General features: G+C 33.7%; 3 protein-coding genes across 3 annotated transcripts; 2 read left to right on the forward strand and 1 right to left on the reverse strand.

The window, feature by feature from the left end:
* Positions 1–2910: 2910 nt before the first annotated feature.
* LOC143913921 (kelch-like protein 23) lies at positions 2911–7776 on the reverse strand. Its single transcript, XM_077433979.1, has 15 exons — positions 7563–7776; positions 7455–7487; positions 7322–7370; positions 7177–7230; positions 5448–7102; positions 5247–5380; positions 5030–5169; positions 4769–4944; positions 4507–4704; positions 4278–4439; positions 4047–4202; positions 3819–3976; positions 3531–3750; positions 3257–3437; positions 2911–3183 (listed from the first exon to the last, which is right to left on the reverse strand). Exons 6-15 carry the CDS (start codon positions 5357–5359, stop codon positions 3056–3058), a joined length of 1632 nt encoding a protein of 543 aa, XP_077290105.1. The 5' UTR covers positions 5360–5380; positions 5448–7102; positions 7177–7230; positions 7322–7370; positions 7455–7487; positions 7563–7776; the 3' UTR covers positions 2911–3055.
* Positions 7777–13748: 5972 nt separating this feature from the next.
* On the forward strand, positions 13749–18085 carry LOC143913793 (kelch-like protein 25). The gene is made up of 10 exons (XM_077433793.1): positions 13749–13861; positions 13937–14079; positions 14148–14320; positions 14612–14809; positions 14873–15028; positions 15154–15294; positions 15374–15555; positions 17385–17604; positions 17685–17874; positions 17937–18085. Exons 1-10 carry the CDS (start codon positions 13749–13751, stop codon positions 18083–18085), a joined length of 1665 nt encoding a protein of 554 aa, XP_077289919.1.
* A 4223-nt stretch (positions 18086–22308) lies between these two features.
* LOC143913470 (trypsin-1-like) lies at positions 22309–35082 on the forward strand. Its single transcript, XM_077433295.1, has 7 exons — positions 22309–22544; positions 27859–27994; positions 28260–28422; positions 31423–31585; positions 32882–33013; positions 34116–34293; positions 34647–35082. The coding sequence occupies exons 1-7, from the start codon at positions 22464–22466 to the stop codon at positions 34760–34762; spliced, it is 969 nt and encodes a 322-aa protein (XP_077289421.1). The 5' UTR covers positions 22309–22463; the 3' UTR covers positions 34763–35082.
* Positions 35083–58704: the final 23622 nt, after the last annotated feature.

Genomic DNA, 58704 nt, shown 5'->3' on the forward strand with positions numbered 1-58704 from the left:
TCCATTACTCGAGCACTCTGCGGCGCTTTAGTCTAGTGTCTTTTGCACTAGACTTTATAAGAGCTTTTGCCAACTCGTTTGAGTGGGTTTCGAGTCTACGCTTGTAGTTTTTTGTATAACTTTCTATTTCCGTTTTAATTGTTGGTATAGATACATGTTGATGAATTTCAGTGTTTCTCGCAAGCCATGGGGCATTTGTTATTATTCTAAGGGCTTTATTTTGGAATCGTTGTAAGATTTCCACGTTAGAGTTACTACTCGTTCCCCATAGTTGGATAACATATGTCCAGAGTGGCTTTAGGATTGACTTGTATACCAAAATTTTATTCTCTAATGTTAGACTGGATTTTCTTCCTATCAACCAGTTCATTTTGTAAAGCCGCTAGGTGAGTTCCTGTCTTTTATTTTTGATGTGATCTTTCCATGTCAGTCTCCTGTCAATGGTGAAACCCAGGTATTTTGCTGCGGTACTTTCAGTCAGTTCATCGTTTTTCAGTCTGACTACTGGGCAGCTCCCTCGTCGAAGTGTGAATGTGCCATGAACAGATTTGCCAGTGCTAGCCTTCACTCGCCATTTTTTCATCCACTCTTGGAAGCCATTTAATTGATCCTGTAGCACTTCCGATGCGAGCGTGGGGTCGCTACTACTTGTTAGGAATGCTGTGTCATCGGCGTACGTTGCTACTGTGACATTTTTGTTTGGTGTTGGGATGTCTGCTGTGTAGATCGTGTATATAATATTGGTCCCAAAATAAATCCCTGTGGAACTCCCGTTCTGATTTTGTATAGTTTTGAAAACGTCTCGCCTTGTCTCACTTGGAATATTCTGTCCTCGATATACGATTTAATAATTGTGTATAGAGTGTGTGGGAGCTCCTTTTTGACCTTATATAGCAACCCCTTGTGCCAGACTCTGTCAAATGCCTGTTGTATATCTAAGAAGGCTGCAGAGCAGTATTCTCTATCTTCCAGAGTTTGTCTGATTTTTTGGACCACTCTATGGACCTGCTCGATTGTGGAGTGGTTTGCTCTGAACCCAAATTGGTGTTCTGGAATTATTCCTTCCTCCGTCACTACAGGTAGGATTCTACTCAGTAGTAACTTCTCAAATAGTTTTGAGTTCAAGGTCAGTAAGCTAATCGGTATATAAGAGGATACTTCGTTTGGGGGTTTGCCGGGCTTAGGTATCATCATGATTTGAGACACTTTCCAGAGCGCTGGGAAATATGATGTTCTTAAAATACTGTTGAACAGCATAGTTAAGAACACGATTCCCTTCCTCGGCAGTTCTTTTAAAGTTACCGCAGTGATTAGATCAAATCCAGGAGCTTTTTTAGGATTTAGCATTTTTATGTGTTTCATAATCTCTTTAGGTGTTATGCTCTTTATGGGTTAACACATCTGAAAATCTGTTTTTAAAAAGTTATCTATCTCTTCCTCGGATTCATCTTCTGCTTCATTGGGTTTAAATACATCCTGAAGAAATTCTGCATAAATTTCGGCTTTTTCATCGTCATTTCTTCCCCATCCGCCATTTGGGTTGCGTAATGGTGGAACTGACTGCTGTGGTCGCTTGAAGTTCCCAGTAGCTTTCCAAAGCGAGTATTCATTCGCTTTGGATGTCAGGTTGCTTAAATATTGGTTGAAGGATTCATTTTTAATTTCGTTTAGCATTATTTTGAGTTCTCTTGATGATTTTTGAAATGATTTGCGATCTGCTTGTAATCGGCTTGAGATCCATCTTCGTTTTTCTTGTATTTTTATTTTTATTGCTTTGGGGTAGTTAAGATTCTGTTTTGTGTTCTCGTTTTGACAGGCCGTAGATTTCCAGGCTGCTATTTGTATTAAGTTAGTTATATATCTAGTTGCATCTTCTATTTCATTTCCTGTTTTAAGTGGTATTTTCAAGTTAATATTTTCCTCCAAGTATGTTTTGAATGCTTCCCAGTCTGTTTGTTTATTGCACAGTGTTTGTCTTTTTTCTTTTTGAATTAGTGTTGTGCTCAATGTTATTATGATAGGACAGTGATCAGACGAACCGTCCATGCAATTTTCCACATTCATATACAGCGAAGACATCCCCTTGACTATAAAAAAGTCAATCAGGTCAGGGTTTTTGTTTACATCGGCTGGCCAGAATGTAGGTTCTCCTATCGACAGTGTTTGCATAGAATTCATATCAATACTATTTTTCGGTTGTCTGCCTCTTGGTAGTGTAATTCTGGAGCCTCAATGAGTGTTTTTTGCGTTCGTCTCCTCCAATGATAAATCTATGTCCTAGAGTTTTAAATAAGTCATTGTACATTTTTGTAGCTATTTTGTGTCTAGGTGGGAAGTAAATTGCTGTGATCTTTAATGGTCCTCTCCAGTCCAGCACATTTATTGATGTTGCCTGGATATGTTCAGTTTTATATTCAGGTAGTTCGTAATGTTTTATTGTATTTTTTATTATTATTGCGGTGCCTGCATGTGCAGTTCCATCAGGATGATTAGTTTTGTATACCGAATGTCCATGTAATTTGAATGTCTTTTGTACGGTGAGATGAGTTTCTGAGATCAATGCTATGTCTATAAATTGTGTTTTGATAAGGATTTCCAATTCTTCTCGGTTATTGTTTATACCATTGATATTCCATGCTGCGATTCTAAGTGATTTAATGCCTTTGATATTTTTCGAGTATTTTTGTTTTAACTCCTAATAATAGGGATGTTATTTGTTGAGTGATTCGTGCTTTTATTGACATAGCTTATTCACTAGCATTGTGATCAGTCCCATTAGGGTACCCTTGAATTGAATTCATTTTTATGTATAAAATATGTATGTATACATTTTTGATTTTGGCCATTCTCTGATTTTTCAGTTCATTTAGATAATATTAATTATTCATGAGTAAATAAACATTAAATATTGACGGAAAAATAAAATATATTTTGAGAAGTTGTTGCATATTACGTATTTATTCAAACATTTGGATAAATTAAAAATTCAAAAAGTACATTTAATGATTATTTCATGATACATTTTTTTCAAATAATACAAAAAAACTGCAGTCGATCAAATAATCGAATCATATGGAATGACATGTGCAACTGCACCAAATCTAATTCTGCTCAGACTTGTTGAAGCTTTCCAAGATTTGTTCGTCTCGTCGTATTCCCAAACATCACTTTTATTGAATCCACCTGAAAATCAAAACAATAAATTAATTCTACATTCGAGACCCATAAATCCAAATTAAGTTGTAAAAAAACTCACCCATGCTAAACAGTTTATTTTTGAAACAGCCGAGACTGATTCCGTCTGCAGCTTGCGGTAGTTTGATGAATGCAGTCCACACATTTGCATTCGGATCGTAATGCTCCACACTGTCTAAATAAGTACGAGTTTGCCAATCATGTCCACCAGCGACGTAAAGTTTTCCTTTGAATACGACGCTCTAAAATGGTGAAATCAAAATTTAGTTCATTTTATTTTGGAGAGTTGTATATTATTTGCGATAGTTGTGAATAAAATTATAATTGATGTTCACCGAATGACGATGTCTTCTCTGAATCATCTGAGCGCGGTAAGTCCAAGAATTGGTCTCCACTGAATACATCTGCAGTTTATTCGTGGATAACCATTTTCCATTTTCACTTGGTTCCCCGCCTGTTATGTATATTTTATCGGCGATGACAGAAGCACTATGATCACTAATTGCCACCAACATAGGAGCGATGATCTCCCAATCCCCAGTGTTGCTGCTCCACCTAATCGAAATCAATAATCGTCAACTTCTCTTTCAATCGATCTGATGAAATGATTGCAATTTAATCACCTTTCCACTGAAGATAAATTGTCACCATCAGAACCACCAATGGCGTAAACATCCGTGGACGAACCGCGCCGAAGTGTGACTGCTGAGAAGTCATAACGAGCTTGATTTAATGGCTTCAATGGCTTTTTCTGACCGCTTTTCAAATCGATGTATTCCACCTGAAAACAAATAAATTGGTTATATTCCGATTTCTCTAAGCAGGTACTTCGCAACACCGGAAAACGTTACTGAAGTCATTGATCCATTTGAAAAATTATATCCGCCGATGATAACTATCCAATCTCCCACGAGGACAGACGCAAAAGATGATTTATTTATTCCAATATTTTTGGATAGAGACCAACTGTTCTTTAATCCGTCAAATATATCGATGGTGTTTGCCACCTGAAAACACGTTATGCAATAAAATAATTAATTTACAATCCAATCAAAATATTATACTTGTGATACAAAACTCACATCTAAATAATTCCCCCCAACCAGTGCCATTTTTTGTATTATTCTACGAGGGGTCTCTCTTGGGACGAAAGATTTATCTTTCTTGTCTTTAACTGCTTGTCTAAGAGTGGTCATACAATCTGCACACGAATGACAGAAAGTTAATACTTCGTCGATGAAAAACTAAAAAAAAAATTTATTAAAATGGATTTTTTTCAATAAACTGCAACATTCAATTAATCTCAAATACCTCCATCGAGAGCAAGGATAACCTCACGGATCTCATCAGCTCTGCCAAGTCACTTTTACGGTTCGCATTATCATGATTTACCCACAATTTCACAGCATTGAATACGTCTTCTTCGGAAGGCACGTTCAAATAATTCGATTTCAAGATTTCGTTCACGTTGAAGAGCGGCAGATTGAGAAAATCTTTAGTTTTGTGCAGCTAAAACAGAAGTGGAGTTGAAAAATATTTAAGTGACATATTCTTTTATATAATCAACACTCACCGTCTCGAAATTTCCCAGAGTCAAATCCATTGCCTCTGTCTTCAATTCGGAATCTTCCGTTGATTTCAAAACTTCCAAACAATTGGAAAGATCGACCGTTTCATGTCGCGGTGGAATTTTCACTTCGAGTCGATTTGCTAGCTCCATTAATTTGTCGTAGTGACGGTCAGCTATGCCTAAAATTATATTTCAATTATTAAATTTAATGACGAACACATACGCATTTTGAATTGATTATTTCAGATAATAATGAACTCGTACTTATTTCTCCAGTGTAACAATACTTCAGGATTGCATCGATTACGTCAAATTCAAAAGGGGAAAAAGTCTCACTCAATTTATCTATGTTTCTACTAAAGAATTCGCTGTACGCCGATAACACGACCAAGTGCGCGTAGAAGCTGCAATTATGATAAATGATAATTAAACTGACAAAACACTTTGGATTTTAAGAATATTTGGATTCGAATTAAAATACTATCGGCCTCGAACAGCAAAACTCGTGTCGCATTTCTTATCTCGTTTCATGGCGTCATACAAATACTCCACCCGTTTTGCCGCAAAATCGGAACTTGCCTTCACTATGAACATCTTGTTTCTCTTAGATTTCTCCTGAAAAACAAAGTTTAAAATTAGACAATACAACTATAAGTGCTGAGCATAATAAAGTTCGACTTACCAATTGGAGAGAATAGCAGCGACTGATTTGGAGCACTGTCGTTCTGCGGTTTTATCTCGATAGATAAGGATATCTCAACCCTTTCGTTGCATTGAAACGTATATTAATTATTTACTGAAGTTAATTATTTCTCATAAATGCCATGACAGGTGACCAACATACGGGGAATATATAATTGAACTTTAGTTAAGATAAGGGCTGTGGAATCAGACTCCGACGTTTTGCTATGATTCGATTCGGACTCGAATTATTATATAATATTATAGTATGATCGACTTTTCTTGCCTACGTATAAAATTATTAAAAATGAGAATAATTGTAATATTTAAAATAAAATAAAAAAAAAAATGGAATTAAATTGCCATTTACCCAATATATCGAATTATTGGTAGTGAAATAGGTATAAATAAAGAGTAAGTACTTTCATAGTGCATGGATAAGAATTTCATATACAAACATATCAATAAAAAAATGAGAGTAAAAATTGAAATAAAAATAAATATTTAAGCACATCAAAATACGTGCAAGTCAACTATTTTATTTTTAAGGTAAATAAAATAAGGTCAAAATAAACAAAGTAACGTTAAGTTATTTTATTTATTTATTTATTCATAATCATTGAGAAGATTGAATTTATTTTTATTCCCTCTCAATTTTGTAATAACCGTTATCTTAAATAAACAAAAATATTTAATATTTAATTTGAACAAAGATGTTGTGTCTGAATTGGTATTTGAATTTTGATTTATGAAATTTCAATGATTAAATTGTAAAAGCGATATTCACATATTTTGCAAGAATAAAAACAGTTTGTCGACTTTTTTGAAACGCACTTACAGGTAAAGGGTTAGCACTCGATTATTTACACGGATGTGGAATTAAATCACAGAAAAACATGTTTTTACAATAATAATGAAAAACCGCATGGAAATAACAACTCATCCGATATTAAAATAATCGTCTTCTCACAGATAAAACACATTTTGAAATTAAAAATAAGATCATCGATTATTACTAAAGTAAGCAATTAATAAGAATTGATTAATAACCGACAAATGTATTTTCATCAAGATATGTAATTTCAATGATAGTGGAAAAACCGCACAAAAAAACAACTGATTATTGAAAATAGCATCAGAATTGTTGACACTGGTTTTAACTCTTATCTATAATATAATATTATATACTAAAGCATTGCTCCAATGCAAACTCATTTTATTTTCATTTCTAAACACGAAAATTTGAAATAATGTGTATTAAATTTTAGGTCTTCTCTTAAGTTTTTGGATTCAATTGTCTCATAAGCCGCTTAGCGGATTGGGATGAATCGTAAAAGTTATGATAGATAAAAGTTATGATAGCCCTTTCAAAAACGTATAACTGACGCTAACATATCTGGTGGTTATTGTTTATCTAAATGAGAGGAACAGGAAAGAAACCTGCAAAGATAAAACGTTTATCGACTTGGAAACAATCCATTTTGAATTTGTTCGATCAGCATATGATGAAATCCATTTATTCATTTGTCCCCAGCTATCCGAGCTGAAACTGACATATCCGAGAATTGATAATATTATGGGAATAATATACATATGTATGTTAATCGGTGTGAGTTAATCGGCTCATTTATTGAGGACGTAGCCTCGCCAATGGACCTGAAAGTAAAGTGATTGTAATTGTATTTGTAATTGTCTACCATCGATAAATAATATAAGCAGTTACAACTTACATTTCAGATAGCATGGCCCAGACCCGATTTTTGTTTTCAGAACCGCTATCAGAGCTGAAATTTAAAATAATTCGATTAATAACAATACATGTGATTTACTATAAATAAATCATACGTATTATAGATATAAGCAGTTACAACTTACGTTTCGTATAATGTGATCGAGCTTCCACTTTTTGTTTCGAAATCACATTCTGAGTTGAAATTTATAAGCGATTGAGATTATTAACATATCCGAGGATTGATAATAATACAGAAACAATGTATAAATGAGTTACTCGTTTGACGACGTTGGTGTCTCAGTGATGAACCTGAAAGAAAAGTGATTGGAATTATGAATATTGTCAATCATTGCTAAATAATCATAGTCGTACATTGAAACTTACATTTCCGATGGCGATGCCGAGCTTCGACTCTTCATTTCCATACCGAGCTGACTTTGCGAACTCAAATTTAAAAGCGATTGCGATTATTTACATATCTGAGAATTGATATTTCGCCATTTCCATTTCCACTGCCATCGTTCGCGTTGGCCATCTTCAATTGCTCAAATTGATCTTTCAAACTCTCTTCACTGTCAAACTGTCATTTTGACACTTCACTGACACTCCACTCATAACGTTTACAAATCCGACCATTACCTTTTGACTTTTTTTTTCTCTCTTCCGCTTAATTAATTCGCAAGTAGATCCAGAGTCAAGTACTATTCGAGTTGCAAATGCAATCCAAATAGTTAAAATTTCCCTCCAAAGAAAAAAAAATTACTATAAAAATTCAAAGTAAAAAAAAACCTATAAATAACGCCAACATTCTTGCATAAATGTAACGTGAAGAAGGGGGGGGGGCAGGATTACGATTATTAAAATGGGAAAATACAGGTATTTCATGATGTATCCTTCGTATTTATGTTGAATACCCAAATTAATATTATTTTTTGTAAGTCACCGTTTTATATTTTACACCCAGGAGCTGTAGATATACATATTTTCATTTCAAATGACTTAAGTAGTAATACATTTATATTATTCCGAAACAAATCCCATTATCCAGAGAATTATATATAGAATTAATATTCTTAATCCAGAGAATTTGTTGCGTGCTGAAAATGTTTCAACTAACTTCAAATCGGTTCGGTGATCATTGCCCAAGAACTCGCCCAAAAGTCACTAAAATCTCTATAACGGAACATCTGGCAGCCGAAAAGTCCATAATTCTAACAATAACTATCATACTAATTAGAACTCGTGTGCTTTGTATGCAATAATAACCAAACCGTACCAGAAGTATTTCAGTATATTTTTGTAAAAATTATATGCGATTCCTTTCACGTTTTGACACACGTTGTTATATTCTCGTCTCATATTATTATTCAACGATTGAACTAATTTATTATTCTGCAGCTTTGTCTTGTATGAATCTCGTCATCGTCATCGTCATCGAAACATTCGAAAATATTCCACAACAACAAACCACATTCCTTGCAGAACTCACCACACGTGCACTTCTTGGAATCAATCGCCAGTTCCTTCGAGAATGATCCACCCTTCACACTCGAGCGGAACGAAACCCAGACGACGCACACCTGCAGTCATTATATTAAACTCAAGCGGAACGCCCCTACCAGTCGAGTGGAACCAAAACGGTCGAAACACGCCGCCACCATTAAACTACATCGAGCGGAACGGCGCCAATCATTCCAGAAAATTCTACCCCTCGACAAAAGCAAATTCCTCGCTTACGCATCAACAAACCACCACCATCGGTCAGGTGATTCCAGAAACACTATAAAAGGAGGTACAACCCAAACAACGCCAGTCGACCCACAACAGCAAGCGTCGACACACAGCACCAGACCAGTCGACCCACAGCAGTAAGCGTCGACACACAACAGCAGACCAGTCGACATACAGCTCCTGACCAGCCACCACTACACTACGCGGACTTGGAAGATCAACCAGCCGGACGAGCCAGCAACACACTGCCGTATCCAGAGACCTTCCGAACATAGCCGAACAACGAGCCAGCAACACACTGCCGCATCCAGAGACCTTCTGAACATAGCTGAATGCCGAGCCAGCGACACTCTACCATATCCAGAGACCGCTGAACGACATACTTTTGCCAACAATTAATCATACTTGTGTATACGTGTTACTACCAAATAAATACCATATTCAACATAGCTGTATTTAATACCGAACACAGACGAACCTGTCTATAATACATGGCGGACTGGTGGTGAAGAAGACCTTCACAACTAGACTAGTCCCCATAGTCTCTATTATACATTCATATACTATTATATTATATAATTATGTAGTGGCTCTACGACATAGTTAAGTTTCGGTCACCATCCTGTGAGTTGGACCGACTCGGCCATATTGGTTTGCTACTGTTGCACTTCCTTCCCGCCCGTCAAATTATACAGTCGCGTTTATAACATACCATCATTTCATTTCTTACGCTCTCATAATTCTTTTTCTTTTTGCGGATCTCAACTATTTCGAAATTTCGATCCTTTTTTGCAACGGTTGAGGAATGTTATATTATAATATGTACATATATCCCCTGCACAGAAGAAGAAAAACAACAGTTGATAAAATATTTACTGCATTATTGGTTACAGTTGTTTACATATGTGTAACATCAAAGCATGTTTGTGGTTTTGGTGTCACATCCTTTTGCAAAAACAAGATAATAATCTCGTTCAACTAAGAATAAACATGTTACGTACGCCGTGGATTGAGCGGATTAGACCAACGGATATCTGTTATCGGATTAACTAGGTGCATGCACTTACTTCCAAAGATTACATCTGGACTCTAAGTGCATTTAGGCTAAACAATGACCGTTATTAGTTATTTCTCAGAATCGGTACGGGGAGACCCAATGTCGTGGAAATACATATCCGAATACGTGACTATACAACAGGTAAACAGATTAGGCGTCCTGAGAGATCTACCCTTTATAAGGCGGTACGTAGGCGATATCATGTCATTCTGGACTGAGCACTGTCAGTACGTATATCTCCTGAATCATCAATAAATGCTGTGAAACGACTGTTGGCCTTTTACTTGGATCCTCCACCCACCCCTACGCAACAATAATAACATGCAGGACTAAAATGAAAAACAAATCTACATATACATATATTAGGTCGTCCCGGAATTAATGTCGTTTTTCATAGTAAAATTCAAACTTAATTTTGTTAATTATTTATAACTAGCTGTATTACCCGGCTTCGCTCAGTGTTTATAATATAAACCGCTTAAACATGACTAAGCTAATTTAAATTAAAAAAAAAAAAAAAAATTTAAAATTTTAAAAAAAAATTTAAAAAAAAAAAAAAAAAATCAAATTTTTTTTTTGCCTTCTATGGCTTCGCCCTCGGCACCCCCCTGAGCCTTTGCCTTCTAGGGCTTCGCCCCTCCACGCCCCATGAGCAATTGCCGTTTAGGGCTTCGCCCCCATGATCAGTTGCCTTTTAGGGCTTCGCCCCTCCGCGCCCCCATGATTCAAAGCCGTCTAGGGCTTCGCCCCCCATAGTTAATGCCTTTTAGGGCTTCGCCCCCCGCGCCCCCAAGATTAATTGCCGTTTAGGGCTTCGCCCCCCTTAACTAATGCCTTTTGGGGCTTCGCCCCTCCGCACCCTCATGATTAAATGCCGTCTAGGGCTTCGCCCCCATGATCAGTTGCCGTTTAGGGCTTCGCCTCATAAGGCTGCGCCCCATGGGGCTTCGCCCCATGAGGCTGCGCCCCCTTCGGGGCCCCATGGGGCTGCGCCCCCTTGCGCCCCCTTCGGGGCCCCATGCGGCTAAGCTCCATAAGGCGGCGCCCCATAAGGCGGCGCCCCATAAGGCAGCACCCCATAAGGCGGCGCCCCATATGGCGGCGCCCCATAAGGCTGCGCCCCATAAGACAGCGCCCCATAAGGCTGCGCCCCATAAGGCGGCGCCCCATAAGGCAGCGCCCCATAAGGCGGCGCCCCATGAGGCTGCGCCCCCCTGCGCCCCCTTCGGGGCCCCATGGGGCTGCGCCCCATGAGGCTGCGCCCCCTTTGGGGCCCAATGAGGCTGCACCCCCTTCGGGGCCCCATGAGGCTGCGCCCCCTTTGGGGCCCCATGGGGCTGCGCCCCATGAGGCTGCGCCCCCTTCGGGGCCGCATGCGGCTAAGCTCCATAAGGCGGCGCCCCATAAGACTGCGCCCCATAAGACTGCGCCCCATAAGACAGCGCCCCATAAGGCTACGCCCCATGAGGCTGCGCCCCCTTTGGGGCCCCATGGGGCTGCGCCCCCTTCGGGGCCCCATGTGGCTAAGCTCCATAAGGCGGCGCCCCATAAGGCGGCGCCCCATAAGGCGGCGCCCCATAAGGCTGCGCCCCATAAGACAGCGCCCCATAAGGCTGCGCCCCATAAGGTTGCGCCCCATAAGGCTGCGGCCGATAAGGCTGTGCCCCATAAAGCTGCGCCCCCTTTTGAGCCCCATGGGGCTGCGCCCCATGAGGCTGCGCCCTCCGGGCCCCCTTCGGGGCCCCACGGGGCTGCGCCCCTTGTGGCGCCCCTGGCGGGGCCCCATGAAGCTACTTGAAAAAAACAAATCGGCGCCCATGGATCGAAAAAAAAAAAATCGAATCACGTGTTCGATGACGTCACCGATCTACGGACGACGACGACGACGACCAAGGATACATACAAAGTCTCTTTCCAAATTATAGATTAGATTCATCAAGATATATATCATCAAGAGTCAAAATTGGATTTCCTTCGATATCAGCCTTTAAAGATGCTTAATCCTCTTAAATGCACCGTCCACTTCGAGGCTCGTTATCCAAGCTGAGATTGCCCGATTGAAATTTGTTAAACCAACGTTGGCACTTCCTTACACCCAGTATATAAGCCTCTACGGCATTTTTTTTCGTGTGAAACAACAATAACATACTGCTCCTTAAATGAGCTTCTGATGGATACGTCTTTATCATTTTTTGTGGATGGGGTACAAAAGAATATTTTTGTTCAAAAGGAACGCAAGGAATCCAGAAGTAGAAAAAAACACAAGACACGTCTTCACTGGTCAACGAACCGAAAGAGACCGAGTCAAAATTGCATATTACAAAAACGACATACATACATACAAATTCTGGGAATACCTAATATATAAAAATCAATGTTTGTCTGTCTGTCTCGAATAGGCTCCCAAACCACTGAATCGATTACGATGGAACTTTCAGGATTTGTTGAATGCATGTCCGGGCAGATTACTGTGAAAAAAAAATCTGGAAAAAACTTCTTAATAATAATATTCGTAATTACGATTTTATCGACGCGAAAGTATGAAGCGCCAGTGTGTAGTTAAGGAAATGTGTACGTTGATGCCAACCCTTGCGATGAAACTTACATGAGTTACTTACTGTAAAAAAAAAATCGGCCAAAAACGGGAACAGAAACGGGAAAAACGGGAATGATTGGAACGCAATAATTTCAAACAAATAATTGAATAATTTCAAATGTGTTCGCTGCCTGCGTTTTTCCGACAAATGGGAACGAGAATGAGAACGGGAATGGGAACGGGAACGGGAACGAGAACGAGAACGGGAACGGGAATTGCATGCGTTATTATGGCTTTGCAACGCATGCCGGGTTCAGCTAGTGTGTTATATTTCCAAGTTTACAACATAAGACAGAGAAACTTTTATATCATGTATGATGCTTCTGATCACTACTTGGTACTAATAAATATATTTTTTATTTTTATTTTTATTACAATCAATGTACACTCGTCATTACAGATCGCTCCAATGCGACGAGTGTACGTATACAGTACGTTCAATAAACATCGAAATACAGAAATAATAATCATAAAGACATCTATGGATTATTTTTAGATTTTGTGCCCAATTATTATTACAATTTTTATACACACAATAAACACGAAATTATAGAGACATCTATAGATTTTTCAGATTTCTGTGCATAATTTCTTCAAATTATACACACAGATTTTTGTGACAACAGGAAATGATCTATTACCAATTTTCAGGAATCGTTTGAACAATGATCAGATAAAATTGGTAAACTCTTATAGAGAAACGATCGATTTTGAGTCACAAAACCCCCAAATCTAACCAGCAGTTTGACGAGTTGAACCATCGATCGCAGTGGTGCTAAATATATACGCTACCATTAAGCCAAACTGCTGGCCAAAATATGTATACATTATCTTAGTATGTAATTATCTTAGTACTAATAAATATATAATTTTTATGTTCGATCAAAGGAAACCAAATTGATACAATTTACAAATAAAATAAATAGTCTAAGTCTAAATTACTAAAATAAAACAACTCTTATGTTAATAGAATAAGATATGTGTATTCGCTTATCTTTCAATTCACATATATAGTACATGTGTAGTTCATGTCTAGTATAAAAGCCAAAGGATGTTTGCTGGAGACAGCATTCATTGCAAGGGATTCTGTCCAATCGGAAAGTCCCACTAACTACATAAACTAAACATCTATATTTCTACAGAATATTTAACTTTTTAGGAAAAAAATCTAACAGCTTGGAACAATATGTACGATATTGAAGCGAAGCCGGATTTTGAAAAAGAACGACTTGAAAAACTGCACTCTGCCGCAAAACAACACAAATACATCGATGTTGAATTTTCTGTTCGCAACCGCAGGTTCGTACATATATTACATCTTCAAATTTTAATTAAAATGTCAATTTTAACTATCAATCTTCACAACGTTTGCAGCATCTTTGCTCACATGGTCGTCCTGGCGGCTTGCAATGAAATCTTCATCAACGAAAGTGTGGAAAATTTAAATGCAATCTTTGCTGGTTATGACGACGCTATCATTGATGCCATTTTTAAATTTTGTTATACTGGGATTATATGTAAGTGCGAGCTCTAAACCTCGTGGAAATACATATATAATGCAACATTCATTTTAATTTGATTTCAGATATTGATGAGGATCTCTACGAAAAATTCAAAGAGCTGGCCACCCAGTTGCAGATTACGAATCTGTACTACAAAACGATCAATCTAAACAACTGCTTGGAAGCTCTCACACTCTCGAATGACCCAACATCCATAGAAAAGGCAATGGATTTGACACTTGAAAACTTTGATACTGTGAGTATATGTATAGGTATATGTCACAGTGAAATTATAACAGCAGTGAAAATATATTTTCATCAACATTTCAATGAAATAATAACCAGTTACATTTTCAGGGTTGGCTTTATTCATTTAAGATTAGGTTGTTAGGGTTGGTATTATTTAAGGGTTAGGTTTGGTTTAGGTTAAGTTAGAATTGGCCCTATTCATTTAAGATTGGGTTGTTAGGGCTAAAATTTATAGAGTGAGTGTCTTTATGACGTTTGATCACTAGGTGAATTTTTTGCTGAATTCTTTCTGTTTCAGTTGCATAAAACTCAAAATTTCCTCCGGTTGCCAGTTAACATTTTGGTCGACATTATTAAATCGGACATTTTAAACGTTTCTTCGGAAACATTTGTGCTAAATTCTGTGAAACTGTGGGTAGAAGAAGACCAAAATAAACGAAAGCCTAAATTGGAAGAGCTGTTGAGTTTTGTGAAGCTGCCAGCGCTCACGATGGAGGTACATAATTCGAGTGTTCATGCAAAATAGATTTGATGATTGTTTTTTTTATTTTTTTTTCAGATTAATTTCACTGAAATTCAGTCAGGCTATTATTCATCGTCAGAGTACATCAAAAAGGTTAACGAGGCGATCGAATGTATTTTGAAAAATCAAACAAGTACTAATCAGCGTTGGAGGAGAGAAAAAATCGCACTCGTTGGTTCTTACGATGCTAGAGTACGTTATATATAATTAGCACATTATTATGTATATAAGTATATGTAATATATTTGATTGGACGATACACATGTATGTATGTGCATATGTAATTCAAATTGTTTAATCACACATTTCGTCTATAGGATCTTAGCACCTTTGATGTTTTTGACTCCAAATATAAAAGATGGACCCCAAGTAGGGATTTTGACTTCAAAAGATATGGCTTCGTATCAGTTTTGGTCGACGATTGGATATTGATCATCGGTGGCATCGATTCTTCAGACGTAACGTTTCAAATGGGGTGTGATTGCACGTGAGTATTTCGTGTAATTTCAATAATAATTTAAATTCACCAATTTTCAGTCTAGAGAAACAACAACCACGGTAGAGTATATTGATTTGAAAGACAATCGGAAACACGCATTGGAGCCGTTGAATCTAGCTCATATAAGCTTCACAGCGGTGGCAATTCGTGGTGATGTATCCACTGATGTATACGTCATTGGGGGTACCGCAGAGACCTACTCATTGACTAAAGTTGAAAGGTGATTATTATATATTGTAAAGGTCGTGTCATTTACGAAGGGTCATCCGTTACCCTCGAGAAAGGTGCGCAAAAGCAACGGTCAGTAGAGTTCGTTAAGCGAGTGAAGAAAATTGAGTGTGCGTCCTCGAGTGTACATATTGTTTTTTTATTTTTTTTTATTGTTACAAATCAATATACACTCGTCATTACAGATTTGCTCCAATGCGACGGGTGTACGTTAATGAAATACAGAATACATAAACAATCAGAAATCAGAAATACAGTAATACATATACAATCAGAATATATAGCATATAACAATTAATCAGAAATAATAATCATAGAGACATCTATGGATTATTTTTAGATTTTTTTTGTCTACAATTTTTATACATATAATAAATACGAAATTATAGAGATGTCTATAGAGATATCTATAGATTTCAGATTACTGTGTATAATTATTACAAATTATACACAGGCAGATTTTGTGACAACAGGATTAGATCTAATAGCAATTTTCAGGAACCGTTTCAAACTCGGATAGAGAAACGATCGATTTGTAGTCACAAAACCCCCAAATCTAACCAGCAGATGGTGAGGACTCGAACCTTTGACCTCAGTGGTGCTAAATATATACGCTACCACTAAGCCAAACTGCTGGCTTATGTGTATATCATTAGTCTGGCTCCGGCTGCTGAGGTGAATCCACGTATTTTTTGCTCCTTGTTAGAGGTGTGGCTTGATAGTTACAGTGTGGTTACGAAGTTCCCGAGTTTTTCTCGAAACTTCGACAGTTATTTTATTTTTATTTTTATTTTTACATACATATATACAAATATACCAGGAAGGACTAACAGGTAAACTCCAATGCGCCTTTCTGGTCAATTACAAACAATGCAGCATTTTTATTACACAAGTCGCTGAAAACTTGAAATTAACGAGACGACATCTATGAATTTGAACATAATTTTTTATTGTACATTAATCAAAGTGTATATAATCAAATAGTGGCGACATAGTAGGTAGGAAGGTTTTTAGCCAATTTAATCAGGAACCGTTTCAACAATGACATCAGAAAAATTAGCAAAATCTGATAGGAAACGATCGACCTGGAGTAACAAATATACAAGTCTGACCAGCAGCATTACAGAAAATACACAGAACAAATTATTTTCAATCGAGTTTGATCGGGATCGAACCCGGCGTTCTCTCGGCGCTAAGCAAAAGCCCTACCACCGAGCCATACTGCTGGCTTATTGGTTCGGTGATTACTGGTCACAAAGTCACTAAAATACTTCGGAACATCTGGCAGCCGAAACGTCCATCATACTAACGAGAACTTGAGTGCCAAATATTAGATTTTATTAGTAATATTTAGATTTTAATGGCAAAAATTGTCTTTGTGACCACCGCAATGTGACTAATAATCCAATTACTGGCTTATTATATGAAATGGTTAGATGATAGATAATGCATCGTATCGCAATAATATTTTTGACCCAGCGTCGACTTCAAATTCCAAAAAAGATATTATGAAGCTTTGAAAGATATTTAATTTTTTGGATTTTTATTTGCATTTTGTAATCTAGAAAATAAAATAAAAAATACTTTTGTTTCATTTTTGAGAAAAACTTTAAATAATTAATATATATTTGCGTAACGCATACCTTACAGTCAGCCGGTAGTTACCAACACTGTCTCAATTTTCTTCATTCGCTGAACAAATTCTACACGATGCTAGTAGCTTGCGCATCTATTCCGTGGAGTAGGAGTGGGCCTTCGTTAAAGAAATGATTATTGTATGTCTCCATTTAATTTTATTCAAGTTGAATTTGTTTCGAATAGGTGGAACAGTAAAATAAAGAACTGGGTAAACGTAGCTCCATTGAAGCGAGGCGTTTATAACCACAGTGCATCTGTCATCGAAGACAAAATATACGTGACAGGTGGGAGAATAGCTATAAATGGAATAGAAAAGGCTATCAACAGAGTTCAAATGTACTCGGCGAGTACCGATACCTGGTCTCATCGAAATCGAATGTCTAAGAAACGATGCGATCATTCGGTAATTATCCATTTTGGATATCATTAGGTATCATCGTGATCACCGTTGATTTGACAGAATTTTAATTGAATTTCTTTTAGAGCGCTACACTCAATGGGATACTGTATGTTGCCGGTGGTCTGATTATTGAATCTGTGTCTTATTTATCTTTTCTTGACAGTGTGGAATCTTACAATCCCAAAGCGAACGTGTGGACACGTTTTTCCAGCCTACCAACTCCTCGAGCTGACTTCAGTCTTTGTAGTTTCCAAAATAAATTGCTTTGCATAGGTGAGCTATTTATAATGAACAACATTACCCAACTACGATAATTTGGAATCATTCATTTTTAGGTGGTCACAATGGAAATTTTTTGAAATTAGATGAAGTTTTGGAGTACGACGTGAGAAATAACAATTGGAAACCCACAAGCAGTCTTAGCGCTCGGAAATCTGGAGCACCTTTATCTGCGTTTGTCATTCCGTATAATTCTGCCGTTTGATCTACATATGTATGTACATATATATTCCTTTTGAGTGATAGATGTCACTGAATCAAATTCAAATTAATCATAGATGAGTTATTATGATATTTACGAATGTATAATTAGAGTTTGTAATGATTTAAAAAATATATATTTTTCTTTTTTTTATTTATTATTTATTTTTCAAAATTATAACGGCTCAATTGAAACAATATGAATTATAGAATTATACACGAAGTGTTAAATAAAATAAAATAAGCAACTCTTCCAAGAATTAAAAGAAAAATAAACACTTGAAATAATTTTCTCATCCAAATCAAATGCTAGCTAGAAAAGCTAAGGACAGACTTTACATATAAGATACAAATCTTTGGGCTTTGTTTTTATCGATGCTTTTTCCTTCCAAAGAAATATGTTGTCACCAAATTGAACTTCAACATTGCATACTATACGTACCTATGTAAATACATACATATACATATACAAACAGGAAGGGATGATAGGTTAACCCCAAAGCGTCTTCTTGGCCAATTACAAACAATGCAGCATTTTTATTTTACAAGTTACTGAATTATGAGACACTGAAAACTCGCAAATTAATGAGACATCTATGAATTTTGTACATAAATCATACTCAAATAATGGTGAAATAGTGGGTATGATGGGTTTTTATCCAATTAGCAAACTCTATTAGGAAACGATCGACTTGGAGTCACAAATATCTATATAAATTATTTTCAATATATGTAGGTCAACTCACGGGATCAAACCCAGAGACCTCTCGGCGCTAGGCAAAAGTCCAACTATGTATGTATATACATATGTAAGTATATTTGGTTGTGAACTTCGTAAACAAACCAAAGTTTCTATGACGAAAATTCAATTGGTTGGATATTATATTTTTTTCGATTCAAATAAATTTAATAAAAAAACCAATGAATATTTACTATTAGATTCGCTATATTTACGCTGTTTATATTACAAATACTGAGCGAAGCCGGGTAAAACAACTACTAGTATATAATAAAAATGAATGTCTGTCTTGCTCCTAAACCACTCAACCGATTACGGTGGAACTTTCAAGATTTGTTGTATGCATATCCGAAAAGCTTACTGTAAAAAGAAATCACCCAAAAACGGGAACGGAAACGGAAAAAACGGGAATGAGTGATATTGCAACGCAATAATTTCAAATGGTTTCGCGTCGCGACCTATGTATGTTGTTAGGGTAAAATAAAAAAAAACAATTGAATAATTTCAAATGTGTTCGCTGCCTGTATTTTTTCGACAAATGGGAACGTGAACGAGAACGAGAACGAGAACGGGAACGGGAACGGGAACGGAAATTGCATGCGTTATTGGGGCATTGCAATGCTTGCCGGGTTCAGCTAGTAAGTATATATAAAAAAGCATAGCTTTTATTTTTGGAAAGTATTTTTTCTTCCGGTAAATTATTTTAAGTCCCTAAAACGCAGCGACGAATTGTAATTAGACAGAAGAAAATAATTTATGTAAATAAATAATAAAAAAAATAGCTCAATACTTGACGATTTATCGCAAACAAATTTTTATGATTGCTCACCTTAAGAGTTACATATATATACAACTAAAAGTTGCATTTTTAAACAATTAACATAATTTGAATGAATCGTGGAGTTTCAATTAAAAAGAGAAGCAGTAGATATGTACATATGTGGGTGCACATATTACATGTACATACATGTATGTAATTGAGTGAATTCCAGCATATTTTGCAACGCAAGCGAATTACAAATGATTTGGTTGGACACATATGTACATATTGTCGATCCTGAATTTTAACGAGAGCCCAAAACACAATCAGCATTCAGAGTCGGGATCCAATCCTTTTTTTCACGATGCGATGCCAAAATACACTTCACTGATAACGGTATTAACGCACTTCAGACTGAATAAACATCCTCACCATTCGAGAGCCTCCATTCTCTCAATTAATATCTCTTCCGAAACATACATACATACATATTCTTTCGAATTTTTTTACATATTGTACACAAATCAAATTCAGATATTTGTGACAGCGGGTAGGATGATTTTTGCCAATTCGATGGAGGAACCTTTTCAACAATGAAATCAGATAAATTGGCAAACTCTGATAAGAAACGATCGACTTGGAGTCAAAAAATATTCAAGTCTTACTAGCAGTATTAAATAATTAGCACGGGATCGAACCCGGTAACCTCTCGCTGCTAAACATAAACGCAACCATCGAGCCATACTGCTGGCTAATATGTTGTAGTTAGGGAGTGGCGTGACTTGAAAAAGGTTGGGAGGCCATGAGTTAGAGAATCGCGTTTTGAATTCGTCGAAAAATATTCACACGCGGATATGCTAGTCGGCGGATTTAAACCGGTCTATGAATTTCAGGGAAATATCAAATGAAAGTATTGTATTTTTTATATAGGTATGTATTTAAGTGTCGAGCATTAATCATCGAGTGAAACTTTTATAAATTCGGATGCAAAATTGACGATGACGATGACGATGATTAGAATCAAAACGTTGCTATTATCTTGTCAATCAAAACTGCGTAGGATTCTTTCGACCTTTAAAATCTAAAGGTTATATTATCATTGTCGTCATTTTGTCGATCTTATATAACCCTTTGTTATTTTTAATTAACTTACATTTCTCGTTTTAAAGGTGGATTGGACAAATGGAAGGTCGAGGTCCAAATAAAAGAATGTCACATGTTGATATTGTTCAGTATTATTTTACAAAGCATCCATTATATTTGTATGTGACAAAAAGATATTCGTATTATATCATGTTTGTATGGATGTTGGAAATTGGGTAAATCTGTTTGTGTTAAAAATTAGCTTAAACTGAAAATTTATACACTAACCTATGTATATAATAATAATATTTATTGCATACAATTAAGAGGATAACTTTAAGATAGACTTAAAAAGACAGTAAATACTCGTAGCCATTTAATACTAGCCGAATTGCCCGGCGTTCCTCGGGCGCGTGAAATTTGCAAATCTGTTGAACCGTGAGATTGTATAAACCAAATGTGGTGGTTTTAAATTGATAACCATATATTTGCATATCAGACTATGATAAAATTGCTGTCACGAAAGAGCCCATCAGTTTTTTTAATGTGCGTATTTGTCTATACTGGCAATTTTCGGTGACAGGTTCGATTTTTTTCGAGATGTACAATTTATGCACAACAACTTGTGTAAAAAGAAAATGGAAACAAGATAAAAGAAATTGAATATAATATTCGTTGTTCATAACTTATATGCAATTCATAGGCGCCGGTTCGATTTTCTTCAAAGGATTCGAAGGATTGAAGTTCGATTGATTCAAAGTATTCGAAGGCGCCGGATTCTGGTATACATATAATTTCGAAAGAAACAGTATATATTATATGTTTGTTTGTTCGTGACAGTAAATTTAATAAAAAAAACAAATGAGTATTCAAATAAATTTATATAAAATAAAACTATTCAAATAAATTGAATGAAATGTTTACTATTAGATTAGTCATGTTTAAGCGGTTTATATTACAAATACCGAGCGAAGCCGGGTAAAACCACTAGTTATATATAAAAAGTGCATTTCTTAAGAAAAAAATGTATTTTATAGTGATTTAAAAATAATGACACAGAGCGATTTTTTTTCTCAAAAACACGTACAATGAATGATGCGACAAACGTGCAAAAATCATGCAAACAAACGTTCATCTGTATACCTATAAATATTAGGCGTTTCAACTACCAACAATTTCAAAGAACACTATTTTATATATGCTCAAAACGATGATGATTAATTGTTCAACTGTAAATTGTATATTTAAAAAGTTGTACTAATTTTACGACTGATCGAGATTTATTGAGCTTTCTACTGATTGTTCTTCTATAAATTAGGTTAAATTTTATCTGAAAATATACATACATAGATATGTAGATACATTTATAATAACACTTCGCACTCAATTCGAACAACGATAAGTTTGATTGAGTTTTCCTGCTGCATAACTGCATAATCTACGATAGGTATATTACATATTTATGAACACACACACACACACATAAAAATCTTTTTTTATGCACAAATAATTCAAATTTAGTCTGATAATGATTTGGAATGTGTACGGGATAGATACATATGTACAATAAGGAAAAAATATGATATAATTTTTAATTAGAGTTTCACGGAGATAAATCGCTGTCGGGATGGGATACCTAGAAGGAGAGTGTGTGTGATGGGAGCAAAAGTAGTGGTAGTAGAGCAGAGCAGGTGCGGTGCCACTTCCACGGACGCTTGTGATATGCCTACATTCATGTACATATGTGGTGTATATATGAAGTGAGAATGACGGAATGATCGTCACTTCGCCGCCATCATCATGAGGACGACGTCCATCTTGTTGGCGGCCGCCGCTCTCGCCGTGGCGCTGCTTTCTACGTGCACTTCTGCCTTACCTCAAGTACAAACAAACACTACTTCACATAACCTCACCAACTAGACTCTGCATAATCTCATTTCCTTCAACGCACCACATCCAAACTTACTTTTGACTCTTCTTTTCATTTATTACGCCAACTTTTCACTTTCCTTTTCAACAACTTTACTTTTCATTTATTATTACATTTGCTATGACACTTTTTGGTGCCACTTTAGTATGCGGTCTCACTGTGTCAGTTCTCGCGTGTGACAGTGAGACTGAAAAATACCGACCCCAACAACATAATCTTAAATGCACAGGGCCAACCCTAACTTAACCTAACCTTTTGCGTGCTTCCATTACCTCCACTAATTATCGTCAAAACTCTTGTATCGTCAGAGTGTGCAATTTTTACAATGGCTTTAATAAGAATATTGACCTATTTCATGTCAGTTCAATTACTATTAGGAACTTATTTGCAAGATTTTTTTTTTTAAACCGTTCTTTTTTTTCTTTTTTATCCTTTTCGCTTAATTTTCTACTGTTACTTAACATAATCTACGAATTTTTCATTATTTTTCTTTTTGTATTTTTATTTTTTTTTCTTTTTTGATAGCAAGTTCCATTTTTCATGCTATTCGAAGAAACTATTTATTTTATTATCTTTATTTTAGCTGTAAGTTTCTCTCTGTTTATTAAATAAATAAATAACCTGACCCTTAAATAAATAGGTGTTGGCTGTTAAGATATGTTTGTTTTTTTTTGGGAAAATATTGATGAAATAAAACTTACAAAAAAAGATATCTTAGAAGCCAACACCTATTTATTTAAGGGTCAGGTTAGGTTAGGTTAAGTTAGGGTTGGCCCTATAAAAAACAAAAATTAATAATAAACAGGTCGTTTCTACGATACAAATAGTACTCAAAAACTATACTAAAGTGGCATTAACTTTTTATACAAATTCTTTTGAACAAGTTTTAAATTGTAACCAACAATTGCAAACACTTACATATTGAATGCATCGATAGAGATTTGCGAGTGGGAATCATAAATAAAATACCCCGTCGTGAGATAAAAGTACTGTACATAACCTCGCCCACTTGCACTTACACTTTTCACCCTCCCTATCAACTGCATTTATTTTCTTTCTTTTATAATATACTAGTGGTTTTACACGGCTTTGCTCGATGTTTGTAATATAAACCACTTAAACATGGTTAATCTAATAGTGAACATTCATTTGTTTTTTTTTATTAAATTTATTTGAATAAAAAAAAATAATATTCAACGATCGTCGTAATAGCTTTGGTTTGTTTTCGATGCATCCACCCAAACCTTACATAGTTACAAAGTCTCTTTCGAAATTATATATTAAATTGTATGTTAACTAAAGTCAATGTATTTTATTCGTGTCGATACAATAGTGATTCATTGGCGTATTTAAATTTCGTGAGGGTAATTTAAATTTGCACGCGAAAATAATCGCAAAGTCATACGAACTAAATTGTATTCCAATTCATTGAAATTCGCGCTGTAAAATTTGAATACAGCAAACGTTTCAATATATGTAACTCTTGCTGTTTACATACATATATATGTATGTATGTAAAATGAACGGGAACGAAAAAGTGTTTGATCACAAGAAATGTTTTCGTTTTAAATTCGCACAACTCTGGCATGCATGCGCTGCTTAAACTGCAGTATTTTGAATAAATAGATTCGAGTGCGGAATTTCGCTTTGCAAATTTTCAATGATCATGTTTACGTACACTACATATGTACAAATATGCGAGGGAAAAAAAGTGACAGATTGTATGTAAATATAATACGACGACCCACGTTTATACGTATGATAATATTACGGTTATAATAATATAATAGTTTAAGAAGCTTCCTTCTTTGCCAGCGGTAGCGAACCTAAGACACGCGTGTCACATTTGCCTCACGATGATATTTGCCTATTCTCATAAAACACTTTTAAGTGCTCTTCAGCTAAATATTTCTTTTCAACTAACTACAAATTAATACGATGGTAGGGATTGCAAAAATACCGGAATTTTTGATACCGGTATTATCAAAAAAAAAAAAAAAATGATACTGGTATTATATACTTGTACTTTAGGTATTATTTTTAAATTAATTAATTTTTGGTAAAAAAAAAGCTTTTGATTCCGATATCCCGATCATTTTTCAATTCCGACTATTATTATTAGGTTATTAGATACCCAATCATCGTTCACTGAAGATGCAAACGAAGAGTCAACCATTAGCTGGGGAATTAGTTGTTGTTGAAAGACAAATTATACTCTCTATCCATAGAGTAATTAGAAATAAAAAAAGAACAATACCGGTATTACCGGTACTTTCGGTATTTTTTATAAATTAATTAATTAAAAAAATACTTCCAATATCCCGAGCACCGCTTGCATGTTTCAAAATGTTTATTGAAAAATACGCCAAATGCAAAAATTCAAATACAAGATATTCGGGTACAAAACTGTAAAGTAGGTGCGTCCCAGATATAAAAGGATTATAATTATTCGTAGTTTTTTTTTTTTTTGCAATTACGACTTAACCTGATCAGATACCCAATCATCGCTCAATGGAGATGTAAACGAAGAGTCATCAGGAATAACCACCGGCTGGGGAATTATATTTTTTTTAAAGACAAATTATATTTTATTTCTATACACTAATTGGAATACAAATAGTCAGTACGATATATACCAATGTATATATCACACTGAAAAATGTACCAAATAATATATTTTATCACATTTTCAATGTATGAACATAATTTAAAAAATAAAAAGACCACAACGTTATAGTAAACATTTTTTTATTTAAATTAAAATTAAACTTCAGAAACATTGCATTAAACGATGTGTATTGGAAAACAGTACAAATTAAAACAATTTTACAATATATGTAATTGGGTATGTCGTTTTCGTAGTATTTAGCCAAATGTACGAATATGAAAAAATCGTTACTATCGGTATTTCTTTTTTTAATACCGGTATTACCAAAGTCTTATTTTCGGTCAAATACCGATACTACCGGTATTGCAGTCCCTAGTCGAAGGATATGTACTCGTATTGTAGATTTGTATTAAACAAAACTTTTACTATTTTTATTGTTTTAAAAAGGGGGGGGGGGGGGCGGCATGGTTAAAGAAAGTGATTTTTGTGGCTTGCGATACGTTTTCGAAGGTGAATTTTATATTTTTTGTGCTTAGGATAAACGGTTGGCCACTGCTGTTCTATGCAAATGTCCGGAACGTCTTCGTCTGGGACAGTTCGGAATGCGATGTGTGACCCCACTCTCATATCTAACTGTATTGGCCGTCAAATTCGGCGACAGAAAATGACTAAGCAGTGTAAAAGAGGGGCCTCCGGGGGCCTAACGGTGCCCCCAACCCACAACTATATTATTAAAAAAATGTATTGTCCTATTCAAGACAAAAACGAAAAACAGGCACACCCAAAACGAGTTTGCTCTATATTTTTTCGCAATAAAGGCTGTCTATTTCAGGATCGATCGAAATTCAAAATATTTTTAATATGCATATACTAATAAAAAAAATAATGTAGTGTCTGTTTTGGCGCGTTCTTTACATCATAAACGAGCAACGACTGAGAATTAACGGTACCGTTTAAAAAGTATGCCACATTGTGATCAAACACTATGATGAATTGATTTCGACCCGACCGAAATTGGCACATGCAATATGCATCTATGTATGTATGTATGTACATATATATACATACATATAATTGGGTAAATCATAATATGTATTTCAAACATACGTATATATGTAAATATTAAAAAAACCAACGGAAATTTAAATGTTGGCCCTCACCAATCTTCTGTTATGATTCTCAGAATCATTATTATTCTTTTAACATTCTCCAACCCGATTTAATTATCCATTGCGAAGTTCTGGGGTATGATATTTCATTGATATGAATTTCAAATGTCGGAATATCTTATATTTAAATACGAATTAAAATTGGAGAATCGCAATATTATTAAAAATTTCACAAATATATATACATTTATTTATTTTTATTTTATATTTTATATTTTACATATATATATGTATGTATGGTTTAAATTGTGTTAAATGCTGTATTATTTTTTAATTTATTTTTTTGTAATTTTTTGCTTTTGCTTTTTGTTCTATCTATTATTTTTTGTTATCTCCCTCTCTTATTTTATTTTATTTTGTAGGCCATTGTGGCGCATTAGGTTCTTCCTGCAATGCCACAATGGTTCAAAACGTTAAATAAATAAATAAATAAACAAATATCAGGAAGGCCTGACAAGTAAATCCCAATGCGCCTTCCTGGCCATTTACAAATATTTTAGAATAATTTTAACAAAGTGTCACAGTCATACATCTATGGATAAATTTTTGATAAACTAAAATTTTCGGAGCATTTTTCTTTTATATAAATCGTCAAATTTTAAGATGCTGAAAACTCGAAATTTGCGAGACATTTATGACAAAATTTGTAGCATTTTCATACGAATCAGCGAAATCGAGATGCTGAAAACTCGAAAATTGCGAGAAATGGATAAAGGTTGCCAATTTGTTGGAACCTGTTCAATGAAAATCAGATAAATTGACAAACTCTGATAGGAAACAATCGACCTGGAGTCACAAACCAAGGTCTAGCCAGCAGCAACCGGTGAGACTCGAACCCGTGACCACCATGTTCGAAAATATATATGCTAACCACTAGTCTACGCTGCTGGTTAAATATATTTTATTTTACATAGATAAATACCAGGAAGGCCTGACAGGAAGACCCCAATGCGCCTTCCTAGACAATTAATTACAAACATTGTAGAATTTTTATTACATAAGTCACTGTATTTCGAGAGGTTGAAGAACAAGAAATTAACAATTAATTGATTAATCTATTGAGACATCTATGCATTCAGACTTGTTGATATAAATTTTTACATTTTTTACATAAATCAAATTCAGATATTTGTGGGTAGGATGATTTTTGCCAATTCGATGGAGGAACCTTTTCAACAATGAAATCAGATAAATTGGTAAACTCTGATATGAAACGATCGACATGGAGTCACAAATATCAAAGTCTGACTAGCAGTATTAAAGATTAGCACGGGATCGAACCCGGTAACCTCTCGCTGCTAAACATAAACGCAACCACCGAACCATACTGCTGGCTAATATGTATGAAGGTAGAAAAACAGTTGAACAGAAATTCAAACGCTAGAGCCTAAAAAATGAACTATTGTTATGAAAAATGAAGTCGAAAGACAAAAAAAAAAAAAAAAAAAGAATTTGGAAATAAAAACGTTTTATATTTATATTTTAAAGGCAATCTCTCCGACGGCTTCTGGACCAGACCAAAAAAATAGTTTCTTAGAATGGCTTTTAAATTTGGCCGGAGTAACCACAACAACCACCACTCAAGCTCCAGTGTTGACCCCCCCTGAAAATTGTCCCCCTTGCTGTGAGTATCAATTTTTATTTTTATTTTTATTCCACAATCACAATTCGATGCATCGCAATTCAAAGAATCGAATCGATAATTTGAACAATTTGCAAATTATAGCTAAACTACATATGTATGTATGTATGTATGCTAATAGAGAGACCCCCATGCCTCAATTGGCCTAATTGATATTGCAGTCATTTGGATTCTTTCAGATAAACATAATCACAGTGCAATTTCCATAATGGCACATAATTGATGCTAAAAAACTGTGTTTTTTCAGCGTGCGGACAGACAAATACGAGGAAAAGAATCGTGGGCGGTCAAGAGACCCAAGTCAACGAATACCCATGGATGACTTTGCTCCTCTACAATGGCCAGTTCTATTGTGGCGGTTCTCTCATCAACGATCGATACATTTTGAGTGCTGCCCATTGCGTCAGCGGGTATTTACTCAATCTTAGTCCCTTATATAATAACTAGAGGTAGGACCGGCAGCGTGCCGTTCATCGTGAAAATTGTTAATTGTTCGCCGTGCTTTGTTCATTTTTATGATGAACCTTTTTTTAGCACCTTAGCTTTGTAAATAGACCCAAAACGCCCTGATTCCTGGAAAAAGCACGCTTCCGGTCCTACCTCTAATAATAACCCTTTGATAGTGACTTAGACATTCTCTAAACCTATCCTATACAGCTACTGCATCATTAAAGAACCATTTAAAGTACAGTACACTCTCGATTATCCGAGCTGATTCTGGGGAGGAAGGGCACGGATAGGTGAAAAACACGGATAATCCGAATAATCAAATTTTTACCTGGTTTCAAATCTAGTATCATATTTACAATACTAAATTTTGTTTCATAATTTTAATACTCATTATTTATTAAGAAAAACGCTCATAGTTAAGAGGGCTGGACAGCAGCGCCTTGTCCATACAAACGTACTATACTTCTCCCTAGCTCAATTATGGCACTAGAGAAATTATTTTTTAATATGCTATGGATATCCACCATTAGGGTGCATCTATCGTTTTATTTTTTTGATTAATTATTTTTTATAGGAGCTAGGAGCCGCCAAACATCTATAAAATCGCCTCTTTTTTACACCAACGAAAAGAGTCTAGCGTGGTTATTTAACGGTCTATTTAAAAAAAAATACGCCGATAGATGCACAGAAAATATCTTTCTCATACCGATGATGAATTTTTTTTAAAAATTGGTCCAGTTTTGGAGGAGAAAATAGTAGAATACGAAACCTCGATTTTGTCAATTTAAAACACGTTATCTGGTCGAAGCGCAACTGTCGCATTCACTCAATATATATATTGATATATTTTGTCGCATTCACTCAATATATACATACACTCAATATATATATATATATATATATATATATCGAAGAAAGGAACGGTAACAAAATTAAGGTTTCGGGTGTACAGTCCTCTTAAGCAGATATGTGGCCGTTAGTAGTTAGTACTAGTTTTGCCGAAATATAAAGAAATTATGATATAACACCTTGGTCCATGGGATGAATCAAAGATGTCACATTAGGAGGCAAAAATTTTGTAAGACCATCGGTTGTTTTCAATATGGCTTATAACTGGCTTACCTCGATAAAATAAACGAATTTTTGTTATTAATCGACAAGAATAGTCGAAATATGATTTTTCTAAGTGGAATTTTATTTAATTCTCATATAAAGATAATTTAATATATTATATTATCTATTAATTCAATTCAGATTCGTGTAAATACGAGTAAACACTAATACGAGCTTTTTGCCCGCAATTTTACCGATTTAAAGTTCAGCACACTTCCAATCAACCCTTTTAAACGAAAACAAAAAATAGTGTGGCCAGAACACTATCCCAATAAACATGTTTCAATAGAAAATACTCAATATAAAATAGTATTAACAGTGGCTGCAAATGAAAGATAAAATACCCGACAATAGATTCCAATATCCATTTTGAACAGAAAATTGACAGATTTTGAGACATCGACCGAACAACACCAAGATATATATGTAGAAAAATCGCGCGATTTAAAAAACATATGTATATCTCCGAATCTCGAGCCAATCAACATTTTTTATTACCAGATTCATATTTACTGGGCATAGATCTATAAGAAAAGTCATATCTCGTCTCTAAACAAAAAAAAAGTCGTCATTTGTCGAACAGTACAGTTACAATTCTACGGGAAGATTTTTCATTTCAGTTCCCTTAAAAGATCGAAGTTTATTTATTTTCCCAATCACCAAAAGTTTTATTTTATGAGTTCTTGATGCGTTTCCGCAACACATGATAGTTAACCTTTCTTTGGACGATTTATGTCCAGGAATGGATTTTTCTCTCATTGAAGATAGCGGTTTTGTCGGCAAGCACTTCCAGTACAGACCTGTAGAACTATTACAATCTCTCGCGAACGCCTCTAACTTATTTTTTTTTTGTTTAACTACATACATATATCTCGAACAGTTTGAACACCAACTCTATATTCTTCAGAAAGCTTTAACGTGGATTCTCCGTTTTTGAATCTCTCAATTAACTTAAGTTTCTGTTTTTTTGTGAGTAAAATTTTCATTCGTTTATTTCTCCATTTTTAAACGGTACAGATACATGTGTAAATCTGAAATATTTTCGAGTTTATAGCAAAGCAAATAATTTCACACGGAAAATAATTAAACATACGTATGTCACGAAAAAATCTGCTCTGAATACACGCACTTGTTACTTCTTTGTTGATAAAAAGCGACTGAAAGAAGTAACGCAACAGTAAAAGACATTTAAAAAGGGAACGAAAAACATTTCTGTGTTTTTCAAGCAATCGGTGCTTCTCATAGTCATATAAGAATAAAATTTAATTAATTTAAAATAATTAATTCATATTTTTCTAGTACGGGTAATCGAGAGTGTACCGTAATTCATATAAATAATAGGGTAGAGCGGAAAAAATAGTTGTACCACTGCCAAATTAACTCGGTTGTTTCGGAACAAAACAACCGAGACTCTCACGTAATTTTAATTGTATAATTTATAATTTAATATTATAGAAGTAATGCCTATCATCGACGTGGTCGACAGCCAAAGGGTAAAATTAAAAAGCCTTCTTATGTTCCCCTTTTTCAATCCAAAGGCCTGACGTTGCACGGCACTCTAAAACTTAAATAGAAAAAAAGAAAGACTTTTATCGAATCGTACACACGCATTTACATAATCCCGTTCCCCTTTTTATTTTTTCTCGGGCAACACAATGCTATCCATCATTCTGAATTTACCAAAGTTTTATTGAATTTCCTAAAGAGGCTTAATAAGTCTACGTACAGTACATTTCACTCGATAAGACTACGAGATTTCATCATTTCACCTTGATTGATGAAGACTCATTTTGTGTCGCTCCGTTATTTCTAGGCTTAATAATAATAAAATGAAATTTCGATTGCAGATTTAAGGAAGAAAAGATGTCCATAAGATTACTTGAACACGATCGCGATACCGATAATGAAACTGAAACTATTACCAGGAAAATTGCAAGAGTATTACGACATCCAAGGTATTCAAATCAAAATTACAACAATGACATCGCTCTCCTGCGTTTAGATGAAAAGGTAATTACATATTTTTAATTGAACAATTAAATACATATTTATTTATTTCTTACATATACATATATGTATAGTATACCAGGAAGGCCTGATAGGTAGACCCTAATACGCCTTCCTAGACAATTAATTACAAACATTGCAGCATTTTTATTACATAAATCATTGTATTTCGAGAACACGAAATTAACAATTAATTAATTAATCCATTGAGACATCTATAGATTTAGACTTGTACATAAATTTTTAAAATATTGTACATAAATCAAATTCAGTTATTTGTGACAGCGGGTAGGTTGATTTTTGCCAATTTGAGGAGCCGTTTCAAACTTTCACAAATATCCAAATCTAACTATCAGTATTAAAGATTAGCATGGGATCGAACCGAGTAATATCTCGGTGCTAAACATAAACGCAACCACCGAGCCATACTGCTAGCCATACACCAAGCCAAGTACATATATCGAGGGTTGACATTGAATGTCACTGGTTCAGCGATTGCTTAGATCCTGATCGAAATAAAAAAAATATATTGAATGACATGGATGACTAGTGTTGTGCCCGTTGATTTCAACGGGTGGTTTCGGAAAGGAATCGATACACAAATATAAATATAAGGTAATATTAATCGTAATAAAAAGTGCGCGCATTACACGCTCACCAATCCAACACGTTGGAAATGATGAATGAATGTGTGTGTGTGTGTGTGTTTATGTGTTACACGTCGCTTGGCCTGACGTCACATGACGTTCCACCCCCCCCTCCCACTTACCCGCTACTACGCTTTCCCGCGTCTCCTCGACCATTTAACTCTGATTGGCTCTGTGTCACACGGTCAGGCACATACCCACATACATACACACACCGCGTCCGTTTTTATATATACATATTATTATTATTAAATCCGGATCGGCTGCCTCTTATTAGAATTCCCCAATTTTATCTAAATTAAGTGTTGTAACTAAACCCATTATGCGCAAAAATTTATTATATTGTATTTTTTGTATGTTGATAAACATTATACATATGTGATGTGATAGTATCGTAGCATAATCCATCTGTATTACATTTTTTTCTTAAATTGACATTCAAATTAGAAATGAGTGTTCATTCAGATATGATACAGCGTTCAGTAACTTGAAATAAAGCGACTTTCATAAATCAATATACATTGCAATATAGCTGGCATGATAATTGTGCAAAAAGAAAAAAAATGGTTATTCTAGTGAATATACATAATACTGGTACATAGTACTGGAATGGCAAACGATGCGAAAGCAATAACCATTATCTACTTTTCAGGTGGAGTTGGTGGGGAAATTGCGTCCCGTTTGTATGCCCGTGTCTGGGAAAAGCTTCACCGGATATGATGGCATAGTTACCGGTTGGGGTGCATTGGAAGAACACGGTGCAGTTGCGAATGCACTTCAAGAGGTACAAACTTGCATATTAATGTGCATATAATGCATACGTAACTGTGTACATACATGCTACACCGTATTCGTGGTATTAGTTATTGGGAACTAATTATTTGATGGGTTAAAAATAACTAAAATGATCAGTTAAAAATTGAGATTAATGATCAGTAATTTATTAAATAAGTGATAAGATAAACAATATAAATGATAAGTAAAACCAAATAAATTATAATTTTTGACAGTTGGATGATAGCGCATCACCCATCTTAGATCTTAGCAGGCAACGTTTATTTATTTAAGGGTCAGGTTAGGTTAGGTTAAGTTAGAGCTGGCCCTATTCATTTAAGATTAGGTTGTTAGGGTCGGTATTTATTAATTTAACAGACACGCGAGAACTGAGACAGTGAGACTGAAATGAACCTGTAGCGAGGGACGGGGACCGAGGGGGTTGAACACGGAGAGGGTCAATAATTGTTAACGATGTTCAAGTATACATATACGAGAAAAAGTCAGTTCAAGGGAAAAAAACAAAAATCAGGAAGCCAGTAGCGTCAGCAAGTGAAAGAAAGTCAGTTGAAAAACAAATTCGAAGTCCAGGAGAAAAGCGAGAAATCAAAACACCAGTGAATGTCAGATTTTATCAACGCGTGGTCCGGCGTTAACAAAGAAACGCACGCGGGTTTAGAGGATGTTGCCAGTGGCAATATTTTTTTACACTACCGAAAACGAGACGCGATGGCAACATTGACTCATCTTCATCTATTTATCGTTTCAATTAATAATCGATTATTTATTTTAAAATATTATCATTTCGTTAATATACTGATCATTTTGGTTTAATTACTGTTCATATTATTTAAATACTTATCATTATATTTAATAACCGATCGCATAGCAACTGATCATTTATTATATTCACTGATCAATCCACTATTTTTACCTACCAAATGTTTTTTTTACTGATCAAAATGTGATTTTTTTACTGATCGGTTAAATAGAGGCCTTAGTTATTGAGCATTTTTTTGCTCACTTTGCGTAATAACCGATTTCACGAATACAAAGCATGTGCATAATATGTACATAAGTGCATGTGTGAATGTGTTTGAATACATTTGCAGGTGACCGTGCCCATCATGTCAAACGAGGAGTGTCGTAAGACTGCTTATGGGGAAAAGCGCATCACGGACAATATGCTCTGCGCTGGTTTTCCCGAGGGTATGAAGGATTCTTGCCAAGGGGACAGCGGTGGTCCTTTGCACATCGTCAATTCCACAACCAATCTACATCATGTTGTCGGTAATTTGCATTGTGTACTTACATTTTTAATTCAAAACGCAATAAAATCGATCGAGTGATGACCCAAAATCTTTCTAAACAATGGACCAGACCAGACCAATTTTAGTTTTTTTTTTCAAGTGTATGCTTCTATAGTTCCAGTAGAGCAAAGTCATATGGGATAAAAATATGTATTAACATGTAGAAGAGTATGCACCCATAAACGAGTGGAAAATCAATAGTTATCCTCAATAAATATTAACATTTTTATACGTTCACTGGTGTCAGAAGTGGGATCTTCACATTTCAAAAAGGTCCAATGCGAATTATTATATTAGTATAATGTGATATCTAACGTGGAATTTGAATTTCAGGTGTGGTGTCGTGGGGTGAGGGTTGTGCCCAAGCCGACCATCCAGGTGTATACACACGTGTTAACAGATACAACACGTGGATCAGACAGAACACAGCCGACGCGTGTTATTGCTGACACCAACGCGCTTTTCGACCAACTCGTTACCAGCTCAACCATCGAGCTACACACCCTGTGATTGGCTAATTTACCACAACACTAAATAATATACTACGATATATTATTATGTATACATATAATACGTACTTATTAGGATAAGATATTTATTTTTATTTATGTTTCCATATTTAATTCCAAATTAAAAAAGATACACACAAATGACAATTTCTAGTTTACACTATTACATATGATTCCTAGTCTCTTTATGCTAATTCCTTTATGATTTCTGACGATCTTTCAAGTCAATACACTATACTGAGGTTGATTTTTGTCAATACAAATAATTATTAAATTTGTTTTATTAAAATTACACAAAATATATATATTCCAAAATGTAATTAAAACGTTACGTCAAACAAATTAATTCCGCTAATGATCAATTTCCGTTTGTCAATCAAAATTAATACATGATTATACAAGAGTCTACCGAATCGAAAGCCCATTATTTTTTTTATTTAGTTAAAAAAATATCGATGGTGTCGAAAAAATAGTGTAATTTCCAATTCAAATAAACTGAATTATTATCAAATCAAATATAAGCGTTGAAAAACGTACCCAAACAACAAAAGAACCGACGAGTGCTATTTTTTCTTTCCCCAAGCACTTACTTAGTATTTGTTTGATTTGATTTTTAAATGTTTTTTATTATTACTAAATTATGTTCACAATACATCTTATATCTATTTTAATAGCTACTGATCTACTGATCATTTTATATTTTACAATTTTAAATTAATTTTGTTAGTAATCATAGTATTATATTATTATAATGTTTAATTTTTCAAAATAGGGTGGATAACTCTTTAAATTTTTCATAGAGATGAAAATCTGCTATGCAGTTAGTTTCGCAGTTTCACAAATTTTGTGAAGATATGTATTTTCAAAAAGAACATTTTAAGTAGATATATTTAGATGGAATGAAGGAACTTGCGCTTTCAAACAGTAAATTCAGGATTGGTGTATTTTTATTACTAACCTCTTCTTAGCTCGCAAACGATTTGGTTGTCTGACGAAGTTTAAGTTCTTATCCGATCGTTTTCAAACTTTGCCATTTTGCTCGGTTTGGTCATCAATATAAGTGGAAATGACGTCCGCCATTACCATGGTGAAAAATAATCGTAATAGACACGTTTGAAAATACTGCATCTTCCTTCACGGTCCATACGAAAATACTGCATCTTCTATCGTCCACACTGTCCCATTTGTCCACACTGTTCTGATCGCCCCCCTCTCGCTATGGCAGATTGAGCACTTTGCCATACTCATGATCAAAGTTTACAGAGATAATTGGTGATTTCTTAATTAGTTTTTTTTTTATATTGTATATTGTCTTATACAAAATATAGAAGAGGTTAGTTTTAATATACATATTTATTTTATTAATTGAATAATTATATACTAGACTCTCTCTAGTTATTGTTGTTTAGCAGCAGAGTGCAATTTCCCAAGTCATTATTTCTCAAAATTCGGCTTTGGTTCAATATCACACATCTTGTTTCAAGCTATTGGATTTTTTCCTAAAAAAACATTTAACACAAGTCGAATATTCTGTAGAAAATTATTTGAATTTGCCGATCGAAAAGATTCCATTGCAGTGAGTGATGTCTCCAGCAAGCATCCTTTGGCTTTAATAATATTATTTATATGAATTGATTGTTAATATAATCACTAATGGGATAAGAATTATTTTACTGTAGTATGTACTGTCACGTTCCAATGAATATTTATTTAATTTTTTTAAACTACTTGGTTAACTAACCAAGTTTTATTTATTAATATTAAAATGTTACATTTATCTTACATATATTATATTCGAAGAAACGAGATTATGGAACGATGATAATTTAATATGAGATACGTATAACTTATTTCACTATAACTTTAGTTCACTTTATTCTGCTGCTGTGCTGACCGTCATTTGCGGACGCGTTATCGGAGTCTTGATGATGACTGTCGCTCTCAGAAGTCGATGGTGAGGACTGACTGTCACTCTCGGAGTCGATGTTGATGACTGACTGATTCGATCGAATCGCGATCTATATATGTACATGATTTGTTATCTTATGGGCTGGGCACATTCCTGGATTTTTATCTTATCTGGATATACTATTACAGGAATTTTTATTAACTTGTTTACGCGAGTATGAGCGTGAGAAAGTGATATTTGATTATCATGGGAATCGAGGTACATAACAGTACATATAACTCTAGATTTAAATGGTGGACATTATATTCTAATGACACATCTCTATTTAAGAAATTTTCATGAATTGTTGCCATTTGGTTTCGAATATAATTTAAGCGAACATAATCTAATTCTTATTCTTCAACTATACATAAAATCCAAGTGGTCCATTAACCATACTCTGACAGACACGTTGTAACGTTTCAATCCCAAGTGATAAACTTTGCAGCTTTTAGCACCACATACAATGTATACATGTTACAATTTCCTCAATGTTCAATCTCATTTTGATATACATATATATATAACTAGTTTTATGGCCGTTGAAATTTCAACGGGTGCTTTCGGATTGAACGATTACGACGGAACTTTCAGAATTTGTTGTATGCATGTCCGGGAAGATTACTGTGAAAAAAAACGGGATAAAACCTCTAAATAATCATATTCGTAATTACGATTGTATCGACGCGAAAGTATGAAGCGCCAGCGTGTAGTTAAGGAAATTTTTACGTTGGTAATCAACTTGCGCGCACGCATGCCAACGCTTACATTACGTACCACTCATACCAACTTTACATTACGTACCACTGATAACAATCCTACATATGTATATAAATCAATGTTTGTCTGTCTGTCACGTATGCGTTCCCATACTTTACTATAATTTAATTTGATTATTAAGTATTAATTTGAAACATTCACTTATCGAAACGCATCGAGAAACGGGAACGGGAAAGGGAATTGCATGCGTTATTGTACGATGGAACGATGGAACTTTCAGGATTTATTGTATGCATATCCGGGAAGCTTATGTACTGTGAAAAAAAATCGACCAAAAACGGGAACGGAAACGGGTAAAACGGGAATGAGTGGCATTACAACGCAATAATTTCAAATGTTTTCGAGTCGCGACATGCGTTGTTAGGGTAAAATAAATAAATAATTGAATAATTTCAAATGTGTTCGCTACCTGCGTTTTTCCGACAAATGGGAACGGGAACGGGAACGGCAACGAGAACGGGAACGGGAATTGCATGCGTTATTGTGGCATTCAAATTTTCATTTCTACAAAATTTTTCAAGTAAGTGTTTTTCAATAAGAAAAGTCGTTAAAATTTTCTATAGTGAAAAACCAAAATAAAATTCAGTGATGTATTTGAAGCTTTTGCCGTCATAGAAGAACGACCCATGCATACGTATGCACTACGTACATATGTAAAGAGTACAAGAGTAGTTTCACAATTTTCGCATTCAAAAAGTATTCGCAAAACTTAGATATTTATAAAGAGATAGGGGTGTAGTTAGAAATCCGTATTGATCGTACATACATATGTATGTCACGTCACATCTGATGTGAATGTGAAGTGATGTCTCAAACTTGAGACATCTTCGCAAATTCACGCGTGAAATCTCCAACATCCGGCTCGTTTAAGTGCTCCATTTCAAATCGACTATATTTAATATCAACTCTTACACAATAATTATATATGATAATATGATAAGTATGTACATACATATGTATAGTAATTTAATATATAAACTGAACCCGGCATGCGTTGCAATGGCACAATAACGCATGCAATTCCCGTTCCCGTTTCTCGATGTGTTTCGTGAATGTTTCAGTTTCAAATTAATATTTAATAATCAAATTAAATTACAGTAATTACAATTTGTCGGAAAACGTGAACACATTCTAAATTATTCAATTGTTTGTTTATTTTAGCCTAACAATGCAGGTGGCGACGCAAACACATTTGAAATTATTGCGATGCAATGCCACTCATTCCTTTTTAAACGTCCCCGTTCCCGTTTATGTGCGATTTTTTACAGAACCATCGCAATCAGTTGAATTGTATATGAACGCATAAGTGAGAGACAAATAAACAGAAATAGTGTAATATATAATTTGGAAAGAGACTTTGTATGTATGTAGCATTGGTTGGTTGGTTGGGAACAAATCATTCGATTTATTTTTTTTTCGATTCATAAGCGCCGATTCGATTTTTTTTCATTTCAAAGGATTCGAAGTCCCCGGGGACGAAGACGCCGAGGGCGAAGCCTCTGGGAGCGATGCCTCCTAGGGGGCGAAGCCCTACCCAATTTCTCTTCGGATTCTAGTATACATATAATTTCGAAAGAGTATATATGTATGTTTGTTCGTGACAGTCAATTTAATAAAAAAAAAAAACAAATGGGTATTCAAATAAATTTATATAAAATAAAACTATTCAAATAAATTTAATAAAATGTTTACTATCAGATTAGTCATGTTTAAGCGGTTTATATTACAAATATATTCATATATATTCTAAATTATATTTACGCAATTTTATTATATAGAATTTATATTACAAATATATTTATAGCGCTATTCTGTATACGCGTGTTTGTCTGTTTTGGTAAAAGTTTTATATACACGTGTGTTTGTTTGTTTTGGTAAAAGTCGAACTTATTGAAACAAATTTTCTTTTTCAACCAAGTTTGCACTTATGACGTTCGAATTGGTGGATTTATTTTTTCAACAAACATAATTTATTAATCAAATTAAATTAAACACAAAAAAATTTTACGTCTATCGGGAAGTACATATATATATTGTATATTCATAAATGGGCATATGTGCCACTACTAATTATTATGCATTATTAAGTATTTCGTGAACAAAGCCGACTTTTTGCTTTATTGTTCTCATGAAATATAATATGTACTGAAACCATAGCGGGCATGCACACAATGACTCATGTAAGTTTCATCGCAATCGGTTGAATGGTATAGGATCGCACGCGTCACAGACAGACAGACAGACAGATAGACAAACAAACGTTGATTTTTATATACATATGTATGTATATAGATTTTATAAATAAGTTTCACTTTGCATATTATTTTGAATAATATCTGAAGAGAAAATAATATTCGTGTTGCTTATGAAACCCGTGACCTTCGTGGGTTTGCATACTGCTCCATTTATCTCCTTACACATACGTATTATGAGCATTATTCGGATTCCATTACATCGGGACAGGCGTATCCCACCACGGGTCGAGGGAGCTTTTCTGGGACCAACTGGTCAAAAACTACTAAAAAAATTACTGAAGAAATTTTGACCTTTCATAAATGTCTCGAAATTTGCAGCATTTTTTATACGAATCAGCGAAATTCGTGGTGCTGAAAACTCGAAAATTACGCGATATGGGTAAAGGTTGCCAATTTGTTGGAAAACAATCGACCTGCAGTCAAAAAACAAGTTCTGACCAGCACCAACCAGTAGGACTCGAGCCCGTGACCACTATGTTCGAAAGCATATATGCTAGCCACTAGTCCACGCTGCGGCTTTTAATTTGATCCATTTCAAAAACCATCTATAAATAAATATAAATTGTATATATGGTATATAATGATTATGAATTGAAAACTGTAGATATAATAGACCGGGTAGTCGGAAAATTGTTTGATTTTTAAATGCTTTTTATTATTACTAAATTATGTTCACAATACATCTTATATCTATTTTATATTTTACAATTTAATTTAATTTTGTTCGTAATCATAGAATTATATTATTCTAATGTTAATGTACAGCATAATTGGAAAAATAGCTCAAAAACCTATTTATAATTCTTATATACATATGCTCATAATATGTACATCTAATACATAATATTAATTAAAGATTGTATAAAATCGACGATCTAAAGCAGATTGTGTTCGGGTAATCTGTGTTTTATACCTGAAGGGTATTGACATTTAGTTGTAATCACCGAGACTCTTCACAAGTGTGTTAGTATGGTTATTAGTGAGTCTGTCATAAATTCTATTGATAATGGCTTAATTTTTGATATTAATCCACAAGAATAGTCAAAATATGATTTTTCTAAGTGGAACTTTATTTAATTCTCATATAAAGACAATTTAATATATTATCCCTATTAATTAAATTCATATTCATGTAAATACTAGTACGAGCTTTTAGCTCGCAATTTTACCGATTTAAAATTCAGCACACTTTCAATTAACCTTTTTAAACGAAAAAAAAAATAATGTGGCCAGAACACTATCCCCATAAACATGTTTCAATAGAAAATACTCAATATAAAATAGTATTAACAGTGGGAAAAAATCCCAAATGAAAATACGTACTTTTGCCTTTTGATTTGAACTGAACGACTACTTAGAGAGATTTAAAAGCTGAAAAGTACTACAAATGAAAGATAAAATACCCAACTACAGATTCCAATATTCATTTTGAACAGGAAATTGACAAATTTTGAGACATCGACCGAGCAACACCAAGATATAGAAAAATCGCGCGAAAAAACAGTCGTCATTTGTCGAACAGTGTACTCTGTGTTCGTAGATATTTGAGACACAGTGTTTTTATTATCTTTGTCTTTTTATAATGTGCTTAGGTCAAAATGAGGAGATGGCCAGTATTTGACGAATCGCGAAAGATGTCATGTGTTTTACGAAAAATGATTGGCAAGAAATGACATCAACTAAATCACATAAAGTTGGCACACATAAATTTTTGAAATAGTTTCCTTCATCTCTTATGCAAATGTTGCGAGGATCGTGATTTGAAAAAGGTTTGAAACCCACACTACAAGGCATGTGTGTAATATCTACATATGTACATATGTATGTATGGGTACATAAACATGTTCGCTAAGAATACATATTTAATCAAAACCGAAATTCCTGCCGACCAATTACCGTGTGTTATGTTTGCTTAAAATATAACTAAAACGAGCAAATATTTGCACTAAGTAGTTAGTAGTACCTACATACATATATACTTATCATTTTTCGCGATTTGAAAATGTTTATTCAATACAAACAGATTTTCAAAGTTTTATCTTTTGTTTGAATTAGGATCAGTGTTTTTTTGTATTATATTTTATCATAATGCAAAAATCATTCAGTTGCCTGTCAAGTTCATAACTATCCAGAAAACGTAAGCGAATCGAACAAAGTAATTTAATTAGATCATTATTTATAAAATGTATAAACACATATGTCTATACATAGATAATTGCTAGTTTTAGAACTATTCATTATGTTATGGGAATTTGTAATTAGCGATCAAATACGTAATACGTGCTTTAAATTCCTTATCCTTTAACTATTGGTTTACAATTTTCAATTGAAAAGTAAAGATTTTCCATACATATATCTACATATACATACATTTTCAGTATGCTATCGAATATTCGGTTTACAGATTATTGCTGCTTGAAAACAATTTTTTTTTTAATAAAATAAGAGCATTCAATATACATACATATATATACATATGTACATACATACATACAGGCCTGACGAGAGCAGAACCAGTTCGTAATTCAGTTAAGGGCAGTCGCTTATCTGTTGTGGTCCCGTGGTTGCCAGCTCCAGTTTACCTGCTACCGTGGTAGTTGCGAGCCGGGCCGACGAGAGGGGGGGGGAAGGGTATGTAAATAGTCCGGGGCCTGGCTTTCGAAGGGGGCCAAAGGCCCCCGTAAATAATATGTACATTTTCAGCAAAAGTATAAAAGCATTATTTGGCCTTTATACTCTTAAGATTTTTTGGCCACTAAGCAAAATGGTATAACTGTTTTCTAATGACGGATTTTACTTACTTTTTATGGCATGATAAAATAGTCAGTTCCCTCTTCACAATATCCAAAACAAATTAGTAAAATAGCCCTTGGCCGATTCAAGCAGATAACAAGCGGAAAGTTAAAAGTACGAGATTAGTGCATTTTTACATCGATAATAAAGATAAAATTTTTCACATTTACCTATTTGCAAATTTCCTATGAAACTTTTAACTTAAAATTGCAAATATGATGCACGTGCCATTCCTAGAATAATTCAACACAAATATACTAATCAATGATTAATTTTAATCGTTAAAAGTATTCGTTTGTCTTTCGACTTTAGGAAAATACGTCATTCAAACACGTTAAAATTTTTCTGTATAATTGCGAACGGTAGACTGGATTTAGAATATTTCAAATAAAAGCTATTAGGTGATAGCAATAACCAAAAATACGTCAAACATAAAATATTTACATCGGTTATCTGATACCGAGATTTAGAGATGCCACTCATAAATAATTGATGACCTTTAAATGTCAAAAATATTCAAACGTTGTTTTACAGAAAGCCATCCGACTGAAGAGTGATGAAAATCCCCCAAAATAAATTTTCACCAAAACAAACCTTCTCGACGGCCAAAATAAGTTTCAACATTGTTTCAGATTATATTTTACGTAAAACTTGAGTATTGAATATTTGAATCATAGGCAATATAAAGCATAATCGAGTTTCCATAATACTGTTTCTACATATGTACGATCGTATTTGATGCTAATTTAACGCTCTCTTTTCTCATAAGACTTTATTCTCATTATTCTCAATAATATCATAAAACGATAGACATAAGTCACAAGTTCATTTAATATGTTTTAGAATTTATCACATTTTTTTACAAAAAAAAAATAATGGCGAATAATTAAAACTTTGATTTCCGGGGAAAAAAAATCTTTCTTTGAATGAATTAGAAGTCGAGGGGGTAGTATATAATGATAAAGAGGATATGGTTGAAAGATTGAATGAGTTTTACATCAATAGTGTGAATGATATAGTTAATTCAATACAAAGAAGGCATAATAGTGTGAATGATGATATTAATTTGGGTTTAAATAAGTTTGAAAGGTTTAAATTGGTGGAAATGGGGGGATTAAATGGTGTATTGAAGGGCATGAAATCAGTTTCTAGTATGGATGGATTGACTCTAGATATTTTAATCAACACTTGGGGCATGGTTGGACCTCAGTTACTGAAATTAATAAATTAATCGTTAGAAGTGGGATCCGTCCCGGATGCATGGAAGGTGTCTACTATTGTGCCGGTACCAAAGGTTACTGGCACACATAAAGCCAGTGAAATGAGGCCCATCAATATGTTACCAATTGTTGAGAAGATGCTGGAGGAAATCGTTATGATTCAATTGAAAGAGTTCATTAGTATAAATGATTGTTTGGTTGTGGAACAGTCTGGATTTAGAGTGAAACATTCAACAGAAACCGCTATCCAATTGGTGGTTTCTGATTGGATGGAGGCGATGGATGAATCTAGCATGGTTGTTGGAGCAGTTTTTCTAGATTTTAAGCGAGCGTTCGAGACAGTAGATAGGAATATTTTATTACAAAAATTATATAAGTTAGGAATAAATGGTATAGTATTAAAGTGGCTTCAATCATACTTAAATAATAGAAGGCAAAGAGTAAAAATTGATAAGGTGTTATCCTCTGAATTTGTAACACCTCATGGAGTGCCGCAAGGGTCCAAATTGGGACCCTTATTATTTATATTATATATAAACGATATTGTTAAGGTAATTAAGATGTGTAAAATACATTTGTTTGCAGATGATACATTGATATATATAATTGGAAAGAATGTTGATGTAATGTCTGAGATTTTAAATATAGAATTAAATTATGTGAATGACTGGTTGTGTGAAAATAAATTAAAGTTGAATGTGAATAAAACAAAAATGATGTGGTTGAATGGTAAAAATAAAAATATATTGAATGAAATTAGAATTGATGATAAGTTAATTGAAAAAGTTGAAAATATAAAATACTTAGGTGTATACATAGATTCAGGACTAAATTTTAAAATGCACGCTGACTATATAATAAAAAAAATGGCTAGAAAAGTTGGTGTATTATGTAGATTAAGAAATATTTTAAGTAAAAAAAGTAAAATTTTAGTGTTTAATTCAATTGTCTTGCCACATGTGGTTTATTGTGCCACTGTGCTTAATTTGTTTAGCGGCCAAGATTTAGAAAAAATGCAAAAAATACAGAATAAAGCTATGAGAGGTATTTTGAATGTGAGTAGATTTAAGAGTATTGGAAGTATGTTAGATGAATTAGGATGGATGAGTATTAGAATTAGTCTAAATATTAGTACATTGTCTTTTGTTTATAAGTTAGATCATAAGTTATTACCTAAGTATTTTGATGATTATATAATAAGGAATAGAGATAAACATAGTTTTTATACTAGAAATACGGACAAACTAGTTGTAAGTAGAGTAAGAAAGAATAAGACGGCTGGGGGTGTTTTTCACAGGGGTGTGCTCATGTATAATGCCCTCCCTGAGTGCATCAGGTCTGCTAAAAACATGGATGCATTCCTGCGAGGTGCGAAGAGACACGTCTGTGAGGGACAGTACATATAAGTTAATTATAAATTTTAGAGTTTAGTATAAATAATTAAGATGTATTTTTAAATTAGCTTGATAGCTAAAATATATATAAATAAATAAATAAAATAACATGTTCACACATCAAAAGTTAGAAGTGCTTCCATTAGCTACATAGAACTTAAGACGTTGGTATTGAGCAAATGGTCTCGGAATAAATTAGAATAGAGAAGCCCTCACCTGATTGCTAATTGAAATTACGTGTATAAGTTCAGGAGAGGAAACTTTACGTTAAAACGAAAACGACTTAATCCTCTCAAAGAATTAAAAAGGTAACCAAAATATAAAAACAAATTGTTTTTTCGTTTTAAATCGTTTTACTATTAAAAAAACAAGTGTGTGGGGATGGCCGCATACGATAGAATTGTTAGCATTTAAGTTGTATGGATTGTATACAACACGTGCTAATGCAACCTGTAAATTGTTAATATCGTTATTACCTACACGTATGTATATTGCTCACACCAAGATCCCGCACACAGCAAATAAAAACAAAATAAAAGCTACATATGACAGCATTTTCGATACAAATTGAGCGCAAATGTATGGAAACTTGCACAAGACAAAAATTCTACTTCCGGTCGTCGGATTTTGTTCAATTTTTTTTTTATTACTTAAAATCACTATCAATATTATACACAATAAATATCAAAAAGATTAAAATAATTTAAAAGGTCAAAATAAAATAATGAAATATTGTTTTAAAAAAAAATACTACTTCCGGTTTACAAATTCTGACCAAAACCTTATCAGCTCTAAGTTAGTACATAAAGAATACAAATATAAATTTTCAGCTTGATACGTTCAGGGGTGTGGACAGAATAGTGGGCACAAGATTTTTGACCTTTCTAAGAGGAAAAATAGGGGACATCTATAAGGAGAGGCACCATTTCCGTTCAATTTAAAAATTTAAAAAAAATTTACATAGTGTTGATAAAAATTTCAGGAGCTGATACTAAGTTTTAGTTCGATAGGACTAACGGTGTTCAAAAAATACCCAAAATACACAGACACACACATTTTTTTATAGATCATGAAAACGTGATCAGTAATCGATTCTGAGTTCGAATCAGTCAAAAACTCGAGTTCGAATTTTCGCATGATCACAAAACTTCATCTTTTGTTACTACGTACATAGATAAAGTAAAAATTGAAATCGAACGAACGAACAATCAACAGCGAAAAAAAATATATATATATATATTCTAATTGAAAACAAAAATAAATCAATCGACAAGCACCTTTCAATGTTTTTATCATTCATTGTATTATATACCTCTTTGATAATTATCAAACTTTTAACCTACGGATCGCACACCCCAAAGGGAATTGTCAAATACCAAATACTGAAATATAAAAAAATCATTCATTTCAAATATCAATTCAAAAGCCTGTTTATAAAAAAATACACATATTATACTCAGGCACATGCATACATACTATAGGAAGTCCCCTGGGTAGTAGGGAGGATTGCAGGAGAGAGAGACAAGTAAACAAGTAAATCTCAATTCAATCTTATACGTTTATTTAGAACAATAGGTACTCGATGCGCATACGCACCCGGTCCGCGTCACACCGCGACGCTACTACTGTCGCTCCCGGACAAGGTTCGGGAGTACCAACCTTAACATTAATACATATGTGTATAATACCAACTGTTCGGCATGAGCCACATCATTATACATAATTATAATCATTTTATATTAATATCCTACACATACATACATACATATAGTGCATATTTTTACCGGCGTTGCTCGGTAACTGTACACATAAACTAACACATAATCATTTTCCGTCAGGCAATTTCGGATTTTAACCCGACGTTACCTAGACCCTTTCCAAAGGTTACGGTCTAAGGTAAGGTGAGAAAACGATATAGGAAATCAGCAGACAACCAAAAACATACAAACATGAACAAATCTAATAGTGTTACCGATGCAAACAGAATGTAAAAATAAACGAATTAATATATTAACTAACTGAACCCGGCATGCGTTGCAATGCCAGAATAAGGCGTGCAATTCCCGTCCCCGAGTCAACTCGTGTCTCTTCAAAGCCTTGTCGTCATAAACCAACTGGTAACGTGGTTACCAACGAACACATTCCCTTGACTACACAATGGCGCTTCAAACTTTCGCGTCAGTAAAATCGTGATTACGAATATTATTATTGAGAAGTTTTTTCCCGTTGTTTTTCACAGTCAGCTTCCCAGACATGCTTACAACAAATCCTGAAAGTTCCATCGTAATCGGTTCTATTTAATTTATGTATTTTATTTTATTTATTTATTTTACATACATATATACAAAATATACCAGGAAGGCTTAACAGGTAAACCCCAAATGCGCCTTCCTGGTCCACATAATTATTACATAGATACATGTAAATCTAAACAATATTTGACATCTATCGTCAGATATTACAAATATAGTATTAATACGATAAATAACGATGAATAACTTTCATGTAACAATACGATTTTTTTTTTATATTCGATAAACAACCACAGAGACATCTATGGTGAGCAATATGGTGAAACCTAAGATATAACAATAACTAAAGGTTCGCAACAGAAAATTGGGAAGGAAACGCCAATTTTACAGGAATCGTTTCAATGAAGATCAGAAAAATTGGCAAATTCTGATAAGAAACGATCGACCTTGACAAATCAATGTCTGGCCAATAGCGAGACCTAGCGGGAATCGAACTCGTAACGTCAAGTACGAGATAATACAACTACTGGTTATATATATATATATATATATATATATATATATATATATATATATATATATATATATATATATATATATATATATATATATATATATATATATATATATATATATATATATATATATATATATATACATATGTATATATATATATACATATATACATTTTTTTATATACATTTTTTTATATACTTTTTATAGATTATACATTTTTTTTTCATACATTTTTATAGGCGAAATAAAAAAAGAAAAAAAAGTGTTTGTATTGGTTTAAAGGAGTAGCACTTGTTGTCTGTTAGTTGTTGATGTTGATGTTGATGTTGATGTTGATGTTGATGTTGATGTTGAGGTGTGGTTGTTGATTAATAATGAGAGCACAAGCACAGGTGCTAGAGTTGAAATTAAGCAAACAATAAGTGAAGTAAATGGTGAACGGTGAATGGAAACGACAGGACACCGATAAATCAACGACCTTTCGTTCAAAATGGAAAATGTACAACCCCTACATTATGTCACGGTATACGTATGTACATATTATATACAGATAATATATATGTATGTATGTATGTAGTAGATTTTGTACAACCTCACAGGCTGCATAAAACCTTTCAGTCCACTACGGAACCTCCTCAGATATAGACGCTCGTCCTCGTGCTCGTTCTCTTCCCATCTCTACCAAATACGCGTGTGAAAACTCGATTCTCTATTTCCCGACACACAAACACACACACCAGTGAATTTTCATTTTGACACTTTCAGATGCTTAGCCAAAGTGTCACTACAAATTTATTCAAAGGTCAGTTTTACTTATTTTAATTATTTTGACTAAAGAACGAAACGAATTCATATCGATGTCGATTCATCGATCGACATACGGAATAATTTATATGCCTAATTATGATACTTCCTTAATTATATGGACAAAACTTGATCAATAAATCCGCTATTATAAATATAATATACATATTGTTTTTTTTGACAAGCCTCTTCTATGTTATGTTTTTCCTTCGCTCGTTCGTCTGACAACATTTGAATTTGATATCCTACATTCTTCCGATCGTTTTGAAACTTTTCCATTTTGCGTGGTTTGGTCAACAATATATATTCAAATCAAATTCGCCGGTACGATGGTGATAAATAATCGTAATAGACAAGTTTAAAAAATGCTACAATTTTGACCATCTTGACGTCTAATGGTATGTTCCCTTTCGCTTTGTCAGGTTTTAATTGTTTAAGCACCTATAACTTTATATTTGTCACACTATATCTTATAAAATTTGCACTATAGGTTCTCATTATCTCTCATATATATTTTTACTTTACTCATAGGTTATATAATGATTGTTAAAATGTTTATATTATAATGGTGATTCGATATGCTTGTTATGACCAGATACGTTGGACTCAACTGTTATTGTGACATTTGTGAAACTGTCATTGTGACGTTGAGTTACGAATCAGTCGATCTTTTTGTTATGTTTTCACCTCATTGACATGGAAAGTTTTTAGTTAAAGTATGCACATTAACCAGGGTGCATCGAAAAGCCTAGAACGTATTTTGTCTCTTCCGCGCGCCCGTCAAGACATTTGATTTTTACTTTATCTTTTTTATATATTGTCTTAATTTTACATATATACAAAATATAGAAGAGGCTTGTTTTTAAAAAACTTTTTTTTATGATTATGTATAAATGAATTTTTGTTTGTATATATGTTTACTTTTCTTATCTCTCTGTATTTTTTCGACCAATGTGGCGTATTATTACATACAAAAATTCGTTAAAGTATAAATTCGTGTGGTATAATTAAGCTCATTAATATTTTGCATAACTTCGAGGAAATGCTGCGGACTAACTGCATCGTGTTAAATCATCTGCTAACTTACATATGATACCGTATATCACAAAATATTTGTCAAAAGCCGTTTAAATTTATATTTCTTGCAAAACATTTCAAAAGGAATTCTCCGTGCAATCGGAATTCCCAATACGCTAGAGAATTTTTCGTCTAAATAGAAAGAATTTTACCGTCGCAATTGACATGCTTTCCAACTCGAAGTCTTTCGAGGCATCTTGAAAACATTATTTTAATCCGCAAAAAGCCTCAGATTAACGATCTGCAGATAATCCAGCTAGGAGAATAGTGTTTAATTAAAATTCAAAGTGGTATCTTTTGTCGTATTTTATTCCAAGCGCAATTTATTCCGTCGTAAAATGTTGTAAACGAGCGGAAAATTGAACTGTATTCTATTTTCATCACTATATTGATACATACATACTATATAAGTAAGTAGACCGGATATGCGATAACGAGCCCTTCCTTGCCTTTTTTCTTTTCGTGACCCTTACGTGGAATGAAAGCTCACAAACGTGTCTCAAAACACCCCATGAAATTTCCATTAAAAAAATGCTCATCGTTTTTCCCTCCCGCTTTATCCCGAACGGAAAGTGCGAGTGTGTCAAATGTCAAAAAAAATCATTCAGCCTCCGCTTTGATTGTCATCTTTGATGATCTATCAATTAAAAAGAACATCCCAAGAATTTGACATCGCCTTTTCATTTCTCACTTAACCGAATCTATTTTGAGAACATACGAGGGTAATTTCAAACTGACATAAAACCACATGTAAAAATAATAAATAAAAAAAAAAACAATCCGTGAAATTTTTCCACACGCTACAATATATACGTACATAGGTACATCATCATCATATATGTATATAATATCGCTATTCTGTCTGTCTGTCTGCGATAAAGCTCACTGTACTATAATAGTCGTTTCGATTCGATATACATATGTACGTCACTGCTAAGTCACTGCCAACAAAACATTTACGAATATAATAACAAAAGAAAAAACTTCTATATATATATATATATATATATATATATATATATATATATATATATATATATATATATATATATATATATATATATATATATATATATATATATATATATACTGTTTGCTACCAATTTTTCCTCTGGGCAAATAGACGGCGCTAAGTCTCTGAGCAATAACCGCTGTCTATTGAAAATGTACTTATTTAATTAATTTTTCTATTGGTGTTTTATATTGTATATATGTAGTAGTTAGTTTTTACCATTTTTTTCATATTTAACAATTAAATATAAATATTAAATTAAATATATTTAAAAGGTATTTGAAAAAAATTCGACTGCGTGCGGATCGAACATATGACCGTCGACCAGAGAAATGTTATAATAATAGAAGGGCCCTTACAAATAAATAAATTGTGTCAATATTAGGCAGTACGTCTCCATAACTACGCTACAACGCACGGAATATAATCAGGGTCATCACGTATTCACTACAAAAAATAAAGTTTTATTTTGATATAGATTTATTTACAATTTGAGTATATGGTGGTGTTGTGCGTTGGTGGTCAATTCGTTTCTTTTCTCAGTTTGCGGATTATTTTTATCCACTTTTTTGTGTTTGTCTGTCTTTGGAAACTCTTCAATTAACGTGTAATGTATAGTTTCAACAAAAATATGTGTAATATAAAATAAACGATGTTTATAATAAATAAACTTAAATAATTGGTTATTAATATAATTGAGTATTCGGTGCCACCAAGAGGAATGTTTTTACATTTATTTAAAAAAAATGTTTACATTTCTCTGGTGCCACCCCTGAAATTTTATGTAGAATGCGGGCGATCTAAGCAAACTAAGATGTTAATTAAATAATATGTTACTTAAATGATCAATTTGCTTATAAAATTGTATCCCATGTTGTTTATTGTGTGTTTTCGAATGCATTGTGCAATTTTTAACGATGCATTTGCCCATCTTGCGAGTAATATATACAAACAGAAGTTTTTATCGGACATATGTACGTCGAGCACCAAGCATCAAATACGACTGATACTAAAATTATGTAGGAATGTCTGTGGACATTCGTCACTTGACAACAATATAACGCCACTTCTATTATTATAACATTTCTCTGCCGACGACACATTTCTTTTAATTTTTATTTAATAACTTTAATATACCATAACCCATTCGATGATATTTCATCGGGTACAACACTAGTAAGTTTATAAAAATAAATAGAGTAAATTGCAAAACGCGTATTTCACGTTTATTGGGCCAGTTGTCTGTCATTCGCCATAAAGGCATAAAGCAACAAAATTGCACGCGGGTACACAAACACATCAAACGATTTCGAAAAATTTTAAAGGGAGTTTATCACACTACGTGTTTGTATATTTTTCGATTGGATCGAAATTCCAAATATTTTTCGATCAAAATAAAAATCTAGGGCATTGTAGGAAAATTGGTCCCTTTGATCTATTAATTTGGCTGCTTTCGGAATTTCAGCCCAACATCACTCAATCAACCTTCATTTCATATCAAATGTCCTTTCGAAATCCTACATGTCGTTTTGACATTTTATATTGAACGAATTTTAAATAAAAATTAATCTGCTATTTATACTCAATGAAAGTAATGGTATTTTTTTGACGGGATTATACTATGAAAAAAGATATGAAAATCGAATTTTAACAAAAAAAAAAAAACATATTTCTGGAATATGTAAAGCTTATTTCAGATACAAAATCTTATAATTCGACCGTAAATGCTTGCGTGGCGTGATGTATGCTTATGTCAGAGAAATGTTATATTAATAGAAGTGGCTTTAGGCGTCATATTGTTGTCAAGTGACGATTGTCCACAGACATTCCTAAATAATTTTGGCATAAGTCGTATCTGACGCTTGGTGCTCGACGTACAATGTCCGATAAAACTTCTCTGTTTGTTTATATTGCTCGCAAGATGGGCAAGCATCGGTAAAAATTGCACATTGCATTCAAAAACACACAATAAACAACATGGGATACATTTTTGGAAGGAAATTGACCCGATTGTATTTCGTGCGTTGTAGCGTATTTATAGAGACGTTTCGCGTAATATTGACAACAATTATTTATTCGTAAGGGCCCTTCTATTACACTGTTCGACACGAAAAATGATTTTTATAAGTGTAATTTTATTTAATTCTCATATAAAGACAATTTAATATATAATATTATCCCTATTAAAATTCAATTCAGATTCGTTTAAATACTAGTACGAGCTTTTAGCTCGCAATGTTACCGATTTAAAATTCAGCACACTTCCGATTAACCCTTTTAAACGAAAACAAAAAATAGTGTGGCCAGAACACTATCTCAATAAACATGTTTCAATAGAAAATACTCAATATAAAATAGTATAAACAGTGGAAAAAAATCCCAAGCGAAAATACGTACTATGGACTTTTGATTTGAACTGGACGACTACATAGAGAGATTTGAAAGCTGAAAATTACTACAAATGAAAGATAAAATACCCGACTATAGATTCCAATATTTATTTTGAACAAGAAATTGACAGATTTTGAGACATCAACCAAACAACACCAAGATATAGAAAAATCGCGCAATAAAAAACACAAAGATTCGTATTTACTGGGCATAGATCTATTAGAAAAGTCATATCTCGTCTCTGAACCAAAAAAAGTCGTCATTTGTCGAACAGTGTTATTATTACATTTCTCTGGCTTATGTAGTCTTTTTGGAGTTTAAATTTCGCGATATGACCATAAATGCTTACGACGATCACACATACATAGGTGTCCATAATACGAGTATTTATGTATTTATCGATTTGGTTGATGTCTTTTTGTGGTTTAATTTGATGATTTGAAGTATTTATGATGTGTTGCTGTTCAGATTTTTGTAAATGATCGAATTTATCTGATTTAAGTGTCGAAATACCATTATTTTCACCATTGTCTGATTATTGCATCAATTTATATTTGAATTGTAAATGTATGACAAAGCATCGATCAACTTGTCATGGCATCAAAAGTAAATTAAAAAAAAAAAAAGCAATGGATGTTATTTTAAATTTTGAGTTTGCTTTCCATTTGCCGAATCAAATATTGCAGTGTTTGATTCAATAACGAAATAAATGTAGTATAATACAATATACAATACATAAATATTCATATTCCATTATGGCATTACTTGGAAATGAATTATGCAAATTCGTCGCTCGATTTGAATCTGTCAAAGACGTTCACATTTTTCATTTTGGAACTTTTAAATCGTTCCCTTTTCGTGACAAATTTATACCGAAACTTCGTCGGAAAATATATAATTTTCGTACATACGTACATATATGTGTGTACATATTATACAATGTTAGAAAAGGTCATTTGGAACATTAAATTATATTCGGCTCACATTTGCAGTGAAAGATCTGCGTAATTAAGTATGCAAAACCGCTAGGAAACAAATTGGCGAGACCCCATTTATCAAAAGACAAAACAGAACACAAATTTACAACTAAGCGTGAAATTGCCTATTATATAATTAATAAACTAATTTTTTCACTAAACAACATTTCATTTTGCATACAAGCTTTTTGTAACTGTGTGATTCCATTTATACAAATCGATGAGGAGAAATATTTATCGGAGTTGCCTATTTTGTAAATAATATTTAGCATAATGTTTAAATTCGATCTAATGAAAGGGAATGTGAAATGTTTGATGTTTCAAAATGAAAAAGGTCGACTGAAACCGTTTAAAATCAACGTTGTTTACCGTTAATCTTGGCAGCTTGTTTCTTGAAATTCTATTTGATCATATGTATATAATATTATACATTATGTATCATATGAACTAGCGACTCCCAACTTTCTTTGACTCGTGTACCTCTTGGCAGCCCGTTTGTAATTTTATGAATGATAAAGAAAAATTTTCATATCAAAATACTTTTAATTTTCATGGTACGTTGTTTTTTTTTTTGCTATCATATCCGACATAAACGAATAAATATGTAAAACCACCCCATGCAACGTTTTGCAAAAGAGATGAAACGGAATGTTAATTTTTTTCGCATACCCCTCATGTATGTATGTGTGTAGATTTACCCAATTGACAATCGCTGATATAAACGTGTGTACATATATAATATTTATTTATTTTATTTTAAAAAATCAACACCACGGTGACTTGACAGTCACTGTAGTTATAATACAAGTAAAATAATAAAAATATATAAGGCATTAAAAAATCAATACAACAGAGACTTGACAGGTAGCCCCAAATCTTGACAGTGGTTTTAATACAAATATTAGTATACAAACAAGAATAACAAAAATAATAATTAAAATCAAAAGCATGTAAGAAATATGTATGTGTAGTGAAAAACAAATAAATAATAATAATTATTATATCGTGCTACGTAAGTAAAGTGTGTTCGACCAACTCAACATAAATGGCATTTAAGAGATCCAAAGTTAAGGAGTCGAACAGCTCTCGAGAGGGGCGAGTTCATGAGCATATTTGTTCTAGACCTACTAATGGGCAACAAGATCTCTCATTTTCTTAAAGCCTTTTGATTTTCTGGGGCCAAACATTTTAGCTTCTCTATGATAGTGGGATTGTGAATCTCTCCCTTAAATAATTTTATGAAATGTTTCCCAAGAAATAAATCTCTTCGCTTTGCCAAGGAGTTGAGCCCCAAAGATCCCAAGACAAAGGCACTAGCGAATAGATACAGATAAAATCCAAAATAAATTTTCTATTGACTCGTTCCAAAATCAAGGAGTTACAATCTCGATAGGGTGACCATATATTAGAGCCAGATTCAATCAAACTGCAAAGTAATGTACAATATAACAGACGAATGGCAGCGAGCCCTAAATATGTACGGATCTCGAATCCGAGAAATTTTGTTGCCCTATCACAGATATTCCCAATGTGAATGTTGAAACTCCAACCATTATTGAAAACAACTATCACACATCTTATATCAATCATTTATATCAGAATCCTAGATCTGATATAAATGATTTTCTTAAAAGAAGAGAATCGTGAAATTTGTACTCACTTTGTCGCCATAAGCGCACTGGTGCGCGCTCCTTCGTATTTAAGGCTATGATTCGAAATTAATTTTGGTTTCTTCAGAGTGACATCTAAAAATATACTGTGATACCAATGAAATTGAAAAAAGTCAATATTTTTCAAGGGTTGGCACTCTAAACACATGTACAGGTATTCCTCGACTTACGACGGAGATACGTTCCTGAACCTCGGTCGTAAATCGAATCCGTCGTAAGTCGAGGAATATATTTATATTTTTTTTTTTCGGTGATTTTACTTACTTTTATTAATACAGTAATTTAAATGAATTCATATTTAAATTTAAAAAAAATTAAACATCTACATCATCCGTACTTATTAATTATAAATTATACACCCTCATCACTTATCACATACATAAGTACAATCCATTTCTTCATCTTCAGTTTGAGATACAGTCTAATTTTGTGTCTTATTTTGTTTGAACAGTATCCTGTTTTTTTTCTCTATATATATTTCTTGGTAGCATGCGAGATTTTCTTGAATCCTGCGGTTCACATTTGAAAATCTTTCACTGTCTGGGTCCATCATTTCAAACTTTTGTATTCCTTGATTAATTAAATTAAAAGCAGCAGCCATTTCTGTCAATACAAATTTTTTCAGCGGTTTCGCAGATGTGATTGATTCATTTTCATCAATATCCTCTTCTGCAACCATTTGAGTTTCAAGATCTAATAATTCTGCATTGGTTAGATCTTCTGAATCATTTTCAAGAAGTTGGTTGATGTCTTCGTTATTTACATCAAATTGTAGACGTTCACTAAATTGTACGATTAGGTTAGTAATATCCTCGACATTTTTTCTTTTTCGAATATGGAAAGAGAAACGGGTTTAAATCGATTGGTGAGTTTTTTCCATATTCCGTACATACATGCTGAGGTAACTTCATGCCGTTAAGGGTCCATCCCTTATCTATATTTCTTATAGCATGAAGGATATTATAATTTTTCCAAAATTCTTGAAAAGTTTTTCCTTCTTCTATTGCTTCAATGCCTTGCGCAATGCCTTCAATGTAATTTTTAAATAATGAGCTTTAAGAGACGCAATGGAATTCGCTTTTCAAACTTGTCATCGATTCAAATCACTAGTAATTTTTCCATTTGTTGAATGGGTCCGAGTCTTTTTTTATTTATTATTTTAGATTTGATTGACAAGGACCCTTTAACGGCTTAACGAATTTTTTCTTTATCTTTTAAAATAGTGGAGACCGTTGAATGTGACAATTTCAAATTATTTGCCAAGCCCATCACTTTTTTACCACTATCATATTGTTTTATCACTTCAAGTTTCATTTCTAAGTCTATCACCTTTCTCTATTTTTAATAAGAGTTTCTTTATCAGTCATTAACCCGTTTCTTTATCACACATTATAAATATTCTTATAAATAAAAATTTGAGCACTAATCAACATGAAATTGAGAAAATAAACATCCTAAAATAATAACGAACAGTTATGTAACAAACAGTAACGACCGTATGAGTTTGTTACCGTCGTGCGACTGCTGACGAATCCCAAAGGAATGAGTCATAACTTAATTTTTAAAACTACTGCGATGTATCATTTCTTCCGAAAGAGAATTCCCCGTTTTCATAACTCACATCAGCTTGAGATTTATCAATCAATTTTTGAAAAATAATTAATTAATAAAAAATATATTATTTTTTTTCGGTCGTAAGTGCGAACCGTCGTAAGTCGAACCGTCGTAAGTCGAGGACTACCTGTATAATAAAATAATCGAATCGGTTTCCACAAATGCGTGGCGCTAAAGTGGTTAAATCCTCTTGCAAATAAAGAGCGTCAGGTAAATCTATGTACATATGTACATATGTATATAATAAAACGTAATCAGTAGTTGGTACTTTCTCTTGTAGAGAATTGATCGAAATTTTGATTGAAATGAATGAAGTTTAATAGTGATTGCTTTATGGGAGAAGCTTTCAGTATGTTGCAGGTTCCTTTTAAGAATTTCTATTTATGGATCGTTGGTGCCTTTGAGGAGCTTTAAGTGCTTTACAACACGTTTGTTAATGGAACAATTTATATTGTTAATGATGGGCCATTATATTGCGTATGTATCCTATTGAATACTCGCTTTTGGATATCATCTATTAATATACATATTATATAATATTATGTGTAATACTATATTTCGATGCTCGATATTAATCACACACTAAGCTGTACTCTGAATTTAATTATCCGTCTGCAAAACTTCTTAAGACTTAAACAAAGACAAAATATTGAATAATTCAAAGTCAACTATTTAATTTAATTATATATATTTTTTTATTACAAATTAATAAACCAATATCAATTTAGTTGTACTTTTATCTTCAGCCAAACCCTTTCTTCATAATTCAAAATCGTAAAATATGTTTATGAAAAATAAATTTCCACTTGAAAAAATCGGATGTGACCAACCCATGACTTTATCTATGTATTTGAGGAATATAAGAAAGTCACAAAACAAAATTCGATATTGAACCATACAGACACATTCACACATGCCGGCAGCATTATGAAATACTAATAGCTGTGTGGAAACTTGCACAAGACAAAAGTTCTACTTCCAGTTGTCGGATTTTATTCATTTTTTTTAATTACTTAAAATCACTATCAGTATTATACAAAATAAATATCAAGAAGATTAAAATAATTTAAAAGGTCAAAATAAAATAATGAAATATTGTTTAAAAAAAAAATACTACTTCCGGTTTACGAATTCTGACCAAAACCTTATCAGCTCTAAGTTAGTACATAAAAATTACAA

This window comes from Arctopsyche grandis, chromosome 6 (genome assembly GCF_051622035.1).
Source record: "Arctopsyche grandis isolate Sample6627 chromosome 6, ASM5162203v2, whole genome shotgun sequence".
Taxonomy (NCBI): domain Eukaryota; kingdom Metazoa; phylum Arthropoda; class Insecta; order Trichoptera; family Hydropsychidae; genus Arctopsyche; species Arctopsyche grandis.

Excerpts from the sequence above, each read along its gene's own strand:
- LOC143913793 (XM_077433793.1), top strand. The coding sequence starts at position 13,749 with ATGTACGATATTGAAGCGAAGCCGGATTTTGAAAAAGAACGACTTGAA. Across the intron at positions 15,029-15,153 it reads TTGGTTCTTACGATGCTAGA|GATCTTAGCACCTTTGATGT; the intron begins GTACGTTATATA and ends TTTCGTCTATAG. Across the intron at positions 15,295-15,373 it reads GTGGCATCGATTCTTCAGAC|TCTAGAGAAACAACAACCAC; the intron begins GTAACGTTTCAA and ends ACCAATTTTCAG.
- LOC143913470 (XM_077433295.1), top strand. The coding sequence starts at position 22,464 with ATGAGGACGACGTCCATCTTGTTGGCGGCCGCCGCTCTCGCCGTGGCG. Across the intron at positions 22,545-27,858 it reads GCACTTCTGCCTTACCTCAA|GCAATCTCTCCGACGGCTTC; the intron begins GTACAAACAAAC and ends TATATTTTAAAG. Across the intron at positions 27,995-28,259 it reads TGAAAATTGTCCCCCTTGCT|CGTGCGGACAGACAAATACG; the intron begins GTGAGTATCAAT and ends GTGTTTTTTCAG.
- LOC143913921 (XM_077433979.1), bottom strand. The coding sequence starts at position 5,359 with ATGTTCATAGTGAAGGCAAGTTCCGATTTTGCGGCAAAACGGGTGGAG. Across the intron at positions 5,170-5,246 it reads TTTGCTGTTCGAGGCCGATA|CTTCTACGCGCACTTGGTCG; the intron begins GTATTTTAATTC and ends TCATAATTGCAG. Across the intron at positions 4,945-5,029 it reads TTGTTACACTGGAGAAATAA|GCATAGCTGACCGTCACTAC; the intron begins GTACGAGTTCAT and ends ATATAATTTTAG.